Raw genomic sequence first — 72,089 nt, 5'->3', positions numbered from 1 at the left:
GAAATATTAAAAAGTGTGTGGGATGATTGCATGCTAATACTTAGTTGCAGCAGCTTCAGTTTCCCAGAAAACAACCGCGTAAGCAATTAAAAGATAATATTTTATAAGGGAAATGCCTCTGTTGCCAAAGCAAGTGTGCACTTGTTGGAAGAGGATGCAGTCTAATGATTCTGAACAATGCGGCTGATTGGACTGTTGCCTAATCTGGCCTAGATGCTCCCCGCTCCAGTTTCCCCTCTGCACTGTCTTAAAGAGAAAGGGCCGAGGTGGGGAGAGGGGCTACAACACTGGCCTTCAGTGCTAAGCAACAGTTAACTGTGCAGGCTTTTGAATAGCAGCATAGAAGAAGGCCCACAGCCTCCCCACCCCTTTACTGTCTTAGAGAGGTGGCTAGCTACTAGTATCATAGGGTGATTTCAGATGCCCAATAAAAGCATTCTGAATGAGCTGCCGCTAACCATAAACTCAGTGTTGCCTCCCCACCCCCCACAAACTGCCTCTTGTGACTGAGGCTATTCAAACGAAGGAGCTGAGTTAGCTCAACTGACTTGTTTCCAGGCCTCACAAGCTTCTAAACCACAGATCTGCGGGGAGAGTATTCGCATTTACATTGCCTTCCCACCTCCCACAGAGTCTTCTTGTCCCCTCCAGCTGTTTCTTCTTGTTGCTCCAGCTGTAGAGGGGAAACCATCTCTGGCGGCCTATTTCTCCTACAAATGTTCTGTCTGGGTTATTATGGATAGCCTTTATGAACCGAGCAGTGGCGTAGCATGGGTTGCCAGGCCCTGGGGCAAGGCAAGTATTGCACCCCCTCCATGGCAGAAAAACAACCCCAAACCCAAACATACTCCTTGCATCCCTCCACATGGGGAGGTGGGTATTCAGAGAGCCAGGTTCTCTTAAGAGAGCACACAAGATTCCAGACTTATGGTGCTTCCCTAGCAAAAGTGCTGAGGACCTTTTTCTAGGCACAGTGCAGGGCGATGGCTGGAGGATAGGGGGAGAGTAGGGGCTGGGCTGAGTGGCGACCCACCTCAAGGCAAGAGGGTGTGAGAAGAGAAGAGGAAGTTAAGAAGGGAGATTATTTCTGTGTCAGCTTAAATGCCACGCAGACACTGCCACTGCCACTGCCACTCCAAGGCTTCAGTTCTGATGCAGAAGCTGTTCCCCATGGCCAGGGTGGAACATTGGGGAAGGGTGTCCTTCACCCAGGAAGGAGGGTGTTGAGTGGCTTTTCTTTCCCCTCAACCTCTGTCCAGTCCACTAACTTCCCCCTGCAAAGTGGCTGAGGGGACAACTCCCACACCCTGCACCCCTTCAGCTAACAGACTCGATGCCGCAGCCTCATCCGTCTCTTAGGGATGGCTGTTTCAAGTGGGAGAAGGGCCATCTCAGCTCTCACCAGTCATTACAACCTCCAATTGCTATTATCTCCCCCACTCTCCTCCCCACTTTTATGTAAATGCAAGGTGAGGAGGACAGAATGAGAGAAAATGAATTGGCTGTGGTGGCCGAGGGACAGCTCCACTCCACGTCTTGGTCTGCTTCACTCTTGTTGCAATCCTTCTTGCCTATCGCTCCCTGGTTTTGTTCTGACCATGGCCTTTCTGAGCCTAACTGACAGTTGCTTCCATTCTGGCAGAACCCATGGGCCTTTGTTTAGAACTACAAGCCCAGCTCTAGGCATTGTCCCATTGGCTGGCAGAGCCGGCGCTCTGTAGCCCTGGCCAAAGGTGCTGCTGAGGAAATTTCTGAGGTGCAGCTGTGGCTCAGCGACTTTGAGGGCTTGGTTGAGTGAGGAGTGGAAATTTTGCGCCCCTAAGAATTTAGCACCTGGCACAACCACCCCTGCTACATCACTCCCAGTCTGTAATCACTTTTATGAGTAAACTCAGCCTCTTTCTTTGCCCAAGGAGTATGTTCACCCAAGAAAGCCTTCTTGTGTCTGTTTATCTCTGACCACCTGTGTACCTCTGTCCTTTTTATCTGTGCCCTCCTCATCCGGAAAGAAATAACAGCATGAAGCCTCTAAAGGCAGTATTCTATCATCTTTATTTACAATGAGTGAGTAGGGCCCAGCTATTGTTACATGGAAACCTGCAAGACTATTTGTGTGCAAGGTGTTATTCACAAAGAATAACCGAGCCCAAACTGTAACCAAAAGTCATATAGACTTGGCATTACTGTCACATCTTGCTGTAACCCCTTTCACTCCTGCCTTTATCATTGCTTCATGACAACCATTTTGCGTCTTATTGTTATTGAGCGCGTTCTTTTAAAAATCAATGGCAAATAGAAACATAAAAAGCAGTGAGGAACAGGAGACAGTTGGGGTCCCTTCTAAGCGCCAAGATGTGTTTTCAAAGGAGAGTATTGTTGAAAGTACTGGGGGTGTGAGGGAGGAAAGAACTCTTTGATGCCATGGATTCATAAACACATCAGAACATTAATTCTTTTTGTGGTTTCATTTGATTTCTCATTGTTGTTGTCCATAAGCCCGTCAAATTCACACCCTTAGTATGTTTGGTTTTTGTTTCGTTGCCCTCTAAAACTCTTCAGAGATCTGTTTGGTTTGTGACCATTTACTGCAGTGGACAAACTGCGAGATTCTAGAGAGCCGTGACCCATGTTTTGTTTTTTTAAAAAATAAAGCAACCACAGGAGGTTCTGGTTTGGATTTTATTAGGTCTGACGTTCCTACCCACCCCAACAACAGCAGGACTAACAGCAGGACTGGGGAGCATAATTTAGATCTAGAAAATGGCATGGATGATTCAAAGGAGACATGGATTTGTGGGCAAAGAGGAATTTAAGCATGAACTTGTGGGCAAATTTTGTGGAAGTATTTTTCCAATGTGAGCAAATTAAATCTGCAGTGTTGCTCATTTTGCAATGTAAAGTTCAGATTCTGCCAAAAAACAAAATGAAGAGGCCATCACCTAATCCTAAATCTGCATGGGATTGCATTCCATAGCTATAAAGATCCGCTGCGTGGAATATTCAGCAATGCATTGCATATTGAAGGTGAAATTTGTAGCTGTCTTGCAAAGTTCATTTTGGATCTCTTAAAGCAGGTTAAATGCAAAGTGTAATATGAAAACAGGAATAATAAAGCTGGAATAGTGTGATTAGACTGGATCTAGCCAATACAAACTTCCTTTTCAGAGGAAAGACAATGCCCGGCTTGTCTCTTCTTGAGTGCCCACCAAAGGCATAGTTGTGTTCAAGTTAAATAGTTCACTGTTAGTAATGAAGGATGCTCACACATCTTTAGACCACAGCAACTAAGACTGTTTTACTGTGGAAACATAAATATGAAACAAAGATCCAACCTTTGTGGAGTAATGATTATGACTTTCCCTCTCACTAGAAAGAGAAGATAATTTGGCATTAGAAATGTGTGTTTTTTAAAGGGACAAAACTGTGTGGAATCTAGACCCATCAAGTGATAAGTGTTGCGATCTACTTAATCCTTTAATTTTACCTTCTTTCGCAAAGTGGCTTTCTATCTAGCACTTAAAATTTATAACATGTAGTTACTAAAGGGACTCAACACTGACATTTACCTCCCATAGTAATCCTTTGAATCCCATTTATTGTACATTTCTGCTGAATGACATAAAAAATAATGATTTGATTTCATTAGCAGGCATCTTATAATGAGGTACATTTTCTCTGCCATTCATAAAATGCCTGAATTAGCTGAGGCGCCTTTGCAAAGGAATAAGCTGGGGGGGTTGCTTTAATGGAGAGGGGAACACATCACTGAGCAGTATGGCGAATAGTATGCATTAAGTTATCCTGCTGGAATACAGTTCTCATCATTCCTGATGGAGGCCTAATGGGAGTTGGAGTTCAACAATGTCCAAAGGGTTACAAGTTAGCTACTGTAGGCTATGTTCAGCACGCCTCCAGATTTCCTCTGGTACCCTCCTGAAATGCAGAAGATCCTAACTTTCTAAGCACTGTACATAATAACTTTCTTCTGCTAAATTCCTGGCCTATTGAGTGCAAATCAGTGTAGCTATGAAGGGGCCAAAACTGCCATATATTAATACCTTTCAGCCTGCATGCTTGGAGCTATCATCAGAGAATGATCTGTGGATTCAAGTGTCTTGCTATTGTTTCATTTTATTGGACATAAGTAGTGCCTGGGTTACCTTATTCTATTTCCCTGTGTACTAACCCTCAAGCAATCCTAACACGTTGTAAAGATGCAGGTTATAGGGCTCTAGGTAGCACTTTTCTGTTATAAATATAACCTTGCCCATTAGCTACTGACAGTTGCATCGCATAATCTAAACACTTCTTTTGATCAAATGCCTCCAGAATAAACAGGACAGACAGTGCACTCAATAATAATAAGAAGAAAAACAGGCACCACACACACTCATAAATATGATTCCAAGGCCCTTTAGCCAGGGTTCTATATCTGACCTAGCGTTATTATAATTCAGAAGAAAATACAAGGCAGTCACTACAGCTTTGGTGGTATAAAATGCATTGTTTTGTTACAACAGGGAAGATGGACCTGCAAAAGAGACAGAGTTCTAGGGATAATTTCATGATTCATAAAGGCGGGACACAAAAACAAGTTGTAAAGAAGAGGTCATGATAGAAAATTATATCTGATTTTTCATTTTTCCTCTAGAGTTAATTTGCCTACATCGTTATACAGACAACTCTCCATCCGAGGCATGCACAACTGCTGGTGCGCATGCCATTTTTTACACCAGAAGGGGGTGAAATGGGTGCAGAATGAGCAGCGTGGTCTTACACATGTCCCACTGACATGTGGGGTGTCTCAGAATGCAATGCCTGCATAAATGGGGAGTTGCCCATATATGTTGTTGTTTAGTCGTTCAGTCGTGTCCGACTCTTCGTGACCCCATAGACCAGAGCACGCCAGGCACTCCTGTCTTCCACTGCCTCCCGCTGTTTGGTCAAACTCATGCTGGTAGCTTCGAGAACACTGTCCAACCATCTCATCCTCTGTCATCCCTTTCTCCTTGTGCCCTCCATCTTTCCCAACACCAGGGTCTTTTCCAGGGAGTCTTCTCTTCTCATGAGGTAGCCAAAGTATTGGAGCCTCAGCTTCAGGATCTGTCCTTCCAGTGAGCACTCAGGGCTGATTTCCTTCAGAATGGATAGGCTTGGTCTTCTTGCAGTCCATGGGACTCTCAAGAGTCTCCTACAGCACCTTAATTCAAAAGCATCAATTCTTCGGCAATCAGCCTTCTTTATGGTCCAGCTCTCACTTCCATACATCACTACTGGGAAAACCATAGCTTTGTGTGTCTTTTTGTTTCCTTTCTCCTTTCTTTGTATTTCTGTTTAAATCATTTTATTATTTTTATAAACTGATTTGGGAATATGAATAAGGGTGATATAAAAATAATTAAAGTCATCATCGATCAGTCAGTCATTCAGTCAGTCAGTCAATAAGGTCATTTTCCTGGGTGCTTGACTTTTGCAAGATTAGTCCCCACTGTCTCCACTTTCGACTGATTCTGTGATGCACTTGGGGGACTGATTTCTGAATTAAGGTGCAAGGCTTCCACAGCACACTCCATCTCCTCTGTTCCCACAGACCAGGAACCATGTTCTGCTCCTCCACATGGCCAAGCCATTCCAAGATGGCTGCTGCTTCAGACCAAAACATGGTGGGTTGGTGGAAGGGCTAATGGCAGGACTGGATCAGAGAGCGAGGAAAGAGTCTAGATTTAACTAAAGACTTGCAACTGGTGTGCCCCTGAGCATTTAAGAGGCTGTGCATATGTTACAGAGACCCTTCACCAGAAGCTTCACCCACTTTTCATGTCCCTTTCTCCTGCCTTGTGACCTGCACAGTGCTAAAAAAAACCCTTGTGCTGACCGCAGCTGCAAAGATGAAGCATGACCAGAAGGAGCAGAGTGTGGCCTCTGCAAAGGGAGCTGACTCTCCAATACTTCTTGACTATGCTGGCAGAGATGAGAGTACTCTGTCTAAAGATAGATCCGACCTAGTCCAATAACCTTTAATTTGTCCCTGGCTGTGAAATTTATGTTCCCTTGCTCATTACGGATACCCATATGAAATACTGAGCTTCAGCTTACCCCTTCCACAAACATCCCTTTAATAACAGCTGCATTTCAATAGCTTTTCCATTTGAGCCCTGTTTGGATATAACATTAGGAACGATTCCTTCTTATTTCTTCCAGTGAGTGGGACAGAAGTGTTGTCATATGGAATGCAATAAATGTCCGTTTGTCTTAGAGGACACTGAACAGCCGTTTAGATTCATTCCCCGCAAACAGCATTATCTTCAAAACTCTAATAAACCTGGAGGAGGAAGGAGATACCCACGACCTTTGGCATTTTAAAAGAAGCCAAGGTCCACAATTAAAATATCCATAACTTACCAGAAGTGGAAGGACTTTAAGCACTATTACCAGCTGTCAGCACCTGGGGGAAAAACCTAAACTGAAAAGCTAGAGAAATGAGATATGAAAACTAATGGAGGGGGGGATTATATGTGTCCTGTGGTTTATTGCCACAGTGTCATAGGTTATATGTTCTACCAAATTAAGCAACCCAGAGGAAACAATAGCTCTGAGATAAAATGTAACACAACTGGGGCGCTGAAGAAAGGACTAACTCATAAGAAGATGGTGTATAAAAAGCACTGGTTTGCCACAAATCAGAATCAATGTAGCCTGTGCAACTGGTTGCTTTTTGAGTCAGACTGCTCTGCTTTTCATGCTTTGTAAACCACTAAATCTGCTATACATAACCACCCAAGTGCAAATAACAAAGGGTCTTGAAGCACCTTAAAAACTAACAAACGTACAACAGCATATGGTTTTGTGGACTTAGATATCCAGTCCCACTCCATACACCAGACAGGGGTGGAATGAGCAGAGATATTCTCCCATCCAGGTCTCCCAGCAAAGCTGGCCTTCTACTGGACTCCATCAATGAAGAGTGTCAGTGCTGACCTTCTACTCTTGCCTGCCGGCTGGACAAACCACTAGCATGTTCTCTGTTGGCAGAGCCCTCAAATGTGTCCTTCAGTTCTCATGATACCTCTTGCTTCCTGGATGAAGGGTAGGGGTGTGTGGGTGTGTAGTGACTAGCCAGCTGTGCAAAGGTGCAATTTATCTTCATTGCTCCACCCACTTTTACCTTTAGCCCCTCCCACCACTGGCATGTGGCACCTGGAAAATTGGCCAGCAGGAAATGTGGCCCTCGGGTTGAAAAAGATTCTCCAGCCCTGTTCTAAGAGTCTGAACCTGAGTCATCATACTTTCTACCCACCGAACCATGCCACTTTCCCATGGCTCATACTTCCTTGGGCCTAACCAATTCAGACATGCAGAACCACACCTTGACGTATGTTTGCGCCCCATTGTTTTTCCATTCATAGATTATGCAGATGGAGCATTATTTATCGTCTGCGGGAAAGTTCCTTTTGAAGTCAAACTTGTCCAACTTGCTTCTCTCTTGCACAAAACCCCCAGGGCCCTTTCCTGTGTGCTTGTCACGCTGACTCAGCAGAACATCAACACTGCAAAGCTGTCCTCTTGCTAGTACAGACTGCCTAAATTTTTTCTCATGGCTGCCCATAACATTAAATGAAGAACTGAACATACTTGCCGCACTTGTGCCGCTTTCCCACAGCTGGGACAAATTAATATTGAGTGCATTTTTCCCTAGACTTCTGCCAGGGAAGAAATGGTCTCTGAGAAGAAGCGATCAGGAAGGAAGGAAAACTCGGAACATCTTGTTTCTGCGTGGTTCCTGATGTACAAAAAGGCATTAATCTTCCCATCACACCTAAGTTGCCTCCTCCCTATTACTCACCCGAGGAGTGTGAAACCACAAAAGGGTGTAGAGGCTTAGCAGGGTAGGGGATTTTTTTACGTCTCACAGAATTTTCATCATTCAGTTCGTTCATTCAGGAACTGGGTTGTTGACTTTAATACTATAAGCACAGTCAGACCTCCCTGAACAATTCATATGTAGCACTTGCTTTTTCTGCATGAATCCTCAAGAATTTGCCTGTATTGAAAACCCTGCTATTTCGAGGCACGGGGGAAACTGCTTTCTTTTCTTCTTCTTTTTTTGATTTTGACACATCTTCATTCTTCATTAGCCTTTTTCATACATTAAAAACATGGGGAAGGGGGAGGTCGTGCACATTGTCCCCACTCTGCACACCCACATGTTCAACTTAACTGTGTGCGTAGATCCCATGAACGTGCATAGAGGTCCTGCTGTGCATGTGCATGATTACTTCCATATATAATCAAGAATTCTTCAAGAGTCCTGTATGTGCATAGCTGCATCCTTGTATGTGTGTTAAGCTGAACACAAGTGATCAAGATTCAGGCCTGGCTTCTGAGGGCAACAACCACAGCTCTAGTAGGCTCCACCAGCAGTCATCTTTTTGTGGGTTGGGTAAGTCTTAGTCCTGATTAATTTATTGTTTGATGGGCATTTTCTGTATCTTGAATTGCTGGTGTTTCTATTTTCTCTGGTTTTAATTTGTTGTCAAATTGCTTTGAGACCTTTTACCGTAAAAAGTGACTGATAAATGAAATAAATAATAAAAGGTCCTTCCCAAGTCATGTAAATTTGGGATTTCAACATTCCTTAGTGCACACCTGAATATTTATTCTCAAACATTTTGTATTTGGTGTAAAAAAAGGGATACGTCTTTCTTGAATGACTTCTCTTTGAAGACCAACTCTCTCACACTAATGTACTGTAAAACCAATTTCTGTCTGACAAATGCTGGGGAGAGACTGCTAATATGCAAAGCCTATAACAATCAAATATGGAAAAGCCTTCCAAGCCCTTCTGCTTAATGCTACTTTATAATAATAAAGCATTACACATGCAATAGCAAACTTTTCTTCTTGTTGTTTTGCAGCTTACGTCTCAAAATGCTCAAGAATACACTGAAAGTTAAAATATAATGAGAGAACACAGAGGAAACTGCAGGTCCCTTCCCCATAAATAGCTTGCCACTGCCCATCTATAAACTCCACCTGCTGCCACATTTTCATGGGTAGACAAGATGACATAGTAATATCACCCCAGGGACAAAGGAGGAAATCAACTGTGGGACAAGAAGATGCAAAGGCTTGACAAAATAGGAGTGTGTAGGAAGCAATACAAGTGCATAGAGATGAAGGAAGTCCAGCATGTGTCTGGCTCATATTTTAGGATTCTTTTTAAACTAAGGACTGCCGGAGTGCTAGTTTTGGGAGACTTCAACAGCCATGCCGAGGCAGCTGGCTCTGGGGTAGCTCAGGACTTCATGGCAGCCATGACAACCATGGGGCTGTCCCAACATGTCACATGTGGCAGGCCACTCTCCTGACCTTGTTTTCTCAAGTGGGCAGGAAGAGGGTGATTTCAAGGCAGAGGATGTTGACATCAGTCCCACATCATGGACAGATCACTTCCTGTTGAGATTTAGGCTTTCAGTAACTTTTCCCCACTGCAGAGGAACCTATGCAATTGGTCTGTCCTCAGAGGCTGATGGATCCACTGAATTTCCAGATGGCCCTAGGGGACTATCCAGCCCTGGTCAATCTCTGGAACATCCAAATGGACCTTGACACGATCATTCCTGAGTTCCCTCTCCCAATTCATGGAGCCCATTTGGCTTCCTGGTATACTCCAGGGCTTAGGACAAGGAAACAAGCTGAGAGACAGTTCAAACAAGAGTGGAGAAAAACTCTAGTCGAATGCAATTGAACCCTGGTGAGGGCTCATAATCAAGCCTACCTAGTGGCAGTGAAGGCAACAAAGAAGGCATGTTTTGCTGCCTCCATTACATCCTCACCAGCAGAGCTTTTCTGGGTAGTGTGGAACCTTTTAAAGTCTGGCTCGAAGGAGGTGGCAGAACCAAGAGCAGCTTGCTGTGACTTGTTTGCAAAGCATTTTGAGGATAAAATCACATACGTCTGCCGGGACCTTGACTCCACTATTACAGCAGATAAATCTGGAGAGGTGTCCAGAGCACTGTCTAGTCCTGTTATGTTGAATGTGTTTCAGTTAGTAAGGCTCAAGGATATGGACAAGGAGCTTGGATCGGTCTGGGCAACCACTTCCACTCTGGACCATTGCCCCCTTGGCTGTTAAAACTAGCAGGGAGGGGACAGCTGGCCAAGCCAGAGAGGTGATTAATGCCTCCTTGCGAGAAAGGGTGGCTCCTGCCTGCTTGAAGGAGGAAGTGGTAAAACCACTTCTCAATAAAGCCTTCCTGGATTTGGAAATTAATAACCAGCCAATCTCCTCTTCTTGGGCAAGGTTCTTCAGTGGATAATCGTGGACCACATACATTCCTCCTGGAGGAAACTGATTTTCTAGATCCATTTCAATAGCTGTTTAGGCCTGGTTTTGGCACAGAAACTGCTTTTGTCACCCTGTATCTGTTGGGAGTGGGACGCAGGTGGCGCTGTGGGTAAAAGCCTCAGCGCCTAGGGCTTGCCGATCGAAAGGTCGGCGGTTCGAATCCCTGCGGCGGGGTGCGCTCCCGTCGTTCGGTCCCAGCGCCTGCCAACCTAGCAGTTCGAAAGCACCTCCGGGTGCAAGTAGATAAATAGGGACCGCTTACCAGCGGGAAGGTAAACGGCGTTTCCGTGTGCGGCTCTGGTTCGCCAGAGCAGCGATGTCACGCTGGCCACGTGACCCGGAAGTGTCTTCGGACAGCGCTGGCCCACGGCCTCTTGAGTGAGATGGGCGCACAACCCTAGAGTCTGGCAAGACTGGCCCGTACGGGCAGGGGTACCTTTATCTGTTGGGAGAGAAACAGGGAAAATATGCCCCTATTAATTCTCCTCAACCTTTCAGCAGCTTTCAATACCATCAACCATGGCTTTCTTCTAGAATGGCTGTCTGAGTTAGGGGTGTGTGGCACCACTTTGGTTTTGACTTATAAAGCCTTAAACATCTCAGGACCGCAATACCTCAAGGACTGCCTCTCCCCATGTGAACCAACCTGAACCCTGCCATCACCAGCTGAAGCCCTTCTTCATGTGCTTCCTCCATGAAAAGGCCAGTGGGTGACAACACGAGGGCAGGCCTTTTCTTCAGTGGCTCCCCAGTTGTGCAATGCCTAGTGCCTCTGTTGCATATCTTTAGGCGCCAGGCAAAAATATTCCTCTTCTCCCAGGCCTTTGGCTAATTAAATAATTTATGGCCTTTTAAACTGTGGGTGGGTGTGGTTATTGTTTTTGTCTATTATTATGGTATGTATTTTTGTGTTTTTATATTGTAGGTTGTCCTGCGATCTTCGGGTGAAGAGTTGTATACAAATAACAGCAACAACAACTTTAAACACAAGCTACTTACAGGATGTGTATATGTGAGAACGTTGCTGCTCGCTTCTGTAAGATTTAGGGTGCTTCCAGAGTGGTGGTGGTTTTTGCAGTACAGATGCTGCTCATGCACACAAGTTTGCTGCAGTGCCCACACAACTGTTGTTGGCAGCAGGATGCTTGTTCTCTTTTAATCTCTATTTACTCTTCCCTTGGAAAACCTGTTGCCAATGACCCCTTTGTGGTATCTGGAAGATCTGCTTGCCATATTGTCTGTGACCACCCATATTCAGACATATGCCAGTTTTCACTTTACGCTCATTTCCAGTTGGTATAAACACACACACACACACACAGAGAGAGAGAGAGAGAGAGAGAGATTTATAGTATCTCTGACAAATAGGAGCTATGATATAAGGGAAGGGTCCTGTAATCTCTTTTCAGTTGTGGTTTCATAAAATTGAATTAGGCCTAATTTGTTCTTTCAGCTCTTGCCCATAGCAAGCTTTGGCAGACAGATGGTGTTTGTGTGCTGTAGGGCTGGGCTGATTCTTTGGGTGAGGCCTTACAGATGCCTGGGCTTGTAGGAGTTACCTGTCCAAACCCAAATCCAAGATATATGTTTTTCATTTAAATAGAGCAAGCAAAAATGGGAAGAAGACATAAAGGGTTTGTTTTTTAAGCATGCATTTGGAGGCCAGCCTAGCACATGGATCAGAAATCAAGGCCAGACACATCTTTGATGGCAGGGATCGATGTATTGAAAACCAGGTCCCAAAAGACAACCGGAAGCAAATGCATAAAATTCTCATATGCCTTACATCCATGATCGGTGAAGAATGTGACTGTATTTACTGGCCAGCAGCTAACATTTCCATGGCAGGTAAAACATCTTGCTGGTGGCAGGCCTTTGCAAAACATACGGGGAAAGTATGCAGAACCACAGTGATCCTTTCAAATTTCTCAGTCTATAATAGATAAATGTATGCTACCCAATCCATGGAAGAGTTTATACTAGGATTTGGATCCAGACTTGGTCATATTTTAGAGCAGATGCATTGAAATGAAATGAATTGATACAAATCTACAGTGAAACCACAACCTGAATATTGTGTACAGTTCTGGTCCCCTGACTTCAAACAGAATATTGTAATGCTGGGGGGTGGACTCAGCAAAGGGCAAACAAAATGATCGCGGTGTTGACATAATTCCCCTATAAGTAGGGGTGGGGAAAGATTTCAATTCAGTTCACTTTTGAAAGGTGAGCCACACCTTTCAAGACAATACAAGAAACTATTATTTGAAAATTGCACTTCTCCAGCCAACTAATGCGTACTAAAATGTGGTGGGCCAGCCCTGCTCATTCTGCTGGACATAGAATCATAAAAGCATAGAATCATAGCATTGTAGAGTTTGTAGATGACCCTCAGGGTCATCTAGTCCAACCCCCTGCAATGCACATCTGCCTCAGATTTCTACAATGAATGCACAAATGCTCGAAAGGGCCTCTCTAGATGGCATGGCCAGTATTGGCAGCTGGAAATAAGGTGAACTGCCTTATTATTCCTTCTGGAGGCTAATCCATGCAACTGGGACTTGTTTACCTATGTTCCTTCATGAAGAGAGCAATGTGTAGATTAAGATTTCAAAAAGTAAAATCAGAGGGGAAATTGGTTTTTCAGTTGACTTGCCAAAGATCCAGGACAAAGTACCACATTTCTGAAATCCCCCCCCCCCGGATGTCAATTCCACCTTTGAAATCCCAATAATGTCTGGGAAAATCCAAACGTATGGCAGCCCTAGTGTAGATCACTACACTTTCTTTAAATCCCTGCCATTTTTCATCAGCCCAAGGAAAATATTACATATTTGATAGACTTGGTGGATCGTGTGAATGCACTGCATTTTCATTCAATGGCTCAACTAGAGAGAAGATAACAGTTAATGGAAGCATTGCCTGTATTCTGATTCTTCTTAAATGTTGCAGAATTACCAGGATAGAAAGGGGAAATTATCACCAATAAGAGAATTCAACACAACAGCAGCAGCAACAGCAACAGCAACAACAACAGTCAGGGTATGATCCAAGCACGTGTGTTCCTTGCACGAGGAGGGGGGAATTGAAGGCTGCAATCCTATATGCACACAGAGACTGCTTAAATCTCACTGAAGTCTAAGTAGCCCTAACAGTGCATAGGATAGCAGCCAAAGTCTTTGTTGAGGCAAGATTATACAGGCCAGACAACGAAACTGTGGCAATTTGAACAAATGAGATATCAAGGCCTGATGGAAACGCACAGCAAATGTTTCATTGCAAAGGGTGCACTTTTAAAACTGCTTTAATGAATATAAAATGAGGAAGCAATCCACCAAGTGAGACATGCTTTTACAGGACTGGAGAAAGGGAGAGGAGGGAAAAGGTGGGGGCGGAGGAGGCTGCAGCCAGGAGTATGTGGTGGGGGATGGGGAAGAGAAAGGGAGGGAGGGTGGGAGGGAGGGAGGGAGAGGGGGAATGTGTGTGCTTTGGGAAGGACCCAATAGGAATGCTGGAGCGAGATTAACGGCCACAGCAATAGACTAGGAGACAAAAGGTTTGATTTCAATTGATGCAACTTGGTTTCGTGACAGAAAGAAGGGACAGATGGCTAAATTCTGCTCTCTGTCACACCCTTGTAAATTTGGGGTGCCTTCACTGATTTCTTTTCCACACTTGCTCTTGTCAAAGATTGAAAAGAACTGAGTTTGAATACCAAAACCACCACACCGTCCCACTGCTGTACTCCACCATGGTGCAAACTGTAATAACAGAAATTATACGTGCTCGGGATATGGCTAGTAATCGTCATTTATTCCCTCTTGAAATTTAAACATTGATCTTATTGTTGATTTGGGTAGAAAATTGGTCTTTCAGAAATGTTGGGTTGAAGTTCATTTCCATATGCATGAGTTTTCTATAAATAATCATTAGCAACGCCGTTTATTTGCTAACAGCTGGAAATAGAGGGATCAGTGTTTATCTTTCCATGAGCCCCGCTCGGTTTTCAATGGCCTCTGTTCATTTCAGCTAGTAAAAAGGAAGATGCCTCCGATGCATGGCTGAGCAGCCTCCGTAGGCCTCTCTTCCCCTGAATGCATTGCAGGAGCTTCCCAACACACCGGCTGCATAGCTTGATTTCAGATCGGGGAGGGGGATAAGGAAGTGTTAGGCTAAACACTAATAATACAGATACATAAGAAAACACAAAGAAAACTCTGTGAGGAGGGAGAAAAAGGATGAATGGAGAGGTATTGCATACCCTCGAATATCTGACAAAGAAAAATAGGCACATTTGTTTCAGTGCCGAGTGAACAAGGAGTTCATAGTATGGAAGTGAACAAGCTGCTTCCATAGGGTCTGGTGACATGCCCCACCAATGAATTCGTGAAATATAAGCGCACGCACACGCACACATCCCTACAATGCTCATTTTCATGGTTGGAAAGCATAGACCTGAGCACTTTTATTGCCACTCACCATCACATTCCCCATATGGTAAAATTAAAAATTAAACAATCCAGGGTTTTCAATGGTACTACACCCAACTAAGTCGACGAATCCAGATGTTAGGTATAGCACAGAGGCACAAAATACTCCAGATTATTGGGTTCTCCCAATACGTTTCACAATGTCCTCTGAACATGGAAGGAGCCCAAACCCCTAAAAAAAAAAGGTTGGGGGAGAACTGACTTGACCCCTAGGAGTCTGCACCCATGGTACAGCCAAAATAGGTACCAGTGGCAGCAATCTTCACCATCAGAAGCAAATTCAGCAGATGCCTAAAAGGGGTAAAACTAACCATTTCACTCATTAATTTTAAATCTTTTTTGGCTGTCTTTATGGACAAAGTTCCCTTTATCATAAGACAGGTAAAGCTGAGTGTGAAGGTAGTAAAGGCGCAAACGTAGTATGTGACTCCAGCAGTCTCTCATATCCTGGTGCCCTCCCAATGTTATGGACTATAACTGCCATTATCCTTGGCCAAGCTGGTTGGGGATGATTGGTGTTGTAGTCCAAAATTTCCGGAGAGCACCACATTGGGGGTGGCTGATCTACACTACACATTTAAGCCAGCTTTAAACATACCGTATTTTTCGCCCTATAGGGCGCACCGGCCCATAGGGCACACCTAGTTTTTTGGGGGGGGAAATAAAGGAAAAAATTATTTTTCCCCCCAGCCATGGGGCTGGGGAAGCCTGAGCTTCCCCTGACCCCAGCCCCCAGAGCAGGCTGCTATCCGCAAGCCTTGGGCTTCGGGCTGCAGGCTGCTGTCCACAAGCCTTGGGAGCCCGGCGGGAACTCCCACCAGGCTCCCAAGGCTAGCGGATAGCATCCTGAAGCCTGGAGAGCGAGATGGGTCAGTGCGCACTGACCCCTCTCGCTCTCCAGGCTTCAGCGAAAGCCTGCATTCGCCCCATAGGATGCACACACATTTCCCCTTCATTTTTGGAGGGGGAAAAGTGTGTCCTATAGGGCAAAAAATACAGTACTTAATGTCAGTATTTTCTAACTGAGAACTCTGGATATCAGTGTGCTATGAAGGTTCTGTGATGTTCTCATCGTAACCTCATACAATATATTTCCAAAATTGCCTAGAAGGAAGTTATGGCAGTTTATGTTTTTCTGCTGCTGCTGCTCTGTTGGTTTTCAGCCTGGATATGGCCCTTCAGACAATAGAAAAGGGACTTCAGAAAAATGAGACTTGCCCGAGCAAGTTCCATTCATAGAATAGTTATATTGGCTCAGTTGTATTGGATCATGTTGAGGCTATCCAACTATACTATACCTCCTTTCTTCTTTCAGAAGGCACATGTGACTCCTGTACTCCATGTTTTCAATAGGGCATAATAAGGAGGATGAGCAAACCTTCAATCAAAAGGGGGAAAATCTAATATTCCTAGATGCATATTTGGGGATGCAGATGTAGATAGTGTCCGGAGTTAAAATATCCTGTATTAATTCTAACAACCAGGCTGATATTCCTGCATGAACCTTCCCGATGTATTGATGGCTTCCAAGGCTCTCTGCCATTGGAAGTGAAACTGGTGATAACAACAGAGTACGATGGGGAAATCCGTCAATTTCAATTTATTTCAGTTTCTTGTTTTTCTTAATCTTAAATGCAGTTCTCCATATTTCCACTTCAGTTTGTGATTCTTTTTAAGTCCTTATGAAAATTCAAAAGCAATTTAGTGTGTATTTCTCGTTGTACTTTTTTGTATGCTATTTTGCCTAATGTACATATTTTTGGAAGCAATTCCCCCATATATTGTGCACATTATTTGGCTGACGAACTTCTTTGCAAAGTATGGAAAAGTCTGGATTCTGAAGTAGGGCTGTGTTTCAGTTTGCCTTTTCCTAGTCACATGTTTAATTCCCTGATTAAACAGTGGTCAGTAATGAAAAAAGAAGGGGTCGTTCTTTCCCCCATTGCCTGACTGCCTCTCCTTTTGAAAACCCTGAAAGCTGTCTCAACCTGAATTGTCTGAAGCTCAGAATAGCTGAAATCAGGTTGATTCGGTTCAGGATCTGGGTTTGGGCTGGATTGTTTTCACAGCCCTAGGTAAAGGGACCCCTGACCATTAGGTCCAGTCATGGACAACTCTGGGGTTGCGGAGTTCATCTTGCTTTACTGGCTGAGGGAGCTGGCGTACAGCTTCCGGGTCATGTGGCCAGCATGACTAAGCCGCTTCTGGTGAACCAGAGCAGCGCATGGAAACGCCGTTTACCTTCCCACCGGAGCAGTTCCTATTTATCTACTTCCACTTTGACATGCTTTTGAACTGCTAGGTTGGCAGGAGCAGGGACCAAGCAATGGAAGCTCACCCCATTGTGGGGATTCGAACCGCTGACCTTCTGATCGGCAAGCCCTAGGCTCTGTGGTTTAGACCACAGTGCCACCCACGTCCCTGTTCACAGCCCTAGTGTCTAGTGAAAGGTGTGTCAAAAAGAGTCCCAAGGACCACACAGAGAGGACCAGATGCCTGGTCCCCAAGCCCACCTATGACTTACAGAATGGTATCTCAACTAGCAGTTGTATATACAACTTATCAAGTCTCACCTGGTAGGGTTGCCATATGTCTGGTAATTCCTGGACATGTCCCCTTTTGGGTGTCTTACATGCCCATCTGGGGGGAATTTTACATTTTAAAGCAAATGTCCTGGATTTTGGGTTGTTTTTTAATAAAAAGTGTGTGGGCGGCTCAAACTCAGCGGTGGTGGAAAGGCTATTGGATGATTGCCCTTAAAAAACTCAACAACTTTTTTTGTGCTGATTTTTACCTCTTGAAATATCACCTGGGCTTCATTTCTGACATCTACCGTATTTACGTGAATCTAATGCTCACCTTTTCTGGCCAAATTACATTGCGAGAATTAAGGTACGCATTAGATTCGATAGCACATTTACATTCACCAGCAAATACTTTTTGGGTTTCAAGGTTCTGAAATTTGAGGTGCGCATTAGATTTGATGGCACATTAGACTTGAGGAAATATGGTAATTCTTGCCTAAAGTAACTAATTTTAGAAGACCAACAGATTTGCCCATATCTTATTCCTTTGTGGTGTGATAGGGTACTATTGTAAACAGCCAGCAAATTGGTTATTCTACAATATTTGTATGCAGGAAATGCTAAATGCTCTGTCATTATTAATTCATTAGGCATTCATTGTAATTATCCTTCTTGTAATGAATTCATTTAGAATTATTTGGATGTCATATGTACTGTACGGCTATAAGAACTGCCATACCATTCAGCATTAATTAATCTAGCTTTAAAGTGAAATGTTAATAATCAATTCACATTATTGGGATGCTTAAACCTCTGGCAGCATTTTTATTATGATGGTGATGATTATTTATGAACTGCAGGAAGTAGAATATTACACAATTGCCACTCTCTTTTTCCCCTCTCCCTGCTTGAGGTAGTATTCTTGGCCTGTATCTCCATATATCCACATGGCCTTGCCAACCTGATTTGTCTAATCAATACCCAATGTCCTTATTTCTAAAGAAGTTATCTTGTATTTACAGTTATTGGCAAACCATTAGACATGAAGAGATATCTGAGCCAATTCTTTATTTTTATGATTGCAATATATATAATTAGCAGCAAATTTACCATGAAGATTTGCCATTTGCTAGAGTTGTTCCAGAATCTGTGGAAATAGTAAGTGTTTGGATAGTGATTTAACTTATTTAAGTACTTATATTCATTGACAGAATTCATTTGGCTAATAAAACATCAATTCATATAGGGCTTGGGTTTCATTGAGAAAAAATGTTTGACTTTTTTTGCTTCTGCAACAGATAGTTCTACATTTGAAGATGCTACTGCAAAACAAAACAAAAAAGACTCTTAGCTATTCTACTATGACATATGAAGAAGCAGACACCGAAACGTATGAAAACTCATGGTGTATTAAAAACTAGGGAAAGGTGCCATTGAAATTATATTTTGTGTACTGCAATCTAAGACTCACACAAGGATCTAAGTAATCCATGGACATGGGCAATGTTTCCTGTTCTTATAAAGGTAGAGGTACCCCTGACCGTTAGGTCCAGTCGCGGATGACTCTGGCGTTGCACGCTCATCTTACTCTATAGGTCAAGGGAGCCGGCGTTTGTCCCAAGACAGCTTCCGGGTCATGTGGCCAGCATGACTAAGCCACTCCTGGCGAACCAGAGCAGCCCATGGAAACGCCGTTTACCTTCCCACCGGAGCGGTACCTATTTATCTCCTTGCACTTTGACATGCTTTGGAACAGTGAGTGGGCAGGAGCTGGGACCGAACAACGGGATCTCACCCCATCGCAGGGAATTGAACCGCCAACCTTCTGATCAGCAAGCCCAAGAGGCTCAGTGGTTTAGACCATAGCGCCACCCACGTCCCTCTTCTGTTCCTATAAACAGCATCATATCCTCACTTTGCAAGAACCAAAATGTAGTTATCCAAATGATATCCTGTTTTAGAATACATGGGAATCGTTTTAAGTTATACATGTAATAAGCAGTGTTTTTTTCTATTTTTTAAAAAATGTGTAGGGGTACTCTCATTTTCCTACTCATATTGAAATACTGCCCCTCAATGAGGCCAAAATTAGATTTAAAAAATGTTTAGGGTATACATACCCCTGTGTGCTCTCAGAATAAGTAATGTTGTTAGAACAGAAATCTTTACTGTGGATAAAACTAATATGGGCCTTGATCCAGTGAAAAGTAGTGACACTTAAGTGAGTCCCATTAAACTATATGAGAATGTTCATTCCATAACTAATCAAAATCCAACTGATTGCAATGGGACATTAAGCGCCATTAACATTCTGTGGATCAGTACTGTAGAAAGTATGCACAGACCAGAATGGAACATTTCCCACTATTTTTGCAGCCATCACATTGCTTGATTTTTGAATCCTAGGGCTGGACTTTCTGACACTGAGATCTTTTGTGTTCACGGGGAGGGAAGTCTTTGATGACAACTATCAGTTTGCATATGATGAGTCCCAGCAAAACATCCAGTGTTGTGCATATGGAAAAATACAGGATTAATATTAATGCACATTTTTAGCAGCTTTCATCAGGACTACAGTGTGAGCCTCCTTGAAAGATTCTCTTTTTGTGTGTGTCCTATTCTTGGGATATGACAGTATGATGTATATGACCTATCGCGCTCATTTCCTTCACGCATTCTTAGCCCTACAGGAGCAGCCTTAGACTGATGGTAATCTTATGAAAACACAAAATGATTTGTTTATTACTGGAGGTTTATTTAAGACTGTCACCATGACCTATATCCATTAGTAACCTCTGGAATTCTTAAAGGGACATTGGTCCCATTACCTGCTTTTTCAGCTCTGCCCTATCACTGCAGAGAACTAAGGCGATTGCTTCTAAGAGCCTCTTATAAATTTTATCTATGAAGTACATTCTCACCATCAGCATTCGTTGCTAGATGAGAAATCTTTGCCGGGAACAGTTCAAAAGCTTTGGCGTGCTATTCAATCCTCATCTATGTGAGTGCATCAAAATTAAGGAAACTGCCTATAGCTAAGTACATTTCATTTACACTTTCCTTCTTCCTCCTCTTCCCAGTTTCACATTGCCCACATGAGGGGCAATCTAAGTCTAATGTTGCAATCTTTTGGTACAGCCAGTTCAAAAAGGTTTCACTTAATGGTGTGTGCCTGTCTAGCACACCCAAATGCAGCCTGGCAACCCAATCTGCCAGGATAACAGGATTCGGCAGATCTTGGGTTTTCCTGGCTAAGACCAATGTAGGTCCCTCAGCCCAACTCAGCTGGGACTCTGTGCTTCAGCCAGTGTAACTTAAGCCCCCAAAAGGGGTATTCTGGGATGTGGCATGGCAGGAGCAGGTCAGAGCAAGAAGAGATTTACACCTATTGCAAACCCCTTCCTTCTAAGTCACATGACCTCACAACCAAGTGGACTTTAGCCACAAAAAGGGTGGTGTGAGTCAAACTCCTTCAAATTCCTTCTGAACAGAGTTTGGAATACGACTTACTTATACCAGCTACCTATAGTTACTGTTTGCTTTTCAGGAGACCCATGGGTGAGCATGTCCCTTCTTTCTAAAGGATACCTTCACACACATATGCTCCCAACATTATGTGAGTCACATAATGGCAGCTCATTGTCATCAAAGTTGGCTTAAGGTACTTTGTCAGCCTAGATGAGGGCACAGAAATTTTCTTCCCTCTTTGATGTGTTTTCATGTGCTAGTCAACAAAGCATGCATTTGTATAGCTCAGGGGTGGTAACCAATATGAGTTCTACTCAGAGTAGACCCACTGAAATTTGTAGACATGACTAACTTACATGACTAACTGACTTGGTGGAGAGTGGACAAGGAGTGCCATTTGCTGCTCTGGCTTAGGTAGATAAAAGGTATTGGGCTAGATATTCTTGCAGCCACACACAGTAAGGGGTGCACAACACATTGCACACAAAACACACTCTTTTCTTTCCTCCAGTCCCCGACAAAGAGGATTGGAGAGCATCCATCTCTCTTCCACTTCCAGCTTTTAGAATTTTCCAGCTTTTCCCACCTATCCTGTTTTTTGCATCCTCCCATGGCTGCCATCTTTGCTTAACTTGGAGGATAGGGAGAGTGAAGGGGCTACCTACATCAAAGAAAATAATCCTACATGTTGTGCCTGACCATCATTGAAGGTATCTCCTTCAGGTGCTACAGCCAGGCTCCTTCACCTCTTTCGCCCTTCTCAGGAGACATCAAGGTATATTGAGTTTTCACCCTGCCTACAGTGTCCCTTAGATGCTGGCAAACTGGTTAGCTCCTTGTGCTGCCTGCATTGCAGAGCAGGGACAGGCAAAAGGTGGGTTGGAATCTACTTGTAGATGATTTGCAGTAGATCAGTTTCTGACTCCCTGTTGTTCAATAGGGAGAAAAATGCTTTCCTTCAAGATGTGACTTTTGGAATCTCTGATCTGTAGTAACTCAAATACTGATTTGCACTTGTGGGTCATCCCAGTGTATTTCTCAAAAGATGAGGTAGGTAACTAGATGCATGCCCTGAGGCACCATTTGTCACCTGCCCCATCTAGTGGCTCTCAAGCTGGGGTCAGCAACCTTTTTCAGCTGTGGGCCGGTCCACCATCCCTCAGACCATGTGGTGGGCCAGACTATATTTGGGCGGGGGGGGGGGATGAATGAATTCCTATGCCCCACAAATAACCCAGAGATGCATTTTAAATAAAAGGACACATTCTGCTCATGTAAAAACACCAGGCAGGCCCCACAAATAACCCAGAGATACATTTTAAATAAAAGGACACATTTTACTAATGTAAAAGCATGTTGATTCCTGGACTGTCTGTGGGCCGGATCCAGCCCACGGGCCTTAGGTTGCCTACCCCTGCTCTCAAGGTTCTAGCACACACAAAAAAGCAAAGTAGATACTGCAAAGCTGAAGTCCATCCACAACTTGTAGAACCATCTTAGCTAGATACCTTCAGCTAGAAGAAAAAAGCAGAAAATATGCCAGTGGATACAATTCACAAAGCACTGCTGCTCTGCAGCCTCCAAACACTTGCTCCTACACAAGTCCCACTGAAATAAAGAGATACTGTGCGACAGATTTCTAGCTGCATGGGTCCCACTAAGCATGGATGGTCTTTCTTAAATTCCTTAAGAGGAGAAGGCTGTCCTCAAAACAGAACAGGTATAGCTGTCTCTCTCTTTTTTCTTTTTCTTTTGGCTCTGTTTTCATTCTCTCAAGCTGAACAGGATATGCTTGTACACAGAGCAGCCAAAAATGGCACTAAAAGCAAGCAGGTTGAGTTTTCAACCCAGCAGCTTATTTTCCTTTCCTTCCTTCCTTCCTTTCTTTTTCTCTCTTCTTCTTTCGAGGCAGTGTGATACTTGCAAAGGGAAGCAACACTCGTTTTTAGCTATCCTTAGCTCTCCTCAGTGGTGCCACCATTTGAGTCACAGCAAATGGCCTGCAAGAGCCATCTGTTGCTCTGTTGAAATCTTTGAATGAGAGGGAGAAAGAGGAGGAGATGGCTGATAAATCAGAGCTCTCCTGAAACATTTATATGCATAAATATTACATCTGAAATGGCTCCATGCGACCGAAGAGAACAAGGGGTTCTTTTTATACAGTGGGTGGCAGGAAACAGCCAATAGAATGCCCCCTATCTCCAGAACAATGGGGGATCCTAGGCCTGTAATGTATTGATACCTTTCTGAAAGAAACATTCACAAGTGTCCTGTCTGCAAAAAGGAGAAGTTTGGTGCTGTTACAGAGGAAGCTGCCTATTGCAGAGACAGACCATTGGTTGATGTAGTTTAGGGATGTCCAACAGGTCGATCGCGATCTACTGGTAGATCCCTGCAAGGTTTGTAGATTGCAGTTGATCTCTGGCTCCCTTTCCTTAGTGCCCCTAAAACTGACTCCTGCCACACAAACCCCTTGGCCCCCCCTCCATAGTTGAATGATCTCTGGAAGACAGAGCTTTCCCTGTGCTGTTGTTTTGACTTTACCCTTTTGTCTGTCCCGAGCCCCCCCTCCCCCCAAAAAAGCTTTTTTTTAAAAAAACCCTTTAAAAAGCTCAACAACTTGTAGGGGTGTGGGGAAGAGATGGGTCAAAATTCCCCCCTCCCCTAGCATGAATGTCATTGGACAGCACTGGCCAGATCACTGCCTCTAATCTAAATGTACCTCGCATGACTAGCGTGAGGATTAAAGTGAGGAAAATGTTAAAGCACAATGTATATGTCGTATTTGGAAGTATATTGCCTCTAAACACATTTATCTAAGAGAGTGGACAGGCACCAAGATTCACCTTGCATCTACATCTATGTATTTTTTTAAAAAAATCCTGATTTGTTTCTGAGTCACTCTGCGCTCCCTCTGGCTTGATCTGTAATTCAGTTTCTGAGCCACATGAAACAAAGCTGCCATTCAGTGTGATGGGGAATCTAGAGATGGCTATAACTTTCCCTACCTTTTGGTCAAAGTGAATGAAATTTGCAAGTGAGATATCTGCTCAGAATGGATTAAGTCTGCCAAATTGCAAACAATTAAGTCTAGGGACTTTTTGTGGGGGGGATTCACTTTCCTTCATAATCTCTTATGGAGGAGCAGGGGTTTCTCTCTTTCTTATTTTAAAATAATTAAGAGGTGGCTGTCTAGAACCCTGCCTTAAAAGTTCTGAAGCAGCAGCAGTTGGTGGGGCAGTGTTGCTCACCTGCCTTTCAGACCATGAGTGTCACTGCTGGTTCCTGAGAGGAGAGCAGAGGCATGAGGAGCAAGGCATGGAGCAGGGACATTGCAAGAATATCAGATGGGCTCCCCTGCTACACCCGTGCTGTGCCTTGATTCTCCCGCTCTCAGGAATTGGCAGAGAAACTTGTGGTTTGGAAGGCAGATGAGCAACGCCACCCTGCTTATATCACCCCACTGACCACTACTGTTTTTGAAAACTTCCATTTTTAAAATAGTTGTTAAAGCAGCTGAAAGTAGGGGATTTTTATCCTCCACTGTTCTACTTTAAGAGAAACATAATCCAGAGCTCTTCTTGAAAAGCCCGTGAAAGAGTGTGTGTGTGTGTGTGTGTGTGTGTGTGTGTGTGTGTGTGTGATACAGCATAGAAAAGTACAGAAACAGAGCAAAAGAGCGACATGAGGTTTTGCAGGGGCCCCGATCTTACTTGGTTTGTGTGTCGTTGACATCACACTTTAACTCAAGAGGAGAGAGACCCTCAAATCACCCCAGTTCACCTCATTATTTAGCCCTCACACAGAGCCAGTGCACACCACTTTGTTTAGCTGCTACAGCTCATAGCTGTTGAAAGACAGACCGATCCTGCACGAATTTGCCTTCCTAACGGTCCTTTTAAAATGCCATCTAAAGTAGTAGTCACATCTTCCGGTAATGAATTCCTTAAGTTAATAATGAATTCCATAAGTTTGCTCACTCCACTTGCCTCTCTGCATACCCTCCCCTCCCTCGCGGTGATCTGCCAGCACAAAGCAAGCTGCATCAGCAGAAGGCAGGAAGAAACAGGTTGCTATGAGGAGCTTGAGGATGTGGCACAATCTACTGGCTGCATTCTTGCCTCCCCTTTCTGCAGAAGCACCCTGAGCTGTGCTACTCCGGTGCATTGGTGCTTCCCCAGAGGGCTGCTGTAGCAGAGTGGATGGCAGCTGCTGCTGTCTCAGCAATGGAGCTGGGTCTGAGAGCTGGACCAAGAGAATGAGCTGTCCATTTGCCGTTGCGCAGCAGAGCACAGAGCAGGGCAGAGAAGCATTTATTTACTCAGCATAAATAAATGGATATGGATTACATGGGCAATTCGACAACAATCCCATTGTTCTGAGCCACAAAAGGTCGATTGTTTTAAATGCTGCATTTGTTTTAGCTATCAAAAGACAGACAATTACTTCTGAGATTTAATTCCCCCCCCTTCACCCTAGAAACACATGAATGGTAACATAAATGGCATTGTCATGGAGAGACCTTTTCAAACTTGCAGCCTCTGCCTCTGAAATAAATGGCCTTTCACCAACTCACGGGAAAGATTGGCACCTGGTAATGAAAGTATTGCTTCCTGGATATGTTGGGTAAACATCATTTTGATTAAATCATTTGGGGTTTAATAAAGAAGAATTGAGGCTGCCGCTACACAACAAAATTGGCTGGCTCCATGTCAGCAGCAGGGTAGATCTTCCATTTGCGAATTTTCGCCAACACCATCTCAGTGTTTTCCAAGTTCTAGGATAATTTTTAAAATCTACCTCAAGAAAGCTCTTACTATAAACTTGATCAAAAAGAGCTTTAACCTACGAATCACTTCCTTATAAAATTGTTGTCCAGGATTGTACAAGCCACTTTCTGTGCCATGTGACTCATCCATTGGATGGAAGAAAGTGAGTTCACATGCCGTTCTATATAGTTGCTGTGACTCCTAGAGGACCTGTTCCAGGGGTGTAAATTTGAATAAAATATTGGGTGGGGGAGGTAAGCCCCACCCTGCATAATTGATCACAATATGCAGTGCACAATCACCATATGAATGGCAATACCCATCAACTTTGGAGGGGCCTGGCCCCTTCAAATATTTTATGGGGGGCTGAAGGGACCTCAGCCCCTAGCTGGTGGCTCCTATAACCTACTCCCTGCCTTGCCTTTTCCACTTGGCCTGGGATGGCTGGGCCCAGACTTGACTCCAGCTACAAAAGCTGAAGTGGCTGAACAGATTCTTGGGTTGACATATTGTTTAGGGAGCTTTGTTGAGGAGCTCTGGTGCTGTTTTGATTGCCCTAACTGTTTTGAATCGTTTTTAACTGCTTTTAACTTGTGTGTTTTAAAATTCACACAGGATGCCTGGGAAGAGAGGAGCTTCAAGACCCCAGTCACAGTGGTTCTGGGCAAGGGGAGGCATGATGTAGGGGTTTCAGCAGGCCAGGTAAGGGGCACAGGGCACAAGCAGTTAGGGACTGTGCCATATGACAGCTCCTCCTCCAACCTGGGAAATTACGGTTGTCCCTCAGGTCTGTGGTTGCTGTTCCAGGTCAGCACTGAGTAATATGTCCCTCATCCATGAGATTCCAAGTGCTCATCCATGAGACTCTCTCCATGTTTTCTGTCCAGTTGTGAAGGTATCTAGAGTGTGTGTTCCTTACATTTTTTTGCAAAGCATATTTTCCCTAATATAATGCATTTTTGTACTTATTTCTTGGCTGGAGAATTATGTTGAAAAAGTCAAAGTAGAGCAAACTTTGAAGGATTATTGTGCTTCAGTTTGCATAATGTTTCAGGAGGTGTGAATGAAGTGAAAACAGGCCTGAAACAGAGCTGTGATCCACCCTAGATGGAATTAAATCAAGCCCTTATCATTGTCTACGTGAACTTTTCCCCTTCTGACTGGTTTTTTAAGATTAAAAGCGGCCACACGAATTGAAATGGAGAGTAAATGATCAGTTCCTTCCCCCTGTGGGTATGAAATCAGCTAAGGAGGGAGGTGATTTTGAGTAGACAAGTGGCAGGAAGGGAAAGGGTTAAGAGGCCTCTCCCCTGTTGCTGCCCTTCTGCTCTTGATCTTACATCTGTGTTTCATTTTTTTAAAAAAACACCAGGAAGATGAATCACAGTACTGCACCACCAGGCATTGTTTTAGCTCTTTTAATTTCACAAAAGAGGTGGGGTTGATCAGGGCAAGCTCAACACATTTTGTGGCAAATTAGATGGCCAAAAACCCATTCCATGTATGGAAGCCAACCAAACTAGAAATCAACTCTTGCTTCAAATGTGGAAATGGGGCAGCCTCCTCCACAACACCTGAGGGAAGCAGGGTAGGATATCACCACAGTGCCACTCCCTGCCCTCCAGAATCTGCTGTCTGAGGCAGCCGCCTCACTCTGCCTGTTGTTAAGGCCAACCCTGGATTTGATTTTTGAGATGCTTTCAAAAGCTATCACACAAACAGGAGCAGGTAAGATCTCAAAAGCTTTGTAATTACTGTGTGGGGTTTTGTACGAATTCAAGAACTTATGCTATGTGTTGTGGATCAATTCCTAAATGAGATGGGCTGAGGTTCATCTTCACCTGAAAATTGTACTAATGCTCTTTCACATGGGTGAACATACAGCTGCTGTTTCTCAGTAGGAAGATGCTGGCATTCTGCACATGTTTAAGGGCATTCCTTCATTTGTGACAGCTGTAAGTGTCTGGTGTGGGGAAAAGAGAGGGTTTAACATTGCAGCCCCACCCGCTCCAAAAGCCACCAGTCACACGACTCACTGCCCCAGAAGCATACTCATTCATTCTGCCCATGAATCCTCCACTGTGTTAAATGTCACCAGTAGATGGTGCTGAAGGATATAATTCAACTAGCTCGCTGAGCTAGTATCAGGCAGCACAATAACATGGTATTTTGATTCATAAAAAACAAAAAGCCTACAGGATGAATAATAACAGGAAAATGAAGTGAATGCTCCTTTTCCCACACACGTATACACACACACACACACACACACACACACACACACACGAATGAATTCTGCAAAGGAGGGAGGAGATGTTGCAGCAAGTCATCTGATTTACTTAACTGAAATGCACACAGTTCCACTCCCCCTATTATTTTCATGAAGGTTGCTTATTTAGATATTATAGCTTCCAACGGGATACTGTACATTGTGACTTCTGTTCAAAAAAACGATCACTTAGCCAGCATATATAGATAGATGTTAAAAACGAAAGGCAAACTGTAGAAAACATGTACCACAGGAAATGTTATCCTACATGTCGTATACAAAGGAGAGAAAAGTATAGAGAACTGAGATGGGCTGCTTATTCAGGAAGCAGATATTCATTAAAAAAAAAAACTTTAAAAGGTAGATGAGAGAAAACGTGAGCCCTTGGGACAAAAATCATATCAAAGATGGAGCATCACACTTTTCAAATCTGTAAAATTATCTTAGCTTTTTTTTTTTTTTAAGGTGAACTTCATCCAAATCATTTTATTGGTTAAAAATTGTGTGCTGCACAGCAAGAGTGTAGCGTCAAACCAGCACGTATCAGTAAAAGACCGTGTCCAAAAGAGGGACAGAAATAAATTCAACACAGTTCTTTTTGTAATAACATTACTGGATGTGTAGCCAGATCCAACACCTGTTTCCTCAGAAGTAAGTGTGGCTGTGCTCTGCAGGGCTTACTCCAAACTCCCAAGGTAAGGATGGCTGCCTGAGCCTTCTTTATCCTGTATAAGAGCTGGGGTGCCTATGCTTCCATTAGCTTCATTTTCCATATATTTCAGTGCAGAGAAACGTGGAGTTGAGCCTTTTTTGTTCTGTTTCCTCCTGCACCTCAAGGCAAAGGGACAACAATCCCATTTGCAAGGGCTCTTTCCCTGCACACAGGGGCACACACTTGCTAGCTCTCTCTCACACACGCTTGCACGCACACACACACTGCATCTGCTGTCTGTGCACCACTCCCCTATTGTTTTCACTATAACCGATTTTGGCAACAGCTCTTTAGCACTTTGGAAGGTCCTTCATTAGCACTGGGACAGTGTCCAAAAGGAATCCAGAAAGAAAAAAAATCAACACATGGCTGCTCTTGTTCTTATGATAAATGACAGCTTTGGCTGAAAAACAACAACACTAAAGGAAGCAAAATGCAAACCCCAAAAAGCAACAAGGATAGCCAAAATGTGAATAGAGGAAGTCAGACATAACTAACTCTGCTGAGATGGGGAATGAGCTCGAGGAGTGGTGGGGGAGGGGCCAGAAAAGTGTCAAATTGGCACTGTGTGTGTGTGTGTGTGTGTGTGTGCCTTTTTAAGAAAGGTGGCTTGCATTTTTATTCTGTAGAGATTAGCTGGGGTGATGGGTGAACAGTCACCAAACTGGACAGACGATATGGAATGCAGTGTTTCCCTTTAAAAGAAATTGGGTCACCTTATAAAGAGAGAAAAATGAAAATAATAAGGGTTAGGCTACCACATTGACACATCCAACATACAGGGAAGGGGGGGAGGTGGAGTCATTGTGCTCCTAATGAGCCCAATCCCAGAATTCATTGCATCACTCATTGCAAAGGAAACATGCTTGCATCATGCCATGGAACAAGGTGTTAAAGGTGACATTGTGGGGACATAACATTTGCAACATAAGCAGCTGTGCTTATATTTTAGATTTTTGCATGGTAGTGTGACAAGATTCTCGCCCTCCTAGTTCTAGAGGCTTTCTAATTCTTTGCATACAGATGTGGAAGAGCTGCTTTAAAACTAAAAACTAGGGGTGATTGAAATAGTTTCCACCACAGGTTCCTATACCTGTGTGTGGGGGGGTGTATTCAACTATTCGTGCACTTGAACATGTGTTCGTTATAGATATAGATATAGATATAGATATAGATATAGATATAGATATAGATATAGATATAGATATAGATATAGATATAGATTGCTGTAAGGTCCAGAATGTATAGAAAACATTGTATTGTATTTCTCGTGTCAGTGTGGATTTGTTATTTTTGTAGAAGTCTTTTAGACAGTGTAGGCCTTTGGCTTGCCAAGTTTTTACCTGGAGGTTTCGTGCTGCATGGTGGAATTGTGGGTAGTGAGCCAGGGGGATTAGTGGGGATGGGGTCAGGGACAGTTGAACTGCTTTCTTCCATGCTTTAAGCACCGTCTATGTGAACCTGTTTGGGACACGGGTGGCGCTGTGGGTTAAACCACAGAGCCTAGGACTTACCGATCAGAAGGTTGTGGTTCGAATCGCCGCAAAGGGGTTAGCTCCTGTTGCTCAGTCCCTGCTCCTGCCAACCTAGCAGTTCGAAAGCACGTCAAAGTGCAAGTAGATAAATAGGTACTGCTCTGGCGGGAAGGTAAACGGTGTTTCCGTGCGCTGCTCTGGTTCAACAGAAGCGGCTTTGTCATGCTGGCCACATGGCCCGGAAGCTGTATGCTGGCTCCCTCGGCCAGTAAAGCGAGATGTGTGCCGCAACCCCAGAGTTGGCCACGACTGGACCTAATGGTCAGGGGTCCCTTTACCTTTGCGTGAACCTGTTTAGTGTTCTGGGGATTTTCCATTGTTTGGGAAGAATGGGTATGCTGTGGTGGAGGTCTTTTTGAATATGTCTCTCTCCTGGTGTACCCGTTTTGTCTCGTCTTTTAGAATGTATGGGATTATGTGGCGCACTTGGTTGGCGATGTAGTATAGTTCTATGTTGGGAATTCCCCACCCACCTCCTGAGGAGGAGAGGTGTAGGTATTTGGGATTTATTCTTGGGTTTTCGTGTGAAAAGATAAGCGAGTGTAATTCTTTCTGCCACTTCTGGAGTTGGGTTGGGGGAATCCAGATTGGGAGAGATTGAAATAGGCAGGTTAATTTTGGGAGGGTGATCATTCTGATCATGGCTATTTTGTCTGAGAGTGTGAAGTTGATATTGTTCCATCTCCCCAAGTCTTTGTTGATTTGTCACCACAAAGGGTTGTAATTGTGGAGGTATAGTTTGTTGAGGTTTCCGGTTATTTGTACCCCCTAAGTATCTGAACTTGGTGCAGCAAAGTTTTATCTTGGTGATGTTGGTGAAATCTTTTTGGATATGGGGGGGGGGTTGAAACACATAGCCTCAGATTTTGCAAAATTTAAACCATTGCAAATGTGTTGAGTTCTTTGGTTAGGGTGGTTGCTGTGTTTATGGGGTCTGGTGTTGTGACCATCAGATCATCTGCAAAGACCCCTGATTTATAGGTTCTGCCTTTTATTTCCACTCTCCTAATGTTTGTGGCTGCTCGGATTCGGATTGCTAGAGGTTCCAGAGCCAGGATGAATAGGAAGGGAGACAGTGAGCATCCTTGTTTTGTGCCTCTTTGGATTGCTATGGTATTAGAGTCCTGCATTTTGCTGAGGCTTGGGAGTAGATTTGTTTGAAGATTTGTAAGAAGTTGGGACCAATTTTCATGTTAGTTATTACTACTAATAGGTATATCCATTCTAAGCAATCAAAAGCTTTGAGAATGTCTAGGGACATAATCATCAGTGGGAATTTAGTTGCCTTGCTGAGTTCAATTAGATTCAGTAGTTTCCTGATGAGTTCTCTTATATTGTGACCAGGGATGAAGCTAGTCTGGTCTGGGGCTATTAATATGTGTAGGAATTTTTTTTAGGTAGTTAGCCAAGATTTATGTGAATATCTTGTAGTCTTGGTTTATTAATGAGATCAGGTGGTATGATTCTACTTTGAGGCTGTCTTTGAATGGTTTGGGGATAGAGACTATCTTGGAGAAGGTCCAGGTTTTAGGAATAGGGCCCCATTTTATGATGTCAATTAATAGGCGGGGCATGTAGGGCATCAGAGGTTCCCTTATGCGTTTTCTTTTGATAGGGTTTCCCAACCCCCACACGTTTAGTGCAATTGCTTTTAAGCTAGCCATTCTGCTTATCTACTTTATAGGATGGTTCCCTGCCAACCCGTCTGGTTTGTCCTGTGTCTCTCACTTTATATTGTCTATCAAAACTATTAAGTTGCGCTGACATAAAGTGTGATAGGTGGGGGAAGAGTGGGGTTAGAATTAAATTTTGGTTAAAGAGTGGGGGGTAGATTACAGAAAGTAGCATATATGTAGTTATATAGGTGTTTATTTGGGGTAATTTGGACCATCTGGCTTCCAGCCGGTTGGTCCTGCATCTCAGCTGGCATGGAGGGCCTTGTTTAAGAAGAGGCCGTCCTCCCTGTCGTTTGCGAAATGGAATGGTCAGTGAGACAGTGTTAAGCGCCTTTGTGATGCCTGTGTTGGGTAAAAGGTTTATAAGCAATGTTGTCAGTGTTATTAATAGCATTATTGGTTTGCTGGGGTAGGGATACGAGTATTGGCATGCTCTGGCACCACCACTGTGTTGGTTGTGTGTCAGATTTTAGCCTGTTTGTTGATTGTTTTATTGAGGTTTGGGGTATTGTTTTAGTTGGTTTGGGTTTCTTTCTTTGTTTTCCTTTTCTTTTTCCTGCTCATTTTGTTTGTTGCATTTGTGAGGCCCACATTTCCTTGAACAATTGCATAGCCTTTAGGTGTGCGCCCTATTAAATGTTTGTGTGGGTTGTCACAGCAATATGAGACAAACTCATGAATCATCATTGTAGTCACCATTAAAGCAAGCAGCTAGCAAAACTGATGCATGAGGGAAAGCTATTGTTCCACCAAGTCAGTGATGGTAGCTACAAACCCACTGAAGAGGAAGTACCTGTCTGCTACCATTACCATATGCTAATTAGAGTGACATCTGGAAGCACCCTAGCTGGCTGCCCACCAATTAAATGTGCAACAAACTCTCAAACACCCACTGCAATACAGTTCTGTACATTCAGTTCCCTTAAGTATTTTGAAACAGACAACTAGAATAACACCACTGTTATTTCTTCTTAAGAGATGTATCTGTCCCAAAATCACAGACGTGCCATGTTGATTATGGCTGCAAGCCAATTTCCACGTATCTGGGGATAAGTCCCATTGAACTCATCAGACTTACTTCTAAGTAGCTCTGCATAGAATTGCACTGAAATGTTATTACAACTCAGAAGGACTATAATTGCAAACCATAATCAATGGAAACAGGGAACCAGTAAACAGCCTGTATCCACCATTGTTTCCAGCTCAATTCTACATAAGAGTCCAAGGCAATGGTTAGGATGACATGACAGGCAAATCTGAATTGAGTGTAACTCCTTGGAGGGGTTAAGACATGGGGTTAAGAGTGTGCACAAGCAGGCCAGCTCTCTGCCTCATCACACCCTCTGTAGTTTGAAGGGTGACAAGTCTGCAGTGGGGAAGGTCTTCTCTACTCTACTCTACTTTGGACCCCGGATTTCCCAGGGATCCAAAACACATGGGAGCCTCCAAGAGCACAATAGGCTTCCCTGAAGCAGGCTGCCACCCTTTCAATATGTGGAAAGCGATGGGCGTGGGCGGGTGTGGAGACTTTAGCACATTCACACACTCTCTCGCCTCTCTCTGCGTTAAATTAACACCCCATAGGGTTTCTCTTTTCCATTAAACCACAAAATCAGGAAGTTATTGTTGAGTTGGCATACATTACATTTATATATCCAGTTTTTCCAAGTTAAAAATCAAAGGTGACTGCATTGGCTAGGACTGCTCCCTTCTGTAATGCTGAATTGCTAAGAACAATCAGCCAATATATATATACTCCTAGATCCCCCTTCACATCCAACCAATTAAATTTTCATCAAATTGGTACATCCAGTGATATGAAACAGGAGTCTTCCCTAATGCAATCTGAAGTTGTGGGCTGCCTCCTGGGAGAAGGACAGATGCCTGATGGGCCTTAACACAAAAGGAGTGGTTGCTGTTTTCCCTGCGTTATGCCATTAGTACACTTGTTCGCTGACTTCCCCCACCACTGAGCCATCAGGAAGGCTTATGCTTGGCAGCAGGCTGGGATCCCTGCCTCTAAGCATGAAAGAGGGTCCAGCTATTTGCAGAAATAATGCCTTCCAGACGCACTAAACAGCACTCTTCTTTCCAGATGGAGATGCATCTCTGGTTTTTCCCCGCCAGTCATTTATCCACCTTCTGTTCTAACTTGTCTGCCTCTCTCCCCTCATTCACCCCCTTATGGCCCGCCTGTCTTGTGTTTTGCAGACTGGAATTCTTCACTCTGGAATTCACAGAGTTTGGTATGAAACAAACCCATAGGAAGAGTATGCCACAGACGGTTGGAAGAGGACCCCCTACACACAGAGAGAGAGAGAGAGAACACACAGCAGACTGCAAGCCAAAGGAAACAGGAATTGTGAACTGGGAAAGCCCTTCCTGTATCAACATCTGATGTTCTTCTCTCTGACAAACTTAAGAATGGAAAGGGTTTTGGCACATGCACAGCCTGCTGAAAGAAAAGTCAGCTTCCAGAGAGGAAAAAGAGACAGAGAAAAAGGAAAAGGAGCCAGGCGTTGTGGAGTAGCAACTTTTCACCGTCCCGCGAGGTCTGTAGACTGTCTTGTCCAATGAGTTCAGGGCTAAGAGCCAAGCCTTGAACTTGATATTCTCCTGTAGATAAGCACACCATGTTAGATTGACCCTGACTGGGTCACCTGGGTCACATGAATGCTTCAAGTCAACCTGCCAATTCTTATTACTTTCATGGCGTACGGGAAATGGACTAAACGTGGACTTTGATTTGGCCACAAGAGCATAAACAGTGACTGTGATCCAGAGGTAATCTGACAAGTGTAAATTTAGAGGTTCCCCTTTCAGTTAATTAAATATTTAGGAACATTTCCCTTTCCCAAGCTCTCAGTGGATGGCCTGGGAGAAAGAGTTATATGGATAGGGTTGTGTATTGGTAGACCCACCGAGGGGGCCAGTGCACAGGAATCCCACACATGGAGCAGCTGTTTAATGTGACTATGTGGCCAAGCACAGACCCAGACTCATTTTCCTCCCTTTCACAAAGGTGACTTTTCTTTACAGGACATTCCCTTCACACACACACAACTGCAAGTTGCTGCTCAGTCCAGAAACCATTATTGTGGTTCACAAATATCAAGAAAAGGACTGGAAGTTATTTGTTATGGTATGACATGAAGTGGATTATTTAACAACTGAAGGAATAGAAATAAACATGATATTTGGTTGAAGCAAGGTTATATTTATCTGGGGGGGGGGGAACCAATAATTTCTGCAGTATCAACAGAGGCTTATCAGCTAAACCCGAAAGATACTTCAGGATCTTCTAATGGGGTTACTGTATTAGTCTCTTGAGAAGAGAAGAGAAGAGAAGAGAAGAGAAGAGAAGAGAAGAGAAGAGAAGAGAAGAGAAGAGAAGAGAAGAGACAGTCTTGTGGCACCTCAGAGACTAACAAATTAGGGCACAAACTTTTGTAGATTGCTGTTCATTTCATCAGGTGCATGAAATACTGTCCTGAGTTACAGGTATATATATAAATGGCTGGGAAGGGTAGGAACATTTTGTGGGACATTATTATGTATATACCATCAATGGGATTGGGTTGTAGTCAACTAACATTTACTCTCATCTAAATTAATGACCATGTCTAACTTAAGTCCATTAATTTCATTGGGTTTCTTCTGAATAAAAGTTAGTTGAATACAACCATTATGCTTTTCAGACTAGATAAGTCTCCTCCCCCCGCCCCGAAAAGCAGGGGTCCTCTCTCATCAATGTTACAATCTATATTTCAGACAATGAGAGAAAGAAAAGTAACTGAGTAAAGAGACAAGGAAACAGGTGAGCTTTACGTGATGTGATCTCACATGGTGAAATGAAATGAAATTTCTGGATCAAAAACATAGTTGTCACTGCCTCTCAACATTACAAGGAATGTGCAATTAGTTTTAAAAACAAGCCACTCATAATGAGCATGTATAGTCAAATGTCTTATGCCTGAAGCTAAAGTAAGATTGGTGGAGAAAATCCTAGAAAGAATGTTTCCTCTGCGTAAAAAGGCACTCAAAGACACCTCTGAACGTTGCAACAGTTTTAGAATCACTGCATAGAGCAAAAGGGTGTGGGTGTGTGTGTGTGTGTGTGTGTGTGTGTGCATGCATGTGCACTCACAAGCACATTTCTGATATGTATATAAGTCTTCTTTTACTTGGTGAAATTAGCTACCTTCTGATAGCTTTGGCAGTAGAATGAAGAAGGGTGAACCGCAACACAATTATGTAGTGTGAAGCACTCGTGTTTAGGGTAGGTACTATAATTGTGGCAGACCTAGGATGAGGGCACATTTATTAGAGTGGTGGTCAGGAGCAGCATTTTCTTCAAAAGAAGGCATGTGGGCATAAAGTGGGGAGGGGTGTGCCTACAACTCCACCCACAGTATCGCCATGCTCACCTGAACATTCTGTGCATTTGGTGTTCATGCCACTAGAATCTTAGACCAGGACAACCTGGCCCCTGAGGTTCATACACTGGTGACCTGGAGACTGGACTACTGCAACATGCTTTATGTAGGACTGCCCTTGGGTCTGATCCAGAAGTGCTGGCTCGTGCATAATGCAGTCGCTAGACTGCTGATGGGGGCAGGTGGCCAACTGCATGTGACACGTCTGCTAAAACATCTGCACTGGCTGTCCATATGCTACAGAGCCAGGTTCAAGGTCTTTGTGTTAATATACAAAGCCCTGAACAACTTGCACCCTGGATACTTTAAGGTATAAATATGGTGCCACCTTAGCCATTGTGTGACAAGAATCGGGCTGTGCAAGCAGCACAACCTCCGATTCCCTATACCAAGTTGGTATAAAATCATTAAAATTCCTTAGAAACAGTTTCCTCTAAAATGAATCCTTTTGAAATGTCACTCCATAGCCTAAGCCCTAATTACCTTTTGTGAACCAAGATCAGGTCATTTCAGTGAGCACTTAAGGGCTGATTCCCATGTGTATATGGACCACTTGTCTCATGGCTCAGCACTCTAGCCTTCTTCACCTGTAAGAAGGGTGTGCATATAGATAATGATCCTTGCCCTCACTCATTCCTCCTATACACATTTAGCATAACTGGTGAAAGCCTAAAAAAGGCAGGGTTTCCTACTGCATGTACAAAGTCTATACATGTACATAACGTTTTTACGACTTAGTCTCTTTCACAACTGATTCTGAATGTGTCGATCTTGCAGTGATATGTCAGGTGTGGGGCAGCTGGGTGTGGTTTGTCAGGAATATCCTAGCAGGCCAAACTGGGGCTTCTGCCAGACCACAATTGACCCATTGGCCAGAGGTTTCACATCCTTGTTGTAACTCATTATTTGGTGTTGCAATCATTGAGCCATGAATATGTGTGAAGAACTAAGTGTGAGATGGACAAACATCTCTGCTACAAATCATGGTCAGGAGAGAAGTGAGACCCAAGGACCCATAGTTGCATCAGCAGCTACCCTATAACAGCTCATACTACGGTATTTGTTAATCGAGCCAAGCATTTTCTGCTCTGACTGGCTGGAGTTCTTCAACATCTCAGGCAGAGGTCTCCTCTTGCATCTGCAACCTGGGCTGTTGTAACTGGATGGAGTTGCCAGGGATTGAAGCTGTATTCAGCCATTGAGTTTACAGGCCCTTTCTGGTTCAGACCTTTTCCTTTTGGTGTGAGTGAAAGCACACTGATCCAAGCTCTGTTTTGCTGTACTGAATCAAGGGTCTTGAAGAGTCTCGCTGAATATGATCCAGCCTTCTCCCTACCTTCCTGAATTCCAGCACTATTATTCCAGACATTCGAGGTATTTGAGGAAAATAGAATATTTTGCTTCAGGCAAGCCACACGCACAGCCCGCCTTTCCTAACCCACTGCAATGCTTGATGGGTCTTTTGCACTCCTGCTGGAAATGTACAGTCAAGATCTGAAATGACACGTTATGCTTGGAGGGTTTGAAGATTCCTCCTAATAGGCCTTTTTACTAGTAAACAAAAAGTTATCCATACTGTGATGCCTGCTCTGACCTGCAAGTTTGCAGACAATAAATCTTAATTACGGTTAAATGTCCAAATCTGCAAAGACGGAGGAAACATTAGTCAACTGTGAATTGGTCCTGACTCCTGCTTCGACTTTGCCTGGAGATGCAGCTGCAGGAATACATAAATTAGTTTTTTTTATTTGTTTGTGTCACTATACCATCAGCTGTAGCTGTTTCCTTAAGAGCATTTCCAGTATTAGTGGGCTTACTGGCATTCATCCTATTAGCATCTCAGATGCAGGTGGCATCTGGAAAGTTTTATTTTAAAGGACTTTTAGCATTGTGCTTAGGTTAATGAGAAAGCGCTACTTTAAAATATCTCGGCACTTTTCCAAAGAGCGGCTCGGTCTCACGACATCTGCTCAGTGGATACTTGTTACCTTTGGGTTTATTCAAGCAACCTTCTGAATAACCTTTTTGTTAGCAGCTTTCTTTATAGGCTCTGCAGCAGCAGAGCACGGGAGAGCAAACACAGTTGCTGGTAGAGGACGTTTTCTGTGCTGTGCTGAATTCACAAACTCCCTGGTTGTTTTGGAATCGACATACTGCAAATGTTCGGCGAGGCCACTTTTGCCTTCTCTTTTTCCGGTCCACCATCTTTTTTTGGCTGGGGGCGTGGGGAGGCACATGTAAATGGAAGCAGGGCTGCTGTACCTTTAATAGCTGTGTGGAAGGGAGAATTATGGCCCTGAATGACAGGTCAACATTCCCTCTTCTACACAGCTACTGACCCCTGTCTTTTAATCTGACCCGTAATCAAACAGCAGAATTTTACCATCAAAGCTCTGGCCAACGGATTTGTTCTTTCAAGGCCACATCCTCACTGTACATTTAAAGTACCATTTTAACTGTCATGGCTTCCCCCAAAGAATCCTGGGAATGGAAGTAGGGATGGGAGGTACTAGATGAAATGAACCTCGTATTCATGATAACGCAATGAATACAATTCTCTGCCTAAAAACAGCGCCCTTTATGCAATTCTCCTTTATTCGTAATCACAAATAACCTTGCATCTGATAAATAAGAACAGGTATTGCAGGATCATTCAGAAATTAAACTAACAGTGTACCCTGTCTTTTCTAGAGGATCAGACGGAGATTGGATTATTATTTGCTGCTGTTTCTCTCGAAACACTAATCCATACAGTATAGCTTAATCTGCCATAGAACTATAAACATAAACCAAATCAAGGCAGCTGAAAAGGTCATTTCTCTACACGGCGCTGCAGAAACTGGGTTATGAAACCTCATGTTGCTCCAGAGAAATAGCACTGGAGCAGCTAAAATGGCATATATATTGCTAATACATTGCACTAGGGATTCCCACCCTAAAGCAGGGGATATCCGTGAGGATCCCTGGGTAGTTACTAGCTTCCTAGACAAATTTTAAGGCGGGTGTATATGAATATAGCATGTGGAGCATTAGATTTTTGATCCACCTCAACTATCAATGAGAATTAAATGCTGTGTGAAGCAGGCAGGCCCCTTCAATGACTTGTTTTTGAGGCCTGCTAAAAACTTCTTTGTTTAGGCAAGTCTACCAAGTAATGTAATTTTATGGTGCATATTTGTTCTTAAACAGTGCTTTTTTTCTTAAAAAATGTTTAGGGGTACTCTCATTTTCCTACTCATATTGAAATACTGCCGCTCAATGTGGCCAAACTTAGATTCACAAAATGTTTAGGGGTATGCGTACCCCTGTGTCCCCCTCCAGGGGAAAAGAGCACTGTTCTTAAAACTGTTTATCTCTGTTTTGATGATTTTATTGTCGACTTGTTTTGAGAATCTGTTGATTTTATCATTTTTTCTCTCTTATATTTTACATTATCAGTATGTAAGTATTGATAAATAAATAAATAAAATTCTATTTGTAGCTTCATAACAGAGCAGAAGGGTGTGATTGGTTCCCTGTTATGTCAGAGCAGGTGTGAAGCGTATAACATACACCGATACAGACTGGCATGCACTAAGCTGCCAGTGCGAAAAAGAATAAAATATGGAAGTATTAAAGCTACAATCAGCCCCGCTGAGCTCAAAGGGACTCACTTCCTAGTCGGCATGCAAAGGGTCAGGTTGCACATCTCACCTCCATCCCAAGTGCTATTAAGCAGGTAGCCAATTATTGAAGTAAGTGGGCTTCAGGACCAAATTTAGAATGGGAATTATTCACTGTGCATTTGCTGCAACTCGGGACAAAGAGATGTTGGGGAGCAGAAAGGAAGGAAGGGTGGCATATGCTGCATTTTTCCTTTCACATACTCTCCCCACATAGACTTCTTGCTCCCTGGGTATTTTGCAGTGAAGGAAAGATGCCCTACCAAAGGGATAACAAGCATGATGTCCAAACACTTCTGGCCCTTGAAAGGCCCAGCTGGGAAATTTGTTGGACTTGATTCCTTCTCTTTCCTCTGAGATGTTGCCAAGTCAAAGTTCAAAAGTAAAGGGTGCTGCAGTTCTGTTAGGTAGGGCATTTGAAAATAAGGAACGCCAATTGTCTCAGAGAGAATGAACAGCCATTATTTCCTATGAATAGCCAAGGAGCAAGCATTTAAATTAAAGATATCCCTGGAAAAAAGGGGTAATCTGTAGGCCACCCTTCTCCCACCCCTATTTACAGAGGATTAAAGGAATCAATTTTCTTCTACTGTAAACCTGATTGTTTTCAACATCAAAGTGTTTCCTTCTTCTTCTTCTTTTAAAAAAGTGCCACTTTTGGTTTCTTCTTTCCTACCTAGTTCCCCCTGTGTAATTTTGAGGATTCCATTGCAAGATTATTATGTCCCTGAATGCTAAATCACATTGACCTTGGCGTAGCATAAACAGAAAACTTTCCCATTCCCTATACCAAACAAAAGAACCAAACGGTGCTTGCTTTCTGCATTTCTTCTGGGTAAAGATACCCAATTAACCTCTGCAGAGCCTAGTTCTGGCAAGTTCTTGCTCTTCAGGAAATCGAGCCAGCCATCTGTGTGTGGGGGGAGGATATTTATTGCTCCAGCCTATCTGGAAGCAGGCATGTGTTCTATAAATAGATCTAAAGGCCACACCAAAAACTCTGGGTGCCTCCAGCCTGTCAGTATTTTGCAGAGGGATTCAAGTGAATACCAAAAATAAATACCGCCCCCCCCCAAAAAAAACCTGGTGTCAGGGTTACTTCCAGATCCGAGCTCACAGAGGATCACGCTAGCCAGCGATCGTTAAATAAAAGTCTTTATTGAGTTTCAGTCTCCATTCTCGAGCTGCTGCGTGCAACCCTACGTCTTATGCTTAGATCGGCGAAGCTCCGTCTGAGTCTCCGCCCCTTGCGCACCAACTTAATATCCTAGCCCTGCTCCACCTTTTCCGCCTGACAGTTCTCCTCTGGGTCCCTCTGCCCCCCTGGGTCTCCTCCTTCCGGGATTCTTCTGACGCTGACCCCCCTGACTCTCCTGTCTCCTTGCGCCGGGCTTTAGGACCTGGCTCCCTTTCTGGGCTGCCTACTGCGCCACCTTCCTGTGCATTTGAACTTGGCGCGCGCGCCCAACCTTCCACTTTCCGTCTAACCGTCACTTCGCTCCCCGATGAAGGTGTGGCCACTCCTGACTCGTGCCCTCCCTCCTGTTGCGAGCTGCCAGCGCTTGATCCCTGGCGCTCTTCCTCTTTCCTACTCTCTGGCGGTGACGCTGGTCCCGATTTCCAACTGCTCTCCTCTGAGTCCCCTCTGGCTCTATCTTCCTGGGGTGTCCCCCTAGTCTCCCCCCTTGCCCTGGCCACTGGTGCTCCTTTTTGTGAATCTTCTGATTCACTGGAAAGACTCAGAGATCTCGGGTCGTCGTCATCACTCATCCTTTCTTCTGCCTCCTCCCCCTCGCTCTCTGTTTCCTCCCTTGCCCTCGCCTCTGCTCCTGAACCCCTGACACCTGGACATTTCCTTTGAAATGTAAAAATCCCCCCAGATGGGCAAGTTGGGCCCCAAAAAAGAGAACATGTCCTGGGATTTCCGGACATATGGGAACCCTACACATGACCTGCTGCTAGCAGAAAGCCAGTGTGCAATGAGTTGCAGACCAGAGTGTCATGTGACTGCTGTAGCACCAGCATGTGTTAAGCTCTGAGTGTGAACTGGTTTTCAGCAATCTATTCCAGAGGTCCAGTTATATTAAACTGCAGTGCCATTCAGTCAATCCACACAGGGTCGAGCAGTCACACACAACTCCATTATAACAGGGTGATGTGGATAGAAGTCACCATATACTGAGCAATTTATTAACTCTTTTCTTCAAGATATTGGCAACCCTAAACGGGAATGGGCACAGAACATGGTTGTTACTCTTCCTTTCCCATGTTTAGAACACAGGTTTAATGGAGGTAGGAGCAAGTGAGATTTATAGAAAGCCAAATGATTCTGAAAAACAGAATGTCCCTGACATTAGTGGATATATATAACATGTAGCCAGAAACATGAGATCTTCTGTACTTGTGAAAGGATAACAGCACTACCGACTTTTTTCTCACAAGGTTTCTGGGCCTGTACCAACTTCAAAAAGGGTAGAAATTCAGCAGCTGAAATTCATATAGGTATGAGGAAAGGCTTCATGTGCTGAAGTTCTGCTTCGTTCTTCAAAGCCCTGCAATAAAAGAAAAAGTTGGCAATCCTAATTCACAGAAAGAACAGGTGGTTCACAACGTCCTTTGCTCAAATACTTTTCCAATAGCAGATAGCTTGGTTTGGCTGGGTTTTTCAGTGATACTGCACACAGCAATAATCCAGTCTGATCTTATGTTTCGTACTATCTTGTAAATATGCAAAAATTCAGAACAAGTCTGCAAAACTGGCACCTAACGTTCTGGTCAATCAAGTCAAAGTTGAGTCTGACATTTTTGGCGCATGCACCAATCCAGCAGGGTGCCATTTTACAAGTGAGCGATCCATCTTATTTTCATTCTTTGAATGCCATCCTCTAGTCAGCAAGCACTATTTTATTGTTTGGAATACAGGTCTGCTCCGAACAGATGGAGCAAATGAAACACCGTGGCCTGCATCCTCCTTTGATTTGACTTTAATCAGCACAGATTTAACAAGCGCACTTTGGGAACAGAAACGGTTGTTTTAATTCGGTTTCGAGCTCGCGCTGCTCCGATCTGTTCACCTGTTCGGGTAGCATTCTGCAGAATTGAGCATTGCATGCAAGAATGTCCTACAATTGCCTCATAGATGCTAATTACTAAACTTCCCAGGATGCCTAGCTCGCCTGTATCCCAAGACTCTTTCAGAGCTTCTAATCATTAGAATTCCCTCGGTCTCTTACTCCACTCCTTGCAAGCCATCTGGTCTCTCTGAACTGCAGCTGGAGCCAGTCCTCTTCCCACCAGTCACACCTGATCTTTTGACACACACACCTGAAACAACCGTAGCTCTATCTATGATGCATCGTAACCTTCAATAATGAGCTGGGCTTTTCCAAGCGCCTCTGCTGCTGATGGAGAAAGAATGAAGGCAGTGAGGGAGCTGCTTGTTTTAGGCCCCCTTAAGTCTGGAATGGAAGTGGGGGGAATGAGGAAGAACAAGGAGGAGGGACTCCATTCCCAATAATAACCTTTAAGGAAGCAGCTGGGGGGGGACCTCTGCATGCTTAGAACTGCTTGTGGGAAGAAGCAATTCACATATTTTTGTGTCAGTCTTTCAGAGGCTGCTCCCTTTTATGCTGGCTCATGGGATACTTTGACTGACATCCGCCTTCTCCTCCCACACAGCACAAACTGATAGAGGCATCAAAAGGTTACCAGGAGCAGGAGAAGAGGAAGGGCCGAGTGGTTTTCCAATAGCCTCAGATGATGGTATTCAGAGGGAGGGTGGCTTAATGAAAGTAGGAGGAGAAATGGATGGGAGAGAGGAGACAGAGACAGCAGATCTCCCTTCCTTTAGTTTTCCACCGAGCTTTTGATTGATGGTCCTCACAACGCAGCTGCTTTTGTCTCTATTTTTGTTTCTTTAGGCTCATCCACACTTTTGCCTAACCCATATTTTTGATCGTGGTGCGTACAGATCAATTCTCCCAGGTCCAAGAGCTTTTCTTGTTGTTCCACAGCTGTACCCTCCCACTGAATTGAGTTTATGACATCATCACGTAGCCAAATCTGTCTCTGTGGCATCACCATCCTGTTGTTCCACAGACCGGAAGTCATTGACTGGCTGGGACACAAATAAGCTCTTCATTTAATAAATGATGCTGAGGAAGCTTCTTATCAGGTGGCAAACAGTGCTTGATGTAGAACAAAATAGGCAAGCTAGCTGTGGTTATTTTACTTTAAAGCAACGGTAAGTTCAAGTATTTGCAGCCTGTTACACCAACTGCTCTCATATATCAGCTGCTTTTGCTGCCCTTTAGGGGATGCTGAGAGTGCCTTTTGTCTCACGATGATTCTGAAAAATATAGATTTTGAATACAACGTGCCCTCCTTGCTATCTGCGTATCTTTGACCATTATCATATACCAAATAGTTTGGGGCTTTTATTACACTCAGTCATGATGGTAAAATCCCAGAGGGTCCCCTGGTAGTTTTTTCCACCAAGTCCAGACAGTGCCCTTTTTGCACAGCTGTTAAAGACAAATGCAGCAGCAGTTACCTGCTACATCTGACAATGCTCCGCTACCACTAGAGGACTGTGGCCGTAACTTTTTCTCTTGGCAGTTGTCCAGTGATGCCAAAATCAATGAAATAGCAAAAACCTGTCAGCTGCCTCACACAAAAAGGTGTATTTGCAACCTGCAGTGTATCCAGTTCTTAAACATAAGACCATTGCAGCAGTGTGCAAGTACATTTTAACGCACAGAAACATTATGCATGTGTATGAATTCTTCTTTTCCAACAATGGGAAAGATCCTGTATGGCAAAGGTTTCATTCAAGTACCTGTACATCTGTTGACATTACATACAATAAAAGAATATGGAGGAGATGAGAGATAGCAGTCAAAGTGATTCTATGCAGGATGGTTGTTTTAAAACTGAAGTGCTATCTCCACACTCAAGTTCTCTAGCAAAGCTATAGATGGGGGGGAAATACTTTGTTCCCGTGGCACTCAGTCAAGCATGGGAGATCAGGAATTACAAACACTTTATTCCAGTCCTGGGTATTTGTTCTGGTCGCTGCATTGAACCTCTAAAAATATTTCTTTCAGCGATGAAAGCTCTTTTCCTGATACTAATGCACAGCGTGTAGCTAATTTACTTCATAGAAAACAGTCTATCAGCTAATCGTGGCTACACTTAACCCTAACATGCTTCTTCAGATGCTGCTAACCTGATACAGATTAATCGTGCAGCCTATACATGCCTTGCTCAGAAGTAAGCCCCATGGAGTTCAGTTGGGCTTACTTCCAGGTAAGGGACAGGGTGCATGCACAGCACACATTTAAAGGACATGGGTTCCCCAAAGAACCCTGGGAACTGTTGATAGTTCAGGGTGCTGGGTGCTGTAGCTCTGTGGTGGCATAAGCTCCAAAAACCAGGGTTCTTTGGAGGAAGCAATATGCTTTAAAATTACAGTGTATACACAGCCGATAAACAAGTCCTCCAGCACCACGGATTAGGTTCATCCTTCCAGAAAGGAGCAGAGCCACCATAAAATCAAATCCCCCCAGACCTAAGGGGATAGCATGTGACCCAGAAGGAGAGCATGATTCATGGTATATAAAGCCACAAGTGCTGTTTAAAGCCATGAGTTGGGCTTGATCCAAAGCAAGTTAGTCATGCTTAGGAGTCCCACTGAAATCAACATGAAAAATAAATTAGTCACCTTCATGCTTCACCTCAGGTGGATAACGGGAGGGTAGTACAGTGGTACCTCGGGTTAAGAACTTAATTTGTTCCTTCTGCCAAGATTGTCTAGGCGTGCATGCACTTTCTCTGTCTCTGTCTCTGTCTCTGTCTCTGTCTCTGTCTCTGTCTGTCTCTGTCTCTGTCTCTCTCTCACACACAGTCATAAAGTAGAGTGGTACCTCGGGTTAAGTACTTAATTCATTCCGGAGGTCCGTTCTTAACTTGAAACTGTTCTTAACCTGAAGCACCACTTTAGCTAATGGGGCCTCCCGCTGCCGCCGTGTCACCAGAGCACGATTTCTGTTCTCATCCTGAAGCAAAGTTCTTAACCTGAGGTACTATTTCTGGGTTAGCGGAGTCTGTACCCTGAAGCGTCTGTAACCTGAAGCGTATGTAACCTGAGGTACCACTGTAGTAGTAATGTCATTGTAATGACAATGATGATTATAAAATTGTTAATGTACTTCCACAACATACAGAAAGCTGACACTTGACACATAGGCAGTTAAAAAAATATCCTGGTTACTTGTAAAATAGAATCTGAAAACAGAACACTTCTACCTCTGCATCTCAGAATTCAGGAGATTCCTCTAGCACATATTAATTCAAGGCACAGACAGAAGGGAATCCGGAGACTATGGGACTTTATAACAACAACAACAACAACAATAATAATAATTTATTATTTACACCCTGCCCATCTGGCTGGGTTTCCCCAGCCACTCTGGACGGCTCCCAACAGAATATTCATGATAAAAATAAAAAAGCAATAAAACATCAAACATTAAAAACTTCCCTAAAGAGGGTTGCCTTCAGATGTCTTTTGAAAGTCATATAGTTGTTTATTTCTTTGACATCTGATGGGAGGGTGTTCCACAGGGCGGGTGCCACCACTGAGAAGGCGCCCTGCTTGGTTCCCCTTTGCACATGAAGAAGTCGGGGACGGGCATGGTGGCAGGGGGGAGAGTGTGTGTTTTTCTTTCACTTTTCAGATGGAAAAATATTTCCATAACTTACTTCTTTCAGAAGACTTTCGTTCGTGTTTCATTAATTCAGATTTAGTCCAGTGTGTGTGTGTGTGTTTTAAGTCAGTTAGGAAAAAGCTGGGGGAAAGCCCCTCTCACTCCCCCCCCCAAAGGATAGGCTGAACCCTGTTGGTGGTGTAAAAGAGCCCACATCTCAGCAAGGGCCCCTGCAGCAAAGGGGCTCTTGCTGGGGAGGGCTTTTTCCATGTACATCCGTGGTAACAGTGAATACAGAATGCAGTGCAAACCATTAAGCTTCAAGGAAAATAAATCTGAAGGAAAATACAGTGGTACCTCTGGTTGCGAATGGGATCCATTCCGGAGGTCCAACCGGATCCCGAGGTTTCTGCAACCCGAGGATTACTCTTCTGTGCATGCGCACAGCAGTAGACCATTTCTGCACATGCATGCACAGTGAAACCCAGTCTGATACTTCTGGGTTTGCCGCTTTCGTAACGTGAAGTTTACATAACCAGAGGGCTACGTAAGCCGAGGTGCTACTGTAAACCCAAAAGACAAATCTGAAATACTTCTTTAAAAATTCAGAATCATTTCAACAGGATTAATTTTCATTCGTGTTTCTTAAATAGAAACTGAATGCAGAAAATACCTCCCCCCCGGAAGTCATTTGTTTCCACATGAGCAGGGCCTCTCGCTCTATCATAGATCCAATGCTCTTAATTCCTTTGGCAGTGGTGGGAGAAGACAATATCTTAGCTCATGTGTGAACTCCAACCCAAAGACCCGAGTCTAACAGCACTCTTTGCAGCTTCATCCATGAGGAAAGCAGCAGTAGGACAAAGAAAGAAAAACATGAATAAGTTCCATGGGAACGTATATTCCACCTGTGCTGTCCTCATCCTAACGGCCTGGGTCTGCCTTACACTGCCCCAGGCTTATAATCTGCAAATGTGTCAATTGGCTTGCATGGTCCAGAACACAAGGATTCCATTCTGACAGGCAAATAATCACATGATGGGGGATCTCATTGATGATGGGCCCTCATATTTATTTAAAGTGACACCCTCAAAATCAGGATTTTGAAACATCCATGATGAATGAGCATCCAGAGGCACATATTTTAACGTTAATAGGGGATGTTGGAAATGGCCTACAGTTTAACTTTGGGATTTCTGAAATCTTCAGTATTTCTCCCTATTATTTTTTTAAAAATATATATTGAAAAATGCTTTTAAACCACCCCAGAAAGAAACACTTAAAAGAGGTAATGATCATTACCATGCTTCTATGTTGATATAAAGCTATTAAAATCAACGTTGAAAGAGCAAAGCATCAAAACAGAGCAATAATATAGGTGAATCAAGTCCAGTGCATTTTAATAAGTGACAGTAATGTTACAGCACTAATAGTGGCACTCTGTGTGGGGTCAGGATAGTCATTCCAGTGCCAGAGGCCAATGGTAATATGCGGTGCTGGTGTGAAAATTCCCTAAGTAATTGGGGCACCCATGTGTCAGATTATAGTGAGTCAAACCATTGGTTCATCTAGTTCAGTACTGCTTACAGTGTCTGAAGATCTGACAACCAGCCTTTCATTACCAGCTGTAGGGCAGGTGGGTGTGACTTGAGAAAAATGTCCTCATGAGCCAAGAGGCCTAGTGTGCCTAATTCAAAATCTGATGACATGGATGTGGGGCCCCTCAATTTTCAGAGGGCGGAGGAGACCAATGGCCGAGCTGAGTGTGACGTGATTCAGTGGCTGGTTCCTCCTGAGCACGAGAGAGGAAGCCAAGCTTCGCCAGGCTCTGTGCTTGGCCTCCTCCCAACGATGCAATGTCACATTGCAACACGCACCACCGCATGACTTCATATGAATGTGACATGTACAGGGCACATGACATGTGTGCTGTGCGTCAGACCCCCTCCCCAATATTGGGCGCAAGACAGCACCTCTGTAGTCAGCCAATGAGCCAAGGCCCTTCCCCAATAATTACCAGCATCTTGGGACCTACTGTGATGTACCACCACAAGATGCTTCTTTCTGCAGACAGCACATGGGGAGGGGGACAGCACATTTCAATCAGAGTGCAAGATATGTTAGGTAAATCTTTGACACCAGTTATTTTCCTGGACAGCCCTATCACACCAGAGGAAACAGAGACGGTACTCAAAAACCTGAAACCACACAAAGCCCCAGCCCCAGATGGCTATACAGCAGATTTCTGCAAAAAAATTTGAAGAACCTCTGATGTAAGGACATGACCCATCTATTTAACAACTTCATAAAAGGGGCCCCATCCCCCAAACCTGGATCTCTTCCAAAATAGTCTCTATCCCAAAACCACTCAAAGATAGCCTCAAAATAGAATCATACCACTCAATCTCATTGGTAAACCAAGATTACAAGATATTCACATCAATCCTGGCTAACCACCTAAAAATCTTCCTACACAAACTAATTGCCCTAGACCAGGTAGGCTTTGTCCCTGGTCACAACGTAACAGACCCCAGTAGGAATCTACTGAATCTGATAGAACACAGCACAACGACCAAACTCCCACAAGCGATCATGTCCCTAGACGTCCTTAAAGACTTTGATTGCTTAGAATGGAAATATCTATTGGCAGTATGAACTAACATTAAATTTGGCCCCAACTTCCTACAAACCCTCAAACAAATTTACACCCAAGCCTCAGCAAAATGCAGAATTAAAAATATGGAATCCAAAGAGGCACAAAACAAGGTTGCCCACTGTCTCCCGTTCTATTCATCTTGGCCCTTGAACCCTAGCAATCTGACTCCGAGCTTCCACCTGATATCAAGGGTGTGGAAATAAAAGGTAAAACCTACAGACTAGGTAAAACCTACAAACAAGATGAAGCAATGGGTCCACTTGGAGAGAGACACCATTGAAAACATCCCCACAACAGCATACCCGTTTCTCCAAAACAAACTAAAGAAAATCCCCACAACACAAGAGATATGCAAAATAACTAAATAGGTATTAGAACTCACCCCAGAACTGGCCCTACTGAACATGTTCCAACATCATAATGACCACTCACATTATACAGAGCTTATAACCCACCTACTCTCAGCAGCCAGAAGCCTCATAGCCAGACACTGGAGAGACCTGTCAGGGGTAAGCATGGACCAATGGCATCCAATTGTATGGGAAAGAGCCCAGTACGTTTCCGAGCACAATTCAAAGTGTTGGTGCTGACTTTTAAAGCCCTAAACGGCCTCGATCCAGTATACCTGAAGGAGCGTCTCCACCCCCATCATTCTGCCCGGACGCTGAGGTCCAGCGCCCTGGGCCTTCTGGCGGTTCCCTCATTGCGAGAAGCAAAGCTACAGGGAACCAGGCAGAGGGCCTTCTCGGTAGTGGCGCCCGCCCTGTGGAACGCCCTTCCAGCAGATGTCAAAGCGATAAACAACTACCTGACATTCAGAAGACATCTTAAGGCAGCCCTGTTCAGGGAAGTTTTTAACGTGTGATATTTTATTGTATTTTTGGTTTCTATGGAAGCCGCCCAGAGTGGCTGGGGAGGCCCAGCCAGATGGGCGGGGTATAAATAATAAATTATTATTATTATTATTATTATTATTATTATTATTATTAATAGAAAAGCTAACTAATAAACTGAAACTGACATGGGGACAAATAGAAGAATCCTTCACCCCAGTGTGGCTCCCCTTTATCACATACACAGCCCAACAAGACAACAACAAGAATCCACCAACAGCATACGAATCCATCTGGCTTACCTGACCCAACAAGTCCTCCCCCTTCACAAATGCAAACAAACCCCACTGCAGCCAACCACAGACAACCAATCACACCCTGCCCCCCAATACCTCTCACTACCAAGGAAATGTAATAAATAAAGAGAAAGAGAACCTACCCAGTTGATGCTGACACAAAACCCCACACATACACTATAAAAAGACTATGAGCCAAACCACCCCAACCATCCTCTCCCCCCTCTTTTCCCCCAACCTTATACTGGACTCAACACTAATGTCTCTTTTTTTTCTCTCAAAAGATATTTATTAAAGTTTTTTAAAATATAACAATGAAAAAATAAAAAATAAAAAGAAACAAAATACAAAATACAACATAAAAACAGTTAAAAAACAAATAATTTTCCACCACATATCTTCCTTACGCTTATTTCCCCAGACCTCCTCATACCTCCCTTCTTTGTATTCCACTTCAATTTGTTAGTTCAGCAAATCCTTACCATTAAACTTTTACCCATTTATAAACCTTTTTTTTTTGTATCTCCTAAAGCATTACAGCTGGAAACCCCTTAGTTTCTATCCAACATCCTTCTAACATTCATTAATTTTACAATATTTCTGTAAATAGTCTTTAAATTTCTTCTAGTCTTCTTTCACCAACTCTACTCCCTGGTCTCGGATTCTGCCAGTCATTTCTGCCAATTCCATGTAGTCGATCACCTTCATCTGCCATTCTTCCAGAGTGGGTAAATCTTGTGTCTTCCAATACTTTGCAATGAGTATTCTTGCTGCTGTTGTAGCATACATAAAAAAAGTTCTGTCCTTCTTTGGCACCAATTGGCCGACAATGCCCAGGAGAAAGGCCTCTGGTTTCTTCAGGAAGGTATATTTAAATACCTTTTTCAGTTCATTATATATCATTTCCCAGAAAGCCTTAATCTTTGGGCACGTCCACCAAAGGTGAAAGAATGTACCTTCTGTTTCTTTACATTTCCAACATTTGTTATCGGGCAAATGATAGATTTTTGCAAGCTTGACTGGGGTCATGTACCACCTGTATATCATTTTCATAATATTCTCTCTTAAGGCATTACATGCTGTAAACTTCATACCTGTGGTCCATAACTGTTCCCAGTCAGCAAACATAATATTATGTCCAACATCTTGTGCCCATTTAATCATAGCAGATTTCACCGTTTCATCCTGAGTATTCCATTTCAACAGCAAGTTATACATTCTTGACAGATTCTTAGTTCAACACTAATGTCTCACAACAAATGTAACTGATTTGTAAGAAAGACTGTACAACCTGGAAAAAAGAGTCAAGGCATGCACTTTTGTAAACCAAGAAAATATTTAATAAAAATATTTTTTTTAAAAAAGGAAAGAATGGAGTTTAGCATATGTGCTATATGTTCTCTTATAGCTGCCATAATTTCTTTAAAATTCTCCTTGTCATTTCTTGCAGAGCAGATGACCCTGTCAACTGTGTGGGCTCTGCCCTTTTATGGCCAAGGGAATTTTAGAAGATTGGTTGTCCAGGAAAGGGGGGGGGACACCTCTGATAAATGAAGAAGGGCTGATTCTTCTTGTCACATATGATTTGGCCTCTTTTTATGCAACTTGCGTTCTTGGGCACAGGCAGAGTTGGAGTCTCCAACTGTGTGTACGATTCACTTCAGCAAACAGCCATGGATATATTCAATGTGCAGCATTATGGTTTGTAAAGTCATCCACACAAAGGAACCTGAATAATATTAATTTCCATAAAGCTACAGTGTGTCTCTGCTGGAGACATTCTTCTGTCACAAAACCGGCACTGCAAAATGCTCCCCTTTCCTGGTGTGGTAAGCAAGAAACGTGTGGGGCATCCAATGTGTTGCTTTGTTTACATGTAAAGCTTTAGAAAAATAGTTTCCCCTTTTCCTTTCACTTGTTATAGGATTCATTGCTTGGTTGGCACAAACGTGTTTCTTCTGCACCCCAAAATTTACAAAACATGAAGCAGAGAAATCAGATAAGGAAGAGCTTAACAGGTCTGTGGCATACTGAAGTGACAGGCACTTCATACGTGATTTCCCCGTCCATGTTATTTCCATATACTGCAGATGTCATACATGAAGCTGCCCTTCTGACATGTCATTTGCCTGCTTACTTGCAAACATACAGTTTGAGCATAGGTCGGTGCACAGCATTAACCCTTCAGCAGACAGCCAAATCCACTGAGCTGCATCAGATCTTCAGACAGAGGTGCCCTAGATGCTGTTGACTTACAGAGCTCCCAAAAGTCAGCTTTCTCTGTCTCTCTTCTGTTTGTGTTGCTCCCGGTTCAAAGTGTAGTTTCTCTTGTCTCTGCTCACAAAGAGAAGCTTCGGGGGAAATCCATTGATGTTTTACTCAGAGTAGACACATTGAAATCAGTTGGACCTAGCTCATGAATAGGGACGGGTCAATTTGTCAATTTCAGTTTTCCAGCATTAAGTGCAGTTAATGCATACTTTACCCTAGCATATAGGCTTTTGTACACATTACTTAGCTACAGATGCATTGCAAAATTCAGATGTGTGTGAATTTTGAAGGTGTGGCTGTGTTTCGGTTTGTGTACAGTACCATTTTGGGAAGTGCGAATTGGGGCTCCTCCAAACATCTGCTTGTCCCACCACTTTCTCCTAGGGAAACCAGCTGTTTGTCAATGAATCAGAGCAAACGTCAATCAGTTTTTCTGCAGATTGACATTTGTTCTGATTCAGTGGTAAACAGTGGATTTTCCCAGGGAAAGAGGCAAGAGGACAAATAAAAAACTGCTCGGGATAAGCAGAAAACCTCTCAGTCCTGTGCTTTCTAGGTCCGGGACAAGCGGAAGTGTGGAGGAGCTCTCAGGTCAGGCTCACTGTTAATTTCACTGGATCTACTCTGAATATGACTTAGTCAAATACCACCCTTGGTACATATTTTTGTGTTTTTTTATTGTAAACCATCCTGTGATTCTCAGATGAGGGGTAGTATAGAAATGTAATTAATCAATCGACTAATAATGCCAGTACCCTTATCAAATTTTGATAGACACCCTTGCCTCACAGCTACTTTATTTTTTAAACACACACACGAGGCCCATTATAAAATACATTGCAATATTTCTAAAATCACAGCTACTATTGCTGACAATATTATGGAACTCATGGTGTTTTCTTTTAATGGCTCTCATTCATTTACTGAGCGATTTTATGCTATATTTTTACTGTTAGAACTCATCCTGAGATTGTTTGACAATGAAGGGAAGGGTATAAATACTGTAACCGAATAAGATAAATCCAGTCACGGATCTACCACTTCACATTTGTTTCTGCCACACTGACAACCTCAGTCTGGCTAATGATAAGGCCAACCCTATACTCACGGCTGGGGAGGAATCCCTTCATCTCAGGAAGTGTATTAGGACTGTAATATTTCATCAATTAGATTGATAAGACATTTTGGTTTGCTGAGAAGATGTCCCTTATGAATCAGGCAATTAAAACAAAGGTTAGGTCCTTTGAATAAACAAAGTGCAGTTGCCAATTGTCATTATAAAAGAAGCATTCTTTCTTGCAGAATCCCTCTTCTCAGATGGTGGCTGTTGCATCCACATGTGTACATTGTCTCTAAGGAAAACAGTCGTCCCCCGTCCCCCCGCTTTTTCTGCCATGTGTTTTTATGCACATTTAATTAATAAGAATTAATAAGCCAATTAATGAATCAATTAGGTTTTCTTTAATTGAGTGAGAGCCCTAAAATGCATGAAGACCCATAGAGAGCAACCTAGTGGGAGTCAAGTCCACTGAACTCAATAGGATTGTGCTTCTCTAGCAAAGGGATGTAGAGCTTGGCCCAGGGGTAGATCTACTATGAAACTAACAAAGCTTGAGCTTCAGGGCCCCTAATTTTGGAGCGGCTCCAGAAGTGACTTTAGTCCATATTGGTTTTGTTGTTTTTTTAAGGGTCTAGTAGACCCATTTTGAGTCTCACGACTTGAAAACTATAAGGCACGGAGCATTTTTATTCACATCAGTGACATTGACATATGAGATAATACAGTACAGCAATTTTAACCCAAACCTGAGCCATTTTTTTTTTTTTAAGTGATCTGTCATGGAACAACCCCATTGAAGAAGATAACAGTGGTTAGCCAGACCTTGTTGCTGGTTGCAAAGGGGCCCCCATGATGGTTCAAGCTTCAGTGATCCCAAAATGTAGGTCCACCACTGGCTTGACCTTTGCATGTATAAGGTCCCAGGTTGAGTCCCTGGCATATCTCAGAAGGATGGAGACAGAATCCTGCCCCGAACACCCTGCAGAGCCATTGCCAGTCAATGTACGAGACAATAAAGAACTAAATGGTCCAATGATCTGACTTGCTATAAAGCAGCATCTTATGGTCTTGCTAGCAGTCCTTGCTTGCTAAGTGTACAAAACAAACATACCAGCCCACACCCTGTTTCTCTCTACCTCTGGGAACTTCACAACTACTATGAAATCAATAGAGTAGCTGGAAAAGGCTCCTCTATTTGTAAGTGAGCATCTCGAATTTTGCAGAAACATTTGCTGTAACTGGTGCTTCTTGCCTCGTGCAATCTGTTATGCTGCATCTTCCACTTCTTAGGGGAGGGAGAGCTGGCATTATTTCCTGGAGACAGCAATTCTTTGGGGACCATAGAGCAGAAAGTAGCAAGCTCTCAGCAGCTGGCTGCTGCGCCTTGGGATGCAGGCAAGGGTGGATCAGAATAATCTAATGCTGGGATGCAGGCGAGGGCTTTAGTTCTCCCTTTCACTGCAAAGTGCCATTGCATTGCTGGAAGGTTGGAAGGAAGAAAACTCCCAGAGCTATTAGCCAGCTGGATCTGAAGGGAAATTCCTTGCACCCAGCACCAATATAACCATCCAGACTGTGAACCCTTGTGCTGTGACAGAAATATAGGGTGTGAAGATTGTACAACCACATTAAAAAGTATTGAAAGGGTCACATCAAATTATTTATCTTGCTATTATGCCATGCAGCTCAGAGCAAAATATACTCCCCTCCTAATTTTTATATTATCAACAACCCTCCAAGTAAATTATAGTAAGAGCATCCGGGCTGTGTAGCGATTAAGGTCTCCTCATGGCTGATGGGAGTTGTGCAGGGGCAGCTGTGTATTCCACAACATGTCATTGACACAATAATAGTGCACTGCTGATGGATTTATACTAGACCGTCCATATATCATTCTGCTTTCTTAGTTTTTCTATTATGCTTCCCCGATGTTACTGCATTCTTGCTGACTAGAGGGGCACTCTTGCACTACAGCACAACCAAAATGAGACAGCATTCCCCCCCAAAAAATATATTTGTGTATTAAATTTGCAGGAATTCAGTGGGAAGCCATGGGGTATGCACCAGCTGGAAATGAAGAAACAATGTTTTGCAGGTGCAAATTGTATTGGAAGCAGGGTTACATATACAGCAACTGCTCCAATAGCATCATGAAAAGGACATCTGGGCAGCTTTCAACCCTGGTCTCCCTGGTCTAAGGAGAACAGTCTAACCACTACAGCACATTGGTCATCAAACAAAATCAAGGTAGCCTATACAGCAGCTATGGCCCAGCTATAACATTATCGCTGATTAAGCCTAGAATCCTATGCATATGTGCAAACAAATTCCATTGAATTCAGCAGGATTTACTTCCGAGCAAATGTGTTTAGGATCTGGCTGCCAGAGGAAACCCCCTGTCATTATAACCATTTATAATCCAGCCAAAATACTATACAGACAGCTTGCTGATAATATAATGCTCCACTAGTACTTCAAAAATTAAATAATTGTTAATTGTAATTCAATTAGTTTGATTTAATTGCTTTCCTCGGTAATGGAGCATTTTATTGTTATTGTGACATCTTCACTGTGGTTTGTGGGATGAAGTTGACTCCATGCTTTCTGATTAGTATTTCAACCCTTTCTAGGCTCCCAGTCATAGTTGGGAATTTGAATAGTTGGGAGGTTTATCTAATTCTTACAGTTTATCATAAATTAGTTCAATCACAAACTAAATATATACAGCAAATTAAGTGTCTGGAAGTATGGTGCTAGTGAACCTGACTGCTAATTTGCCATATTTCATAGCTGATATGCTTGTGAGCTCTCTCCCTTCTCTAAAAATATACCAGCCTTTGCAAGCTACCTTTTCTGCAAAATTGGGAAAACATTTCACAAGTCGATGTCCATGTGGTCTTAATTGTTTAATTAATAAAAATGTCCATAAGCAATGGAACCATTATGCTATTGATTTGTAATGCTGCCATTAAATCTGTTGTTTTACATTCACTGACCATGAAGCAAAGTCGGGGAAAATCTCTGAGTTTCTTCAAACAAGATGGGCAAAGTGGATACTTCTGAGTAGATTTCCGCCAGCAAGGACCAGCACTGGCAAATGTACACTGCATGTCATATCCACTGAGTTCAGTGGAGATTTCTCCCAGGTAAGCATATAAAGGACTACAGTTTTAAGACTGGTTTCCTTTACTGACTTTGGAAAAGGACAAGAAACTTTGGCAGTAGAGTCCTCACAGAGTCCTACCATGCTGCAGATCTTCAGAGATTAGAACCACGGGGCAGAGGCACAGGAAGGCTATCTACCAAACAAAACTGGCTGCTAAGTCATGGAAAATCTCTTAAGTTCTACAGGATGCTCTCAAGAAAATGTGCATTCCTCTCTGTGGCAGCTGTCTCCACCTGGCAAGCCATTCATGTGCACCCATTCAGTATGTGGATCAGATTATTTTCTCCACACTGCTGAAGAATACTCCAGAACATCTGTTCCACATAGTGATCTCTTCCCACTTAGTGCAGACAAAAGGGTGGCTTTCCTTCTGTGAGACCAAGATCACAAGGTATCCCAGTTGGGAGCCTGGTTTTCAAGGGACGGCATTCACTGGCCAGTAGGGATATAGGTTTAGCACTTGTGGGATTATGTTAATTTGGCTAGAGCTACTGTTAAAAAATCCGTATACATTCCTGAGTCACCCTGTGGCTCTCTGTATGGACCCGTGTGGGAGGCACATCATGATGATGACGACCTATGGCAGTCTCTGAAGTTACAGAACAACAATCCTGAGTGGGGTGCTTTCCTTTTTGCTGTGTTAAAAAAAGTAATCCGTGGAATGTCAGAATCACTCCTGGTGCAAGAGCAATCCATTGTTGTTGTTTGAAAATACAGCCCTACCTTGGTTCTGGAATACCTTACGACTCGAACATTTTGGCTCCTGAATGTCGCAAACCCAGAGGTTAGTGTTCCAGTTTGCGAATGTTTTTTGGAAGCCAAACATCCAACATGGCTTCTCCTTGAGTGCAGGAAGCTCCTGCAGCCGATTGGAAGCCACACCTTGGTTTTCAAATATTTTCAGAAGTCGAATGGACTTCCGGAACGGATTCCATTTGAAAACCAAGGTACGACTGTATACCTTCTGCAGTGCTGAAGTCTTCCCTGCTTCCTTATTCCCACCAAAGTCATAGATAAGATTCTACTTCTTTTACAACAGAAGCCACATGGCATTCCTTTAAAACAATCCTGTTTCCCTTCATACTGGCAAATTCTGGACCATTATCTTCAGTATGCAGAGTATGTAACTGCAATTGGGGTCTGCTACTCAGAGCTACCATGAGCCACTGCTTGCTTTTTTGCAGCACCAAGCCAGCTGTATGGACATTTGAGGAGACCTTGGGCACTCACTAATAACTGCTAGAGTTAGTGAATGCTAGAAATTAATAAATGGTAGAATTTAGATAATATTTGGAGAATTGAAAGGAAAATGCTAGGGTCTCGCCTAAGATAGACGCCACTGAGAACCCATCAATGGAAACCATAAACCAGGCAGGAGGCTCTGCCATGAGGGGAGGAGGTTACCAAGGTGACTGGGGAGGGTGGGCAGGCTATGACTACAGGGGGGAAGTGTTGTTTTACATGAGGCTTGGTTTTTTTTCTGGCAAGGGTCTTTCAGAAGGAAAATGGTGGAGCTAGTACTCCAGGTGGAGGTCATGCGGGACAGAACGATCTTGGCAGGCTGGGACAGAGGTCCTAAGAAATTGTGCAGGATGCCTTGGACTCCAGTGCTGCACTGCTGTGGGGAACAATCCCTTCTTGAGATGCAGTGCTCTGAAGTCTCTCCCAGGTATAGGCCCAGGTGTAAATATGTGTACGGCAAGCCATATATTTAGAAGACACTTGTCTCAGCAGAAACACAACCCTGGGTGAGTGCCTGTAACCTTTGGAATCTCATGCAACTGCTCTGCAGAGATTGGGGTGGCATGTAACCATATAAACCATACCTCCATCTTCATTCCATCTAGCATATGAAAGTCCTGAACAGGAAAAAGATTACCACCCACCACCAATGAGTCATAGAATTGTAGAATTATAGAGTTGGAAGGGACCCCAAGGGTAATTTAGTCCAACCCTCTGCAATGAAGGAATCTCAACTAAAGCATCCATGACAGATGGCCATCCAACCTCTGCTTAAAAATCTCCAAGGGACGAGAGGCCACAATCTTTCGAGGGAGACCATTCCATTGTAGAACAGCTCTTACTATCAGAAAGTTCTTCCTGGTGTTTAGTCGGAATTTCCTTTCTTGTAACTTGAAGCCATTGGTTTGGGACCTACCCTCCAGAGCAGGAGAAAATAAGGATGCTCCCTCTTCCATGTGACAGCCCTTTAGCTATTTGAAAATGGCTATCATATCTCCTCTCAGTTTCTTCTTCTCCAGGCTAAACATACCCAGCTCCTTCAACTGTTCCTCATAAGGCTTGGTTTCCAGACCTTTTATCATCTTGGTCACCCCCTTCTGCACACGTTCCAGCTTGTCAATATCCTTCTTAAATTGTGGCGTCCAGAAGTGGACACAGTACTCCAGGTATGGTCTGACCAAGGCAGAATAGAGCAGTTCTATTACTTCTCTTGATCTGGACACTGTACTTCTGTTGATGCATCTGAGAATCTATTTATGTGTTTATCACCAGCTACAATCACCATTTTTTGTTGTGAGCTTAATTATCTACTGATTTCTGTCTGTTGCAAACAGTTCTAGCAGTATCAAAAAGGCATCCAACCAAACTTCCTCACAAATGAAATACCAGGCTTCAAACAGGGCAGGCCTGTCCATTCATTAGCCCTACCCATTTTATGGTCGTCTCACCTACAGTATTATAGAAATTGGGGGTGGAGGGGGAGAGAGAAGCTGCCGGGAAAGGGTTTGTTTTATTAATTAGTCTCCAGTTAGCAGCCCAGGGAAGGTATCTCTTTCAGTCACTCTATGCCACATTGAGACGGCAAAGAAATAATCAGAAACACTTCCCCTCGGCACAAATCTCTATCGATCTGAATATGGATCTTATTTCAAGACAGCGAACAACCTGCACTGATGCGCTCCAACACAGACATGTTAGCATTTCCAGGTTTCTTTAAAACGTGTAGCTATCTACCCTTGTATTTCTTCCTCTCAACTCCCCTGGAGAAAGAGACAAAAACGCTGCTGCCTTCCATAAGGCGGAAATCTCTGCACACATCATCCGCTCCCTGCACTGTCCTTCCCGGGAGCTGGCTCGGTTGTGCAAGGTAGCTCCTAATTACCTCTCTCCTGGATTCTTTTTTCTCCCCCTCCGAGGACAGCCTTTCCAAGAAAAAGCACACCTGGTGCTGTGAGATAGGGAGCCTCACCATGGATACCAGGTTCCCATTCCCAGTCTGGCTGGTGCTCCTGGGACCCTAATAACTATCTCTAGAATGCTGCAAAACTCCAGATGTGCATTAGTTACTGCCATGAGACCCTGTCCTCCTTGCCATTCAGAAGCAGCTCCACATTCATAGGCCTGAGAAAGCAAGCGGAGGGGGAGAGGGAAAGAGTGCTCATAATCTCCCTTTTATTATGCTGCCCCATGCCAGATAAGGACAGCTGTTCATGCACGATGTGTGCAAACCAGAAATGATAAATAGCCTGAAACAAATATATGATACATAAATGGCTTTTTTTTTTTTACCAGGGTGTTCGTTGGCAAAGAAAGCAGACTGTGGCCGATGATTCCTTTCTTGCCTCCCTCCCTCCCTTCCTCCTTCTCCCCTCCACCCCCCCCTGCTTTCCAGCCAACCGTGTGCTTTTAAAAGGCTTGTCCCAAAATAAACAAGAGTTCTTCCAAGGCAAGGCTTGCAAAGGAAACGCTACAGCAAATATCTGCCCAGCAAACCCAAGGGTTAATACGAAGGATGCACAAATACAAGAGATTCTGTAAGTTGTAAGCGCTGATTGGAAGGGAGAGACCACTGTAGGTCAACATGTCCTTTACATTGTGAATAACTTGACAGCGTCTAATAAACCCAGCCACCTATGGCCAAGATAATTGACTTTATATTCCTAGACATCACACGCCATATTTTTTAAAGGGAGAAATGGTAAGCCAGGGCACATGAGATTTCAGAGCCTGGCCTGTGCTGCACAGCATCCCATCCCGCTTGAACCTTATCTGCTGCTCTTTATTTCCTTAAAGAGGGGTAAATTAACCTCCCATCCGAGTGCTCATCATCCTAGGACTCTCAGCAGCCTTCCAGAGGGTAAATGTAAATCCGCCGAGACAAGAGGCTCCCAGGCACACAGGGACACACCCCTCTCCCTGTCATGAAATAAGCCCCGTTGATTTATGAAGGGGCCCATGAGTAGGGATAATTATAAGACTAACAGATCTCAAGTTTATTTCCTGAGTGGTCCAACGGAGGACAGCTCCTCTGCCGTCTCCTAATGAGGGAGCCATACCCTGGAGAGAGTCGTGCTTTGCTCCCTGTCTTGCACTTGCTACATTTCACATGGATGAGGTAATTTGACTGCAGATGAGGTAACCGTGCGACTTGCCCATGAGCTGGAAGAGGTTACCATATGATCATTCATGTAAACATACAGACTGCTCCCCGAGGAGCCTGACTGACAGCTGCGTTCTGATGTTGTGCTGCACTCAGAGAGGCAGGGAGAGGAGGGGAACCGGTGGGAGTAACACGGCAGCCTTGGAGCCTGTCTGCTCTCTTAAAGGAGACAGATCACCGACTGAGTGGTTGTCAAGTCCAGCAGGCACCAGGCTTGCCTGCAGTCTCAAATCCAATAACGGCACACTAGCCAGAGAGGCCTCTGCGCCTGCTGCGTTGGGGACTGCAGCACGTGGTCCCGGCGGTGAGCAATCAGAGATGCTCTGTGGGACAGCATTACGAAGAGCTGGCCTGCCTTAGCTCGGCATGCAAGGTGAATCAGGAAGCACTTCTGTGCAAGCGCAAGTTGATTTTCGCCTGCATTTGCTGCCATCGTGCCTAGCGTGGTTTAAAATTCTTTCCAAGTGGGGCATTGTCCTCTGTTTCAAAGGGCCAATATGCACTGGAGTTTCTCAGCAAATCATTTTTTTAAAAATAAAAATTTTATTGAATTTTCACAATTTATATAAACACACACAATACACAATACAAACATACAAACACAAAAACAAACATGTATAATTTCAAATCCTTTTTTTCTTAAAACTTATTTCACCGACCTCCTCATACCTCCCCTTTCTGCATTCCAATTTCAAAATTTATTTCAGCAAGTCCTCCCCCTTAATTTTATCTAATTATTTCCTTTTCTTTTCCTCTACTTAATTTTTACAGCTGTAATCCACTTACTTTCTATAACCACATGGAGTTTCTCAGCAAATCAAAGGGACTCTCAATACTTACTAAGTGTCACAATATATTCATCTGTGAAGGGTTCGTTTCTGTCGTTCTTTCTTTTGCCCGCTCCACACAGTGTCTCACTTATCTTCCCCTTTTCACCAGTGCCTTTAGTTTCTGCCTGCCTCAAGACTCCTCCATCATTTTCCCATTCAAGACAGTCTCAGAAGCACATTGGAAGTGTCCCCATCTTGTTGCAAGGTGGCCTGGGAAAGGGCAAGTCAAAGGGCATGCGTTACAGAAGGCTAAGTGAGAAAAACAGAGACCTGACAGGCCAGTTACATGTGGCCCTTCTGTCTTAAAGGAGGCAGTTGTGTGACCCCTTTTAAAGGAATCTACATTGAATCTGGCAAATTTTAACAGCTACCCAAATTTGTCATTTTGAGGTAAAGCATTGGTGAGGGAGTTAGCATCTTGACTCTATGTAGATCTGGACGGTGCCAATTATTCAGAGCCATTCCTGTCTGGTTTCTGGCCTGGTCTCAGGACTGAAATTGTATTGGTTACCTTGGTGGATGATTATCCTGGAAGATACTGTATACAAAGTGATCCTGCTGACTTGCCTTGTTGCTTGGTATCATTGACAAACTAGGTTGCCCTGCTGGAGCACTGCTTAAAGGCATGGCTAAAGGTATGGTGGCTTTGGTCCTTTTTGGAAGGCAATTCACAGAAGGTTCACTTGCTGTGATCTTACCTGGAGAACGCTTACCCATGCACTGATTATATCCAGAATTAAACAAGTATCTACTCGGACCCTGAGATCATCTTCTGAGGCAATTCTTTGTGTGCCTCCTCCTCAAGCGGTCTGGAGGGTGGCAACATGAGAACAGGCCTTCTCTGCACTGGCTCCCTGTCTGTAGAACACTCTTCCCCAGTGAAGTTCACCTCGCACCTTCATTATGCACCTTTAGACGCCAGGCAAAAAGTTCCATTTTAACCAGGCCTTTGGTTGATTTTATTGACATCCTATGCCCTTTTAAAATGTGGGGTGGGAGTTATTGGGTTGTTGTTTTTATTTTGATTATGTATTTTGTGGTTTTATGTTTTGATTTTATTCTGTGAACTGCCCTGAGACCTCCGGGTATAGGGTGGTATAAAAATTCAGTTAGTAACAATACTAATAATAAGTATGTATGTATGTATGTATGTATGTATGTATGTATGTATGCATGTATGTATGTGTTTTACTTGGGCCTGCCTTTAAAGACAGTTCTGAAACTGGAAATGGTTCAAAATGCAGCTGCCAGATTGCTAGTACTGCAGAAGCAAGACAGGAAGCACAGATCACACCTATTTTAGATCAATGATTACCAGTCCTTCATGGGTTCAACTAAAAATAATTGTTTACATATTTAAAGCCCTAAATAGCCTTGCATCTAGAACTTGCATCCACATGAGTCTACTTTAGCTCTGTTTAGCTTCTGAGGCCTTGGTTTCTGGCCTGCCAGTAGCAAAGAGGAGATTAGTAGATAACTTATCATGAACAAGGCCTTTTCAGTGGTGGCTCCACAGTTGTGGAAATACCTTCCAAGGGAACTAGCTTTTCCATGCCCCCTCTCTCCCCACTTTATTTTGGAGAAACCATGTACAATGCTCTAAACTTGGACAAAAGTCAAGATACAAAGATAGTAAGAAAATGAAATATATATTCTACCGTGCTTAATGTATTAGCATGGTATGCTGTCCGTCTACCATATTTCTTTAAACTTTTAAATTTCTTTTCCTTTCCTTTCTGTCTCTTTAAAGTGTTCCCTCCCCCAATTGTCTTCTGAGAAGCTTATCAGGGATGCCATGAAGGAGTAGACTGATAATGGCTGAGGAATCATATGAAAGGCTGCACACACCACATTACAGTGGTACCTCGGGTTACAGACACTTCAGGTTACAGATTCCGCTAACCCAGAAATAGTACCTCGGGTTAAGAACTTTGCTTCAGGTTAAGCTAAAGTGGTACCTCAGGTTAAGAACAGTTTCAGGTTAAGAATAGACCTCCAGAATGAATTAAGTTCTTAACCTGAGGTACCATTGTACAGTGGAACCTTGGGTTGTGAACGTGATCCGTGCAGGAGGAACATTCACAACCCACAGCATTTGGAACTCGCAGTGCCGCATCTGCAAACACATGGGTTGTGATTTGGTGTTCTGTGAATGCGCGAGCGCTGAAACCTGGAAGTAACCATCCCGAAATCATGTAACCTGAAGTGTCTGTAACCCGAGGTACCACTGTACTGATCTCCTACTGTACTTCATGGAAGTCTTGGCTGGATGCCTTTTAGCAAACATTTTGAGTTCACTGCAGGTGATGATGACTCAGTCTCCAGGCTCAATTGGCCTGACCTGCTCCCTGTGAAAATGGAGAGGAAGCCCACTTGAATGAGCCCTACGATTCCTTGCACTAAGCAAAAATTCCACAGCAGAGGATGAGGAAAGAGTGTCCAGTTGGTAGGAATTCTTATTCTGGAGATCATTCTAAAGCATCAATGTATATACATTTGTTTCTATGCAAGTTTAGAACGGATGAATCCAACATGGCGGACCATTCCTTAGTAGCCTGTGCCTATTTGCTCTGAAGCAAGTTCCACTCCTTGGATTTCACCCTAAAGAACTTCGCTGTTTGAAGCTATCCCTAGCTTGGCTGCTGAACTACAAGTCTTTGTCTGCATGGAAATAGCAAAGGCAGCTGCTGCCTCACAACGTCCTGCTCACTTGCTATTGAATAGGTGAAACGCTTTTGGTACAACACAAGCAGGTGAAGGCTATTGCACTCACGTTCTCTTCATGCACTTCTGGTTGGCCATCATGGAAAACAGGATGCTGAACTAGATGGGTATTTTGTCTGATCCAGCAAGGTTCTCCTATTCCACTTAAACTTCTTGAATGTGTCACTGTCCTGCGTTATCTGCCGAAGTGCTTCCCTGTGTATATAAAGCCTTTAGCAAGAAGAGCGAGGAAAACTGGCAGCTAAGGAGTTAATCAGAGTTGGGCACTCATTAAGCTCAGGTGCTCAGGTGTCTTCTCCCTTTGGAGGATAAAATGCCACAAACTCCATTCTGGGCTGTTTTCAGTGCACAGAATTGTCAGAAAACCACCTGTTATTTGCAATGGGTTTTGTTGTTGTTGTTATTGTTGGGGAAATAATTGAAGGCATAATTAAGCAATAATGGGGTTAAAAACATATTGTTATGCAGCTACCAAACCCCCTGACAGATGTGGCATTTAAGGCTTGTCATGACTGGCGCTGTTAATTTTACACAACGTACGATCAAAGATCACGTCTGGCTCTGTGCGCCGTTTCCCTTCGGGTTCTGGCTTGCATGCCCATGCCAGACAGTTGTGGTTTGTATCATATGTTACAAAGAGGTTACGCCACACTCTGTTTGAAATGCTACTTCCACATCACATAGAGATAGCTCGGAAGGCCCATCAGAATGAACACATCTCCCCATCTAAAAAAGCAAAGCAAGCTGTAAGCAGAAGGGGGAAAGGGCAACATCAGAGGTGAAGATTGGGTGCTTATGGGCAGCTTTTTCCACATTTAATAGACCACCAGAGCTGAATGACTTCCACTTGAAACCCCACCAAAGCAGACATGAACAGATCCCCTTACTGCACTATGTGTGTCAACTCAGAAGTAGGTCTCACTGAGTTCAATGTAGACACTAGGATTGCCATATTTCAAAAATTCACAGAAATCTACACTTCTTGATTTCCCTGAACATTTAAGCAATTTCTGCCCGGATGCTGTTTCCAATGGTCAAATCCCAGCTACGTCCAGGAAATTCCGGACATATGGCAACAACAGTAGACACCCTGTGTACCTTTGACTCAAAAAAAATAAGGCTTGTAAAAGCACCAGATCCATAGCATTGTGTGCTATGGAATGGAAGCAAGAATAATGGGATGCTTTTGCCTAACCTCTACGAAGGTGTGTCAAAGTGCCTATTCATCAAAGAAGCACCACCACGCTATAGATGTTTGCCCTAAATGCATGGGGAGCTAGAATGAGCCATGTGGTGATGTAGCCCCACAGCCCCTTTGAATCTCTGGCACCTCTTCACACAAGTAAAAACTAAATGGCTCTTATCTAAAACAAAAACCCAGCTTGCAAGTGTCTGTGCTCAGTGCGGACAGCTTCACACATTTCTTTCACCCTTCCCCAAAACTACAAAGGTGTAAGGGGCAAAAGTAGCTGGAAAACAAAGCAAACGCCAGAACAGGTGTAGCCAACATAGTAGTCTGCAGGCTCCTCCAATCCCTGGTCATTGGACATGCTGACTAGGATTGATGGGAGTTGTACTCCAAGAACATCCATAGTGCAAGTTACCTCTGCATTAGAGCATAGGTTCAGGCTGGTGATCCTTGCCATGACTTCAACCTTGCCATTTTTTAAAAAAATAAATAAATTATTATCACATTGTTTTCAAAAGTTTTTGCAATTGCCAAACACACTACCAGGCACACATGGAGTTACTTGTCTGGTTCACAGAACCAATAGTGACACCAGGGGAAAATATGGGCCAGCAGAGAAGGAGCAAAGTAAATTCCAGCGAGTCAAGCTACATTAGACTCCTGATGGGGAAATAATATTTCTCATTAATGTCCCTATCCCAATCATATCTTCTTTTAAGTAAGTCTTGACGGAGTGTGCTCAGGATTGTAGCCTTCTGTTGATTTTTAGCTTTTAATTTAGTTACAATTTGTATGTGGAAAAAATACATTTCTTTCTAGTAACCGCAGAGGTTCAGCCATTGAGGGGGTGAACTGCTTGTTGTGGGGGCGCCTGCTCCCCTTTTCCAATGCTGTCTAGGCTTAGAATTTAGTTGTTTATGTAAACATCCATGCGCAAGTAAAATGCAACTGAAGCAAATGAAAAGCAATGACAAGCCTGTAGGTAAGATCCCGAGATTACCTGTCTATCTCACCAGGTCAGAGGCAAGGCATTGATTTGCGGATGACAACCCCAAATTTGGCACACTTAAAAGCTCGTGTAAAAGTGCCCTAAAGGTATGCATATGTGAGCTCATGGAAGATTTCAACAATAAATCAAATGTGAGCATCATGCAGAAGGAAGTATTCCAGTAAAATAAAAATGGAAATGAAATGATTTTAGAATGTTTTATCGTTTTACTGTTGTTAGCCGCTCTGAGCCCGGCTTTGGCTGGGGAGGGCGGGATATAAATAAAATATTATTATTATTATTTATTATTATTATTATTATTATTATACACACACATGTATATGTATATGTATACGTATACGTATACGTATACGTATACGTATACGTATTTGCTTTCGTAGATTTTCACGGGTACAGGAATGCAGGTTTTGGTGTCTTCGGGTGTCTTCCCGTGTAAGTGTCGGGGTGTCTGTGCGACGTTTCGACGAGGTCTCACTCGTCATCTTCAGGCTGGTGCTTTCGGCTTCTTGTTACTGGAACAGAGCAGAATCTGGTGTTTGAGTTCCTATAAATACGTATATACGTATATACGTATATACGTATACGTATATGTATATGTATATGTATATGTATATGTATATGTATATCAGCCCCAACATTAAGCCACCCTAAAAGGTTTTTCCCCAACTGGGCTGCAGGTATAGTAATGTAATCTGTAATATTTCAATCATGGTGAATGCTGCCCTTTGTGAGGGGAAGGAAATCAATTAATTTCAAAGGGAAGCTTCTAAGTCAGAAACCATTAGATCTCAGAGAGGTAGCACCAGGTTGCCAAGAACTGGATGCTAGCTGAAAATCCAGCAGGTGCAGCCCGAAGCTAAGATAAAAGTGGTCTCCCATGGCTCCATTTGTGCACAGTGCCTCCCGTGGCTGGGTTGCCATATTAGCAATCTGTTTGTAGAAGGAATAAATCCGGGCCTGGATACACAGAGACACATTACCCAAGCAAGTCCTGGCAAGACAGAGGCACTGTGGGGGAGGGGTTCCCATGCCAAAGAAATTGGTCCACTTGCCTGTCCTGGACAGGGTCACACTCCCCTGAAGAAGCAGGTACACAGTTTAGGGCTGTTATTGGATCCAGCTCTGTCCCTGGAGGCCCAGGTAGCTTCAGGAGGTAGAAGCACCTTTTACCAGCCGCCTCTGGTGTGACAACTATGGTTGTTACTGGACTGGGAGAGCTTGACTGCCGTCGTTCAAGCGCTGGTGACTTCAGGACTGGAGAAGTGCAATGCGCCCTGTGTGGAGCTTCCATTGCACTTGATCTGGAAGATGCAAAATGCCCAATGCAGTTCTTTTTTTTCTGGGGGTACTCAAGAGTACGCAATACCAGCACCTTTTGGGGGGGGCAAATGTTAAAAGTACGGCACTTGTATACCATTAAATTAATCGGGGGTTAAGATGTTGTATTTATGAATACCTGTTGATTGAGGAAAGTGGATTCAAAACTTGGAATTTCTGTAACATCTAAAGCAAGTCGATGGCAATATAGTTGGTGTAAAAAGGTGACATACTGTTTTTAAACTTCCTACAAGTGTATTCATTGGCTTGTTCTGTAAAAGTCTAAATAAAGGTAGCTTTATATACTAAAAGTATATAAGTAAGTAAAAAAAAGTACAGCACTTACTGTAACAACTTCATGGTAAGTACCAGCACCCTTCTTTCCTAAAGCAAAACAAAACAAAACAAAAACACCTAAAAAGCACTGGAAACACCTAAAAAGCACTGGAAAGACCATATCACACTGACAGCAGAATGAAGGCCTAGTTGGACCTTTGATGTGATCCAGTATAATCCAATATGGCTCCTTTTATGTTGATGTAAAGAAGAATATTCACAAAGAAGCTCATGTAGATTACATAACCCCTATTTATTTTAAGGGCAGAATAACCAATGGTACAAAATAAATTGTGAGCAGCAGCAGAATCTAGTTAGAGCAGGGGTGAGGAACCACTTTTGGCCAGAGGACTGGATCTGAAAGTAGTCGGTCTCTGTGAGCCACATTGGCAGGTGGATGGGGCTGCCCAGCTGCCAATCATTTGATGTCCTGTGACATCAGGCACGGGAAAGGCAAAGCCATGGCTATAAAGCAACAATTGCAGGTGTGCTCTGATTGTTGCTTTAGCACTGGTTGAATTGGGTGCCTTTCCCTACTGCGCTGCTTTTGGAAGGAATAAGATGCACTTGGGAATGACAAGGAGCTCCAGAGTGCATCTGGTCCCTGCCGAAAGTGTGACAGGATAAGCACTGAATTCAAGCCGTGCCAATGTCATGTGATGCCAGGTGGACATGGCTTGGCCAAAATGGCCTCATGGGTCAAACAGGGAGGCCTGGGAGGCCAAAATAGAAGGCCCACCAGTGAGTGAGAGGGAACTTCAAGACTAAAGTCCCAGCAGTGCTTGAGAACTTCCCCTTCTAAACAGCAATAACTGCTAACCCAGAAACAGTACCTCGGGTTAAGAACTTTGCTTCAGGATGAGAACAGAAATCGTGCTCCGGCGGCACTGCATCAGCGGGAGGCCCCATTAGCTAAAGTGGTGCTTCAGGTTAAGAACAGTTCAGGTTAAGAACGGACCTCCAGAACGAATTAAGTTCTTAACCAGAGGTACCACTGTATTGGAAAAGCCTCCACAATACTTTGCTCTACATTTTTGCTGCCTTTATGGAGCTGCCGTATCCTCCATACCTTTACTGTATTGACATACAATGGAGCCTTGGTTTTTGAACTTAATCCATTCTGGAAGTCTGTTTGACTTCCGAAACGTTCGAAAACCAAGGCGCAGCTTCCGATTGGTGCAGGCGCCCCGGATACAATAGCCAACAGCCGCATCGGATGTTCAGCTTACGGAAAACATTCGCAAACTGGAACACTTACTTCTGATAGACAGTTAGATTGCTATATCACTTAGTAACTGTGCAATATAGACGCTTTGGTGCAGGGAAAGAAAGATAATTTCCTGTGTGTTGAGGTACTGCTCATCCAAAAGACAAGTGGTCCTCTTGGGGAATTCAACCACCATCAGCTTTCAGGTTAGCCGAATGCTGAGTGGCTGCATAAGTGAATGCACTACTAACCCTACACTTGACCTAGTTTCACACAGATCACACCATGGTGTGGTGTGTGTGTGTTTTGTAGGGGTGGGGGTTGCCTCAAGGTAAAGCAAAAAAGCAGTTGCTTGAATCCTTCCTACAAGCGACAAGTATGCTTTCCCGCTGAAGATCTCAGCAGCGTCTATCAGGCAGGTGTGACTTGCATTTCGCTCTGTCCCTTCTCCTTCCCATCCGAAACAGACCTCAGATCTTGCACAGCAACCACATCCTGTCTCTTCAGCTGCTCGTCTTTTCCTGCCAACTAATTACTATTCAGATAAAGTCACACACAGAGCCAGCACAGGACACAGTCAGCTAGAGGGAACAGATTCCATTGACCTCAACCCTCTTCTCTTTCTTCCAATAAGATCTTCTCTATCTGCATCCACCCACTTTGTCTAAGGGGTGGGAGAGGGGGGGAGGGAAAGGGAGAGAAATAAAAACCCCGTAGGTCCTCAGACTTCCCCAGTGGGGAGGCTGCAAGCAGGAAACGGTCTCCCGGGATCAGAGCTCAAGCAGATCATTTTCCATCACACTGACATGTCTAACAATGTAGTGAGTCACAAGCCATCCAGCAAGTGCAGAATGAGTCACCTGAAGTAAACTGGGGAGGGGTGGCTGCGAGTGATTTTTGCCTCCCAGAATCAGTGTTGTTTGAGTTGGAAGCATGTTTCCTTTTTCTGCAAAGGAGAGCAGCTGTACGATTCTCAGCTTCTAACCACAAAGGGCCCATTGACCTGTTTCAAAGAAAGAAAGAGGGGGAAAAGAGCATGAGAGATAGTGGGGGAGGGGGAAAGGATGCTTATTATTTTTAGCAGCAAACGTCTAAAAACCAGCAAAAAGGAGTGGGGAGCCAGCAGCACCTCCAACCCTGAAGAAACATGACAGCCATTTTGCCACCATAGCCAACCAGAATCTTTGTCTGTGCGGCGGGGCACTGAGTTCAAGCTCCACACCTGCCACTGTGCATGCGAAACACAATGGGGGCCTCAGTGTACGCGCACAAATTGCACGGTCCTTCCCCTTGACAAAAGTGTGCCTGAGGGCGAAAGTGCTTCTCTGTTGGGTCATGCGTTACAGCACTGGACAACCTTCTGCAGCCTGAGATCTTTTATGAGCAGCCTTCTGGGGCCCACATGCCAGCGGAAGATGGGGCCAGAGGCAGAAGTGGGCAGAACAATGAATGTTGCCTTTGTACTGTAGGCTGCTTTCAGCACAGCTCTTCCTTACCCTCCATGCAGGCAAGGAAGAACCATAATCAGAATTCAAGGGCAGATTTCAGCCAGGCAAAAGCAGCAGCAGCAACAACAACCCCCCACCCCCCACAGAGTTTAAAAGGCCATAGATTGTTTAATTAGCCAAAGGCCTGGGAGAAGAGGAATGTTTCTGCCTAGCACCAAAGGATATGTAACAAAAGCGCCCTAGTGAGAGCATTCCACAATTGGGGAGCCACCGCAGAAAAGGCCCGTTTTTGTGTTGCCACCCACTGGCCCCGTGGAGGAAGCACACAATGATGATCACCTCAGATGGTGATCACAGGGTTTGGGGTCGTGGTTTGTATGCAAAGAGGCAGTCTTTGAGATAGTGTGGTCCTGAATTGTTGAAGGTTTTATGGATCAAAACCAATACTTTGAACTGAGCCCAGAAACAAAGTGACAGCCAGTGCAGTCAGACTACAACTGGCATTATATGCTCACACCATCTTGCCCCATATGCAACCTGACTGCCGAATTCTGCACCAGCTGAAGTTTCCAAACCATCTTCAGAAGCAGCCCCACACTTAATGCATTGTAGTCATCTAACCTACAGGTTACCAGAGCATAGATGACAGAAGTTAGGCTATCCCTGTCCCAACAGGGGCACAACTGGGCCACCAGACAAAGCTGATGGAAGGCACTCCGTGCCACTGAGGCCACCTGAGTCTGAAGTG

General features: G+C 43.7%; 1 long non-coding RNA gene across 1 annotated transcript; it reads right to left on the bottom strand.

The window, feature by feature from the left end:
- Window positions 1–42,193: 42,193 nt before the first annotated feature.
- LOC309538517 lies at window positions 42,194–70,388 on the bottom strand. The gene is made up of 3 exons (XR_014222262.1): window positions 70,363–70,388; window positions 68,697–68,734; window positions 42,194–42,442 (listed from the first exon to the last, which is right to left on the bottom strand). It is a non-coding gene; the product is annotated as an uncharacterized lncRNA (long non-coding RNA).
- Window positions 70,389–72,089: the final 1,701 nt, after the last annotated feature.

This window comes from Podarcis vaucheri, assembly GCF_965113315.1.
Source record: "Podarcis vaucheri genome assembly, chromosome: 8".
NCBI classification, from domain to species: domain Eukaryota; kingdom Metazoa; phylum Chordata; class Lepidosauria; order Squamata; family Lacertidae; genus Podarcis; species Podarcis vaucheri.
The sequence above is the reverse complement of the archived record's forward strand: the minus strand, read 5'-3'. Positions and strand labels throughout refer to the sequence as shown.